We start from the raw sequence: 53,377 nt of genomic DNA on the forward strand, positions 1-53,377 counted from the left end.
TCAAGCATACTATCCGGGTGCAGGTTGTGCGCGGATGAGGAATCTATTACCGGCTGGGGAGGGTCGTTTGGGCGTGAAGGGATGGAGTTTGAGAGTATTGTATAAACGGTGGAGGGGGCTTTGTTGACGGATGGGGACGAGTCGTTTTGGCACGTAGGGAAGTGTGTGGTGAAGAGAATGTGAACGGGTGGGGCAGGGACATTTTGACGGGTGGGGACGGGTCGTTTTGGCACGTAGGGAAGGATTTGGCGATGAGAATGTAAACGGGTGGGGAAGGGTATTTGGGGGTTGGGGGACGGGTAATGTTGGCGTGTGGGGGAAGCGTTTCCGGTGAGGCATTAACGAGTTGCAGGAGAGGGGCCTTGATGTGCATGGATTGGATGTGATGGAGAGGAGTGGGGGACAGTAGGCTTGCGGAGGGGGGGGCATATGGGATATGGGTGATATGGGGAGTTGGTTTAGGTAGGTAGCTCAGCCTGTGTATCTTGTCACACACAGGTGTCTGATTACAAGGCCAACACAACATGTACCCGATATTAGTGGGTATTAGTCAATCTCTGACCCACCTCAGGTAGTCTGGCGTCGTAATAAAACTTGGTTACACTGACAGCATTACATAACCCAGTGAATGTCTTGTCCTCATAGTAAGCGTTCAAACTGTCTGTTTGAGTAATACACTACTTGAGCTGACACTCAAAACTGTTACCAAAAACGTAAACTATGGTTTCACCGAAAGCCATCGCTAAATCACATCAGCCAGACATAGATTTAGTCAGTTCGCGAGTTCGACTGAAAAGAGGCTTTAGTGAGACGTGTGATTCTGGGTGAAAATCTGGCTTGTGCATTACAGAAAAGGCTGGGCGTTAGGGGAAAATAACATGCTTCATGGACTGTGAAAGATATTATTTGCAACTGAACACCATATCATTGTTAACTGCCAGGACAAAGAAAGAATACACCATGTTTGATGGTGGCAAAAAATGAAACAAACATGAAATGGTGACTCAATGGTGATGAAGTTGATGCGGTTATCAAAGTTATGTTTGACCTTAATTTTGCAGTGTTCCGGCGACTGTTTTCATCCTTATAGTAATGTTTATACACTGTTTGTAATGATTTGGTCACTTTCAAGTTTCAGGCATACTTTCTTTTGCCAGGCAGCTTAGTAGAATAATATTCAATTCATTGCATGATGACAAGAAAGTTACAAATAATGCAAAATCATCATCAAAGTATATTCAGTAAACTACGTTTATAACGAAAACGCTTATAACGAACTGACCGATAGTCCAAGCTATTTGTTGTATATATGGTGTATATATGCTTATAACGAACTACGGTTATTACGAACTAAATTTAGTGGCCCTTTGAGTTCGTTATAACCGTAGTTTACTGTATATCAACAATAGATGCTAATTTTGCAGCATATCAGAATACATACATACTATCAATATCTATAAGTAGATAATCATATTAATGAAAATATTTTTTGTTCAAGATTGAATCAAAAAATGAAATAACAAAGCTTTAACGATGACGTAACATGAAGGCTGCTCACCAGAGTAGCATCCCAGGGATTCATTAGGAAGAGTCAACTTTAGTCAATCGAGTTTAACGTCAATCAATTATCATGTGCTAACATTGGTCAACACGGGTTCACCTGGGTCATCCGTGTTGAGGAGCGGTCGGGTAGCCTAGTGGTTTAAGCGTTCGCTCGTCTCGCCGAAGACCCGGGTTCGATTCCCGACATGGGTACAATGTGTGAAGCCCATTTCTGGTGTTCCCCGCCGTGATATTGCTGGAATATTGCTAAAAGCGGCGTAAATCCATACTCACTCACTCACTCACTCACTCATCCATGTTGAAATCGACCGCAAGCACTGTACCTAGCGGAGTTACCGTTACACACATCCTACATGTTCGTGACAGCGAAAGAGTACACGTTTCCAAGGCTCACCGTAAGACTAATTAATACCCGCTCAACTTGAATCTACATAGATTGTAAACTCGTTATTTCACCGCGAATGAGATTTTGTATTTATTATTCATTAAGTCGTGACACATGCGTATTGATGAAGAGGTCACTGTGCACAGGGTTTGTGTAAGGAACTCGAGGATCTATTGATTTATTGTCACTGTAATCTGGCCTTAATGAACTGTACGTATACACACTGCTTCTAGCAGTCACATACTAGCACACTGATAAGCATCGAACGCTCATTACAAGGGGGGGGGGGGGGGGGGGATTATCGCCCCGATTAGGTTTCTAGGTTTATCAGCACCATACCCCTGCTCGTGGGTTTCACCGAAGTGGTAAGCGTCTGAGACCTGCATCACTTCGGGCTTTCCTCCCACAGCTGACACGCCGCGATATAACTGGAATACTGTTAAAAACGGCGTTAAACCCAACTCACTCACTCACTCACTCACTCAATCACTCATGGAAAGCGGCTTAACACATAAACACGTGCTCATGATATAGTCAACTAAGTCAGCGAGCCTGATCACCCCGATCCCGTTAGTCGCCTCTTACGACAAGCATAGTCGCTTCTTACGGCAAGCATGGGTTGCTAAAGACCTATTATACCCCGGATCTTCACAGGTCTGGATTACCTTTATACATCAATACAACTGCCAATTGTGGTACGACTAGGCCCTGTTTTGGTGAGTCATTACTCCTACCAAGTGGAATGGCCGCGTTAACATGAGCGGTCAAGGCTCATCTTCCCAAGGCAGTGTGAAAACTGGACTTAAAGAGTCATTTAACTCCCCTGCTTCGGGAAGATGTCAAGGCTTCTGAAGACAGTTTAAGTTATAATTAACAAAAATAAGAAAAAAACACCTTTTCTTATAATCGTGCTGGCCTTTTTAAACCAAGTGGGTTTATGTTGTGTTCCCGGTTGCGAATTCAGTTTATATTTACAGTAAACTACGGTTATAACGAACACGCTTATAACGAACTAGCGGATATAACGAACTAACTTTTTAGTCCCGACTATTTGCTGTAGTTACACTGTATATATGCTTATAACGAATTACGGTTATAACGAACTAAAATGAGAAGTCCCTTTGAGTTCGTTATAACCGTAGTTTACTGTATATTTCTACACGTTTTAAATGGAACATTTTCAATGGGGTCTTCCGTCTTCAAGGTCGTGCACCATGACGCACTACGACGTACAAAAGTATTTCACCTGATGAAGGAGTAAGCAATACTCCGAAACGTTGTGCTCCACACCTCCGGCCTGCCCCATAAGGCGAATATTCGAATGTTGATTGAAAAGAGAAGGTCAAAACCTACAGCCAATCATTAATTAAGAGAAACGCGCAGAAAAACGATTTAAAAATAAAATAAATAATAAAAAAGTTCACCAAATATACATTCATGAAAGACAATGCCGTTTCAATATAACGTTATCAGTAAAATGGTATAAAGTGCATCGTTAAGATACGGATCAGATAACCCAAGATAAAGCTCTGGCTGAGGGGTTTGTAGTGCAGGTTACTCAAGCCGTGGATGAATCTTAGGAATGTCCTACATCTATGTCTGGTAATGTGTGATACTGATACACACCATCGTGAGTGAGTGAGTGGGTGGATGGGTGGATGGGTGGATGGGTGGATGGGTGGATGGGTGAGTGAGTGGGTGGGTGGGTGAGTGAGTGAGTGAGTGAGTGGGTGGATGGATGGATGGATGGATGGATGGATGGATGGATGGATGGGTGAGTGAGTGAGTGAGTGAGTGAGTGAGTGAGTGAGTGAGTGAGTTGGTGGATGGGTGGGTGGGTTGGTGGATGGGTGGGTGGGTGGGTGTGTGGGGTGAGTGAGTGAGTAGATGGGTGAGTGAGTGAGTGAGTGAGTGAGTGAGTGAGTGAGTGAGTGAGTGAGTGAGTGGGTGGGTGGGTGGGTGAGTGAGTGAGTGGATGGGTGGGTGGGTGGCTGGCTGGGGTGAGTGAGTGAGTGGGATATTGGTTGGGTGAGTGAGTGGTGGGCGGGTGGGGTGAGTGACTGAGTGGGATATTGGTTGGGTGAGTGAGTGAGAGTGAGTGAGTTGGTGGGTGGGTGGGTGGGTGAGTGAGTGGGTGGGTGGGTGAGCTGGTGATTGAGTGGGTGGGTGGGTAGGTGAGTTGGTGAGTGAGTGGGATGTTTGTTGGGTGAGTGAGTGAGTTGGTGGGTGAGTTAGTGAGTGAGTGAGTGGGTGGGTGCCACACCTGGAATAGCCAGCACATACTTTATCCAGGGGTTGAACACGGGACTTCAGCGTGACGAGTGACCGCTTTAACTACTAGGCTACCTCCGCACCCCCCATCCCCACCCCAGAAAGCGACCCCTCCCCCCTCCCACCTCTGGTTTGTTGTGTACACAGTTAATCGAATGATCGATCTACACAGCCATATATAGAGAGAAAAAGAGAGAGAGAAAATATTTTATTAAGATGTCACGTGCAAATAACATATACAGTTTAAACAATTATCAACATTATTGCACCCAGCCTTTACATGCTTATGAGACATCATATGTACATTAAAACATGTATAAAAGTATCTAAGTAAAACATTGTAACATCATTCTTTCTTATCCAAGGAACTGTCAATTTTGTTGGACACCATATTTTAACGTTCTATGTGCTTATTAAGATCGTAGGTAACCAAATGGCTGACTATTTTTAGTACAAAAAAATAAGAAAAATAACCATCAAAACACCTATTTATGTGTATGTTAACACCAGTATGGTTAAACCATTTGATTAGCACCTACGTGCAAGTTTTAAATGTTAAGGAATATCTTCTAGTAAGAATACCAAATGTTAATTTCAAAAGACATAGTTTTAGACTGTTGTGTAGATATCTAATAATATGAAGACCGTTACTTTTCAGGGAAAGTGACTTTACATCTCAGACAAGCACGTCTTTAGTCTGCGTCCTCCTGCGAAACATTCTTACAATTGTTGTAGCTAAAACACTTTGTATATGTGGGTTATTCATCAAGAGCTTAAGTTTATCTACATCATGTACTGTCGCGTTGGCCAGATTTGCTTTTATCTGATCACATGCTTGAGGCTATGTACATCGCCCTAAACAAACATGTAATAAGCTGTAACACAACACACTATACATGACCAGGGGGATATGAATCATAAGGGTGTTTACGCCTGACTGCATGCGCCATCACAGCGTGATCATTGCACACAACGTGATGATGTCGATTTCAGATCACATGTCTAATGATCACATGACCCAACTACCCACGTGTCACTATGTAAACAATCGAATCTGGGTCAGGCAAACCAATGGTTAAAATGAATCAGTAACGGCCCTGCTGGTCGTAAAGACCCTGAAACAAATATATCCAATACAGCCTATGCAAGTCTAGATTGCTGCGTTATCTGATATTGAAGAGAGTATCTGGGCTCCTTTTTTTCATATTTCATAACTATTATTAAACAACTGTTTTTATCCGTAAAATATGTTCATTTCAGGGACTAGATGTCAGTCTAGGCCCCTGTGAGCGGATTGGGATGAAATGCAATCAGCCAGGTCAGTCATCGTAACTACTGGATGTCAACTTAATCAGCTCAATATGACGGCGGTCTGTAAATAATCGAGTCTGGACCAGACAATCTAGCGATTGAAATCACGAGCATCGGTCCACGCAATGGGGATACCATGCTTGCCGTAAAAGGCGACTTTGGCACAACATTGATAGAGGGATTGAATGGTAAAGAAATATTGACACAACGAGGATAGGAGGACATAATTAATATACTTACTGGTACAGCATTGATACAAGGGCAGAATAAAATAGAAATGTTGACACAACGAGGATATATATGTATATATTTGCCTGTAAATAATCCAGGCCAGACAACTGGATTGAAAAATAGACTTAATATGAATACGTACACAGCCTCGGGAATAAGGTGAGCTACATTTGGTCAACGTTTAGAAACCCACAATAGAATCGTAACCTCTAGCAGCCTTTCTGGCCAATTTCAATTTTGTTTCAACGTTTAATAAATATTACCAAGCCTCGTTATCACACCTTAAAAGTAAACCAGACCCGTGATGATCCGGGGTAGAATAGGTTTTCAGCAACCCATGCTTGCTGCAGAAGGCGACTAGGCGGGATCGGGTGGTCAGGCTCGCTGACTTGGTTGATGCATATCATCGTATCCCAATTGCGTGGATCGATGCTCATGATGTCAATCACTGGATGGTCTGGTCCAGACTCGATTATTTACAGACCGCCGTCAAATAGCTGGAAAATTGCTGAGTGCGGCGGTAAACAACAAACACAAACAACAGTTTGCTACCGGTTTTGAACACAGGGGTTTGTGTCAAACTGTACGCGACGGGGGAAAAGTCTTGTGTGGTGTTTGGTGGATATTAATTTTCACCGGGTTAGCAGTATTGTTTTTTAGCTCGGGAGTGTAAACTGGGTTACGTATTTGAGGAATCAGATAATGATTTTATCAACAAAATAATACTATATATGGAGTACAGTTTAAGAAAGATCACGATTAATAAATTCATCGCAAACTGAGCCAGTATTCGATAATGATTATTCTAAAACAAGTTCCAGGAAGAAGAAATAAAATTTCACTGTGACAAATATAACTAAAAAAAAAGGTGAAATATCTTTGAGACGGCCCCTTCACAATCTCGAGAATGAGACGGCTTGTCTTTCCTTTTTGTCGACAGCGAAGCATAGACAATTGCGAAATACATGTTTGTGTAGTTCGGCGACCATGACATAGCAGTATCTCCACAAGAAGCCAACGAAAGCTAATATTTGCGAGGAACTATCGATGTCAATAAAACACTCCATCCCTTCATAAATCGTGGGGGGGGGGCACGGGTGGCCCAGTCGTCTAAGGCGCCGCGATTCGCTGTTCAGAGTTGCGTCCCTTGGACACGCCAGAAACCTATGATTGTGGGTTCGAATCCCGGTTCGTCCCGATTATGTTTCTAGGTTTGTCAGCACCATACCCGTGCTCGTGGGTTTCACCGAAGTGGTAAACGTCTGAGACCTGCATCACTTCGGGCTTTCCTCCCACATTAAGCTGACACGCGGGGCGGATAACTCAAAGTGCGACCTTTAAAATAATAAGCTTCTATACTACTCAAAACAATTTAAGGGACAGCCTATTTTCATCAAATGATTATTATTAATCTGTCATGTCAAATGTTCTTTAAATTATTTTGAGTGGTGTATACTCAAAGTACGACGGTCTATTCAACGTAACAGCTGATAAACATATTCATCCAGTATTGTCACGTTTCAGATTCGCGAGACGATGCAAAAGGGTATTTATATTTAATAAACAAAACAAATAATTAATATTATGGAACGAAGTACGTGTTTTTTAAGCAGTTGTGGTTTACATCGGTTTCCTGGTGTCAATGAATGTGTATGCGTTCAGCAGTATTGTCACGTAAGGCGGGACTCCTCTCCTGTGTCAAGCTGGGCTCTGTCTACAGATAAAGCTTGTTTGCCTGTGGCGAGACGCAATGGTGTGTAACAGACACACATTTCCGTCTCTTTCAAACCGCTATGTCTCGTGAGATTAAAGGCGTGTGGATGACAATATCTAGTTAACTTCCGCCAGAGTTACTTCTTTTGTTCATCAAATACTATAGTAGCATTATTGATAAGCATATTCTATCATCATCATCATCATCATCATCATCATCATCATCACCATCATCAACAACAACAACTATTTGTCATGACCAGCCAGTACAGGGTGGTGATCAGAACATACAACACATGTAGAACAGTCATCATCTTCATCATCATCATCATCATCATCATCATCATCAGTACCATCACCATGATATATGATATACAGATGTATCATCACGACCAGTAATGCTCAGACTTGCCATTTGCTTTGACATGCAGTGGTCTTCCGATATTAAATATCAAGACGAGTTGATAAAATTTACAAATATCCGAGGCCTGCCGAAATTATTTTGACTTTCATCAACGAGACCCGTGAAGATTCGGGGTAGAATAGGTCTTCAGCAACCCATGCTTGCCGTAAAATTCTTGCATCAACCAAGTCAGCGAACCTGACCACCCGATCCCGTTAGTCGCCTCTTACGACAAGCATAGTCGCCTTTTACGGCAAGCATGGGTTGCTGAAGACCTACTCTACCCCAGATCTTCACGGGCCCCGAGCATTGCGATGCAATTTCATTGTAGCAGTATCGAGGTCTTCCTGTCGAGAGTGAATGACCTGGATTGAACGCCTTTGAAGAGTATTCCAGTTATAATGTGGGAAGAAAGCCCGAAGCGATGCAGGTCTCAGATGTGTACCCGCAAGCACGGGTATGGCGCTGATAAACCTAGAAACATAATCAGGCCGGACCGGGATTCGAACCCTTGGTTTATAGCGTGACCAAGGGAAGCAACTCTGCACAGCGAATTGTGGCTCCTTAGAAGACCGGGTCACACGTGCTCCCTGTAGTTCCTTATGTGAGTACGAGGGCTGGTCAAAGGGTTCTAAGCCTGACTAACTTTCAACTATGGGCCACAACAAAGTGAACTAGTCAATGTAGTACATTGTTTGAGTAGTTCATTGCAAGTGTATTTGGTCCGTTGAGGCTGTTTGTATATTAGTGAATGCCAGTTGAACGTGATAGGGGTCCAGATGGTCACAGAAATGGAAAAGAACGAGTACCGAGCAGTCATCAAGTTTTTGACTTTAGAGACAGGTACTCCCCTAGAAATTCATGACCGCATGTTACAAGTGTATGGGGATAAGTGCCCTAGCTATTCCACTGTTAGACGTTGGACAGCTATGTTTAAGGCTGGGAGAACAAGCCTTGATGATGACCCTAGGTCTGGACGTCCCTCAACTTCAATCACTGAAGATTCATTCAAGGAGGTAGAAACACATACACCGTAGGGCCTAAGCCATGGATCCATTGAAACTATTATTAATGAACATTTACAGATAAATAAGATATCTTATCGTTGGGTGCCAATGTTTCTAAATTACGATCTTAGGGAAACAGAACTGACATTGCCAGAGAAAATTTAGAGCTTATTGGGGAGGAATTCGTCAAATTCAACAAGAGATTTGTAACGGGTGATGAAACATGGGTCTTCCACTATGACCCCGAGTCAAAACGTCAATCCATGGAATGGCACCATTCCACTTCTCCGGCACCAAATTAATTCAAGTCTTCAAGATCAGTGAAGGAAGTTATGGCCACTGTATTCTGGGATGCAAAGGGTTGTTGAGAAAGTCCAAAGACGATGATCCTAGGCTACTATGCTGATTTGATTCATTGCCTTCAAGGAAAGCGCTGTGACGACAACGATTACCTCAAAGCTGCCGTAAATGGGGTTTTCAGGGTGGCTTCAGAAAACTCCTTGACTGGAATTGAAAAGCTTGACTATCGATATGAGCAGTGTATTGAAAAGCAGGGAGAATATGTTGAAAAATAAAATTAAAAACTTGGTTTTGTTTTTTAGGCTTACAACTTTTTTTTACCAGCCCTCGTAGTAGTAGTACTAGTAGTAGTAGTAGTAGTAGTAGTAGTAGTAGAAGTAGCAGCAGCAGTAGTAGTAGTAGTAGTAGTAGTAGTAGTAGTAGTAGTAGTAGTGTAGTAGTAGTAGTAGTAGTAGCAGTAGTAGTAGCAGGAATATTGTCAAAATCATATCATTGTGCTGTCAGTTTTTTCGTATTTTCTTTACAGAAATTCACTTCACTTTAATACTGTCATTGTTGTCAATATTATTAGTGTTGTTGTTATCATTGTTCTAAACCGAAGGTGTAATTTAGTTAGAAGAGACAACTAATATGGACGGCTATGACAAGACACAATCTGTACACAAAGTAGTCACTGTCGACACCTGGCGTGTGAGTCGGCTCGGTTCAGTATACAATCAGTTGCATGAGGACGTGATTTGACTATAAGGTTTCTCTACCTGACTTGACTACACGCTCCAAATGATATCGTCATGAAATGTAAACGTGTAAATTGTTCTAATGCTGGTTGTTTAACGCTTAATAGGCTCTTGGTGTCAGTCCGAACAACTCCGACCCCAACACCCGTTATAAATAGCATAGTGTTGTTAAGTGAATATCGCTCTCCCCCCTCCGTACCCATCCCGCGTCTCCATGACCCAGATATGTCACTCCAGTAGCTTCCAATGAGCGTAAAGCGTATCTGATGATCTCTATCTCAAAACCGAATAACACACGCGCTTGTTGAATACAATTATACATCTTGCACTTCCGAGATTTGACGACACTACTCATCCCCACCTCTCTACTCCACCCCATCCCACTCCCCAATAATCAGCACACACACCCCCACCCCCACCCCCCTACCCCCACCCCCAGCGCACGAGTCCACCCGTACTTTCGCCTGCGGTTTAACACAACGCTCTCCTCTCCACATAGCGTACATCGTGCGTTATAAAACATCACACATGCAGATTTCTTACCTCGTAACGAGTACAGAGCCCGTAGACCAACACAGTCGGGATTGCAGTCCCCGCCATTGCGTGGGTAGACGGCATTGAATATTCCTGCAAATGGGAGGTTTCCAGTCGGAAAACCGGAGGTGAAGGGGGTCGGGGCCATCGCAGGTAGTCCTTGGTCGCTTGTCCAAAATACATCACAAAACACCACACGAAGATCGTCTGTCTGCCAACGAGACTGTCAACGTTCCATAGCCAAAACGGAAAGAATGTCATATAGAATATTTCATCGCCGAAAAAAGCTCCAACCTTTGCAACGTAATATATCGCTTTATACTTTATTATGTAGGGCGTTTGTTCGAGGCTGGTTGAATGTAAGGAGTCATCCCTATCCTTATAACCATGTGAAGATCCGTCTTTATAAATCCTGCCTTTTATATCGTTGTTGTTGTTTTTTGTCTCCAGAACTCCGTTTGTTTTTTGGGTGGGGGCTACAAACTCACTGACCCTTGACCCCTCGGACGGTTGGACTCCGGATTCAGCTCGACAGTCCTCTCGGGGTTGTACTCCGCAAAATTCTTGAAAATTTCGGACATATTTGGCGTCTACGAGTTCCATTAATTGTTCCATATTCCCGAGGTCCGAGACGCGTTTGACCGCAGCGAAGAATCTTCACGGAGTCAAAACAGCATTAATCGTTATCATTAACTACACACAGGCAAATGACAGTCTGCGCGGTTTATCGGAGCGTTATCAACAGTGCGTTACCTAGACAGCGCCACGTGATCGCACAGTCAACAACGGTCACCGTCTCTTGGTAGCCATTCACGATATTAACAGGTTGTTGAATGAGATTTTATTGACAGCTTTTAGGGGGCGTTCATAAGTAGGTCGTCGTTCAGCGTTGTCGTAAAAAACAAACACTGTACGTGTGCCATATTAGCTAAATGTGTACTATTGTTATTAGAAGTTGATTAGACCGATTGTCTGGCTGGAAGATCAGAATATTTGAATAAACTTTCGTGTTACAGGTGACGGTTCTGTTGCCGCATCAAACTACTTTAAGAAACCGGTTTGGGTAGATGAGAGAAACCGGTGTATATATATAGATTCAAAACCGGTTCAGAGAAACACCATACATAATCGTATTGGCGTGAGTATTGTTTTACGACGCTTTTAGCAATATTTCAGCAATATCACGGCTGGGGACACCACAAATGGGGTTCACACATTGTACCCATGTCGGGAATCGAACCCGGGTCTTCGGCGTGACGATTGAACGCTTTAATCACAAGGCTACCCGACAGCCCCAAATCATATTGGAACCGCACGACTTTTTGTACTTTTTAGTATCTTTTTTTTAATATCGGTCAAACCGGTTTGGCATGTCAGCCAAACTGGACAGGGGAGGTGAACGAATGGGGAGATCGTAGAGTCGATTGATGAATGAACATATCCCCTGCCCTGTGAAGATCCGGGGTAGAATAGGTCTTCAGCAACCCATGCTTGTCGTAAAAGGCGACTATGCGTGTCGTAAGAGGCGACTAACGGCATCGGGTGGTCAGGCTCACTGACTTGGTTGATGCATGTCATTGTATCCAAATTGCAGGGTAACAACAAGAACCATCTTTTAACGTCCTTTTGGTATGACGCGGCTGGGGATCGAACCCCGCCCTTCCGCTCTCCGGGCATGCGCTCTACAGTTCGACCACGGAGGTGAATGAGTAAGTAAATTAGTGAGTATGGTTTTACGCCGCTTTGAGCAATATTCCAGCAAAATCATTGGCTTCACATACTGTACCCATGTGGGGATTCGAACCCGGGGCTTTGGCGTGACGAGCGAACGCTTTTACCACTAGGCTACACCTACGCCTGCCAAAGAGGTAGTCTGGTTACTTGCTCTGTCATAATGCGCTTCACATAACATTATCTTATATTCAGGTAGTGGGAGCAGTATCTTGGCCGTCCCATTTCATCCGGGGGCACGGGTGGCCCAGTCGTCTAAGGCGCCGCGATTCGCTGTGCAGAGTTGCGTCCTTTGGGCGAGCAAGAAACCTATGATTATGGGTTCGAATCCCGGTTCGCCCCGATTATGTTTCTAGGTTTGTCAGCACAATACCCGTGCTCGTTGGTAATCGTCTGAGACCTGCGTCACTTCGGGCTTTCCTACCACATTAAGCAGATATAACTGTAATACCTTTAATAGTGGTGTTAAACCCAACTCACCCGCTCACCCTTCATCCAGATTTACATGATCCGGGTCACTGTGACCTTTGCCTCCGTGGTTGTGTGACATTGTACTGATAAAAATGGCGCAATTACCAACTTTGCCCGACGGATTTCCGTTTAAAATGCAAAATGAAAGCATCCAAGAACACAAGACACGCGCACGGAAACACCTGCCCCCAAACAGTCGGACTAATCAAACACGCCACTGAGATCGCAGCATACATATATAGAGACCCGTGAAGATTCGAGGTAGAACAGATCTTCAGCAACCCATGCTTGCCGTAAAAGGCGACTTTGCTTGTCGTAAAAGGCGACTAACGGGATCGGCAGGTCAGGCTCGATCTTGGTTGATGCATGTCATCGTATCCCAAATGCGTGGATCGATGTCCATGGTGTCAGTCACTGGATTGTCTGGTCCAGACTCGATTATTTACAGACCGCCGTCATATAGCTGGAATATTGCTAAGTGCTGCGTTAAACAACAACAAACAAAATATAACTATATGTAGACACGGGTGCAGGTGTGCCCGATGTAGTTTTTGTATATATTTGTTTTAATTTCATTTTAGGTTTTTACGTATATTTATTATATATAACTAGTTGTCATTTTCAGTCAGCTATAACAAAGTGTATCTGACCTGTCTTACGTCTCACCTACTAACTGCCCCATGACCAGACGCTTCATTTGCTGATTGGCCAAGCTAACACCTATTGTTAAACTGCATGCTTTGATTACACTGCATACTCTCTCAGCACATAAACTGACAGAACTGCTCAGACCAGCAAAGGATAAAGAGATAATATTAAATCAGGTGAGTTAAATGGTTATAATCTCTATCTTGTGTTGTTTACAGTATGTTTAAAGTGTTATATGAAGTAAACTAAATGCATGTAATCTAACATAAATGTTGATTATGTCTAAATATTTAAATCTGCATAAGATAAGCTAAACACCCATACTTTATCACCAAAATGTATCACTTCAATGAAATATGTGTGAAAGTGTTTTACTTCAAGAGTTTTAAAAAGCTTTGTAATGTACAGATTCAGATGTGATACATGCAAATCATTGTAACTAAAATGTGTGTATTACTTTGTTCAATATATTTAATGTTAAATAGTGTGTTAGTCTATGGTGTTGCCATACGTGTGGCAGTTGGGATCCACACCCTTGTATCACCCACAGGGTGTGCATTGTGTTATTTATATTTGTCTAAGACTTACAATGTAATCTAATTGTGATGACCACATTTAATGTAAGATCATATCATTAATTTCTGTCTTAAAGTATTGTATATGTTTATGCAGAATGTGTAAGCGTTATGTATATATATATATTGTGTATATATTATAGTCAAAAGAAAGTCAAGGAGTTATCTCCCTTGAATGTCGGTATTGTGGATCATGTATATTACTGTATATGTTCTAGTATAATCGTTTAAGGTTCAGTCTATCTAGTGTTTAATGGATGACTGATATATGTAAATACTTACTTGCAATAAGCATATGCTATGTATCTAGCATTAATGATAATGTTTTACTTATTATTTATTGTGTAATTATGTGTTTCATGGTGTATGATATCTAGATCCTTGATCACACTCATCGCATAGCAATAAAGACCTCAACCCCGTAGTATGTGTTTGTTGACTCGTAAAAGACATTCACAAAACTGCTACACAGGCAACTTAACATTTAAGAGTTGAGGATGTGCCCAAACTTGTTGTTTTGTATAGTTGACATAATACTTTTTAAATGTGTAACTATAATAGGTTTAATTTACAAATCTCAAAATATTTTAAATTACATTTTGATTATCTCATACTGTGTATAATGACTACAAACTCATATATGGGAATCCAGTCTTAGCAGATTACTGATTGTGATCCTTGATCAGACAATCTGGAAATAGGGTTACTGTTATCCAAAACCACTGCCTCATCACGTAATCCGATTGTGTAGAAATAAATCTCTGCTAAAACTAGTCCATTGTACGATACCGACTATATCATAAGCCAGTGCTTATGAATCACTGTCAAATAGTTATGATATCAGGTGTTCGCGTACCCTGCCCCACATGTGACACGCATCACGAACACATGCAAAGGCAAGTCAAATGTTCACATGAACAAAAACAGTCAAACAATTAAAACACCATTTTTCAGCAAAGTTTTACTTCCTCAGAATACATGAATACCAGATTGGTTGTAAATAGACTAGCACCGCCTCCGTGGTCTAGTGGTAGAGCGTCTGCCCAGAGAGCAGAAGGGTCCGGGGTTCGATTCCCGGACGCGACATACCAAAAGACGCTAAAACATGGTCCTTGTTGTTACCCTGGCGTTCGGAACTAATGGGATAAAACAAGGACTGGTCGGCTCAGAGTCAGTTTTGTGTGTCTGAGAGGGGTATTCATGTTCAACTGCGGCATGGTATCTCAGTGGGCTAGCACCATGAAATCGACATAAGACCGTCCAAGTACAAGCAGCCACACACATACGTGTATATGCACGTTGCTATATTAATGCAGCATTCTTGAGCGCGACGTTAAACCCCATTAACAATATTAACTTGCAGTATCCATATTAAGATGTAGACACGTAATAATACGTCAATACTTCAACTATGGCTGTACATCAAGTAATCATTTCTTACAATCAAACAATCAAAACATTTCATACAAACTCAAAACCTGAAAACTCTCTACAAAGTAAGCGTTGAACTCGGTCAACCATGCTGCGATACATAGGCATTGTCGTATTCGCCGTAATAAGCGCCCCGCTCTAATAAGCGCCCATGACGATATTTGCTAATATATTGGCTAGTGAGCAATCCCAATTCGCACCCCTTCCAATTGATCAATGTACACAAGACTTATTTATTCGCGTATAATACACACTCGTGTGTTATATGCACCCTTAATTATGGGGAATGTAATTCTGGAAAAATATATCTGTCGTACATAAACATTTCAGGCTGTCAGCATAAACCACGAAATTTAGCTTTCAACGCTGTTTTTTTCACCAAAATAATATTCGAATAAGAGCCCCCTATTCCTAATTTTGAGAGCGCCCGGGGCGTCGAATACGGTAACTATATTTTCTGATCACCCGGAAAGGTCCACTGACATGCATATTAAAGGAATCTGAAAACTGATAATATAAAACGTACTGATAATATAATTGGTTTGTTTGTTGTTTAACGCCGCACACAGCAATATTCCAGCTATATGACGGCGGACTGTAAATAATCGAGTCTGGACCATACAATCCAGTGATTGACAACATGAGTATTGATCCACGCAATTGGGACCGATGACATGCATCAACCAAGTTAGCGAGCCTGACCACCCGATCCCTTAAGTCGCCTCTTACACCAAGCATAGTCGCCTTTTACAGTAAGCATGGGTTGCTGAAGACATATTTTACCCCGGATCTTCACGGGTCTCAGGTAGATGGTAGATAACAACATATTGATCAGACAGGATACTTTTTTAGTTTGGCTAAAGATAAAAAGATCAAAAGAGAAATTGTGATATTTTACTCCCGTTTCAACTAAAAGTAAAAGCGAATTTGAAATTGATCACAATCTCGTTAAAATCAGATCTTTTAACTTCGATAGGATAGCTCTCGGTATGTAGATCTGACGACACCGGTAATTTCTAATCAGCCAATCAACATCGAGGTTTCTGAGTTCTAAGTTAGAGCGAGCGAAGCATTCGAAGCAACATATCTGATTTCTGGATCTCGAAAACGTACTTTAAAAGACCAGTCCGGAATGTAGACAAGAAAACAGCGTTATCACAATCCCCCACCATGTGGAACATTAGAATTTTGTTTCTTTATATAGTAGAGAACAGAAACTATAAAAAGGGTCCTATGAAGCCTTAACTTGAGATGGGCCACTTTTTGTCATCCGAAAAAATAAATAAATGTGTAATAAATACACAAAACGGCAACTTCTCTGGAAAAAATAACTCAGTCTTCTCTTTGATAAGCTAACTTCAGTAGTTTCTGAGAAAACCTGTCCCCACTGCAGACACCATCACCAAGTAAAATAACATGGATCAAGGGCCATAACTCGAAAGAATAATAAGTTTACAGGACCAGTTTTCAAACTGTATTGACACTTGAAGTATCTCCAAGACAAGCATGCAAACTTTCATTCACGTATAGCTTCTGAGAAAACTTGTCCCCATTTCACACAGTATGCACTAAGCTGAAAAGCACGTAGCAAGGGACATAACTCTCTAAAATTAACTGGCAAGATTAATTTTCTCTCAGATAAGCATGCAAATGTTCATTCATCTAACTTCAATAGTTTCCAAGAAAACATGTCCCCTATTGCACACACTATGCATAAAGTTGAAAAGCACATAGCAAGGATCATAACACTGTAAAAATGAATTTAAGACACTAATTTTCGAACTCATTTGAGATAATGACCAGTAACATCAGTGTGTAAAATTTCATTTCTCTAACTTAAATAGTTTTTGAGAAAATGTGTCCCCTTTGAGAACCGGATGGACGGGCGGACGGATAAACTCCTATATCCTACATCTGCCACACCATGTGATTATAAATAGAGCCACGCCATCATATGGTTAAAATTGAGATTTCCGAATAGGGATTGTAAATAAAACAAAACCGAATTGTTTTAGAAAACTGACATTTGATTGGCTCAAATCATCACGCATTCTTCATTTAGAATGGGCGGTTAAATATCACTCTGTCAGTTAATACTGTCGACTGAAGTTTCTAGAACGCCACTTTGAACAATATTTCAATGTCATCAGGAGTCACCCATGTGGGACGAAAGCCCGAAGTGATACAGGTCTTAGACCTTTACGGTGATCAAAGTTTTTGGTTCGCCTAAGGGACGTAACTCTCATGATAACATGCTCATGATAAAGTCAGAATCGTGGAGTCGTACAATTGGCAGCGAATATGGAAAGGGTTTTGTCGCTTGTATTTAACTGCCAAGCGAATTGGGTAGACTGGTCCCCTGTCTCTGTTGTACCAGTGTACGAATTTGGCAGCCATGTTCCTACAGATGTTAGAAAGCAGTCATGCTACTATGCTTGATGTTATGATCTTTGACAAGCAAAAATTCTTACAGTTCACAATTTCCCAAATTACACAGAAAATGACCATTCACAGTCAAGTGGCCTAAAGTGCAAGAAGCATTGTCTCCCTTAACAGATTTGACTTGATGATGTTCTACACCACACTCAGCAATATTCCAGCTATAGGCTAAACTGTAAACCATCAAGTGTGGACCAGGCACACCAGTGATTGATATCATGAGCACCGATCCACAGTGTTGGGATACAATGACATGCAGTCAACAAAGCCAGAGAGCCCAACCCAATCTCATTAAAATCAGATCTTAGTTCTCACTACCGCTTAACAAAGATCTGAGGACATCCCATTACGGGTCATGTCAGACCGACCTTGTGCGAAATTTGACCGACCAATGGAATGACCAATCAGAAGGCAGCTTTCTCGTGCTTTATGGCACTAATTTCAAATTGGCGACTACGCTTCGAAACATTGACAAATTCTCGATTACAAATTTGAAACCTGAACAAAAGAACATTCTGGTATGGCTAATAGATGGTCACTATCGTTCGGAGTTAAAGTTTTTGAGGTTGCATGATTAGAAATCACATTCTGACTGTCACTTTCATAATCTGGTAAGCGATTCTCTGATTGGTCAGATGAAAGGTCGTTCTGACGTGACCCGTAATAAGATTGCCAGAGAGCCTGACGTATGTTACACTGTACAAGCCCTTGTACGACAAGCGGAGGTCTCGAGGAACCACAGATCACACAACCTCAGCACTAGTGAGTTCAGCCAGAAATAAAAAGCAAAACACTGAACACTACAACAGATATTTTGTATTACATAACAAGATTGGAGTCAATGTAACTACCGATTTCTAAAACACAATCTGGTGTGCAGCCAGCAGGGAGTTCTCGACAGTTTGGAAGCTGCTGTTGATTGGCTTGTCCAGGTGGACCACGCCCCACAGGGTAGAATCTACCTCTTGAGATAGAGACAGGCTTGTGAGTCTCGACCCGACCTTCTCCAGTCCATCTGAAAAAACACATGAATAATGAATGTTTGTTTGTTGTTTAATACCACATTCAGCAATATTTTAACTACATTGCAACGGACTGTAAATAATCAAGTCTGGACTAGACAATCCAGTGATTGATATCATGATCAACAATACAAAAAGTTCAGGTACGATTACACACAATCCAAAAAGACACTGATCCTGACCACTCACATAAATATGGTCACCCTTTGTAAACAGAATGGGTTGTTGTGGACCTATTCTAAATCGAAATTCCCATTTGAGGAACATGAATGAGTGTTTATTATTTAACACCACATTCAGCAATATACCCGCTATAGACCCGTGAAGATCCGGGGTAGAATAGGTCTTCAGCAACACATGCTTACCGTAACTAAAAGGTGACTATGCTTATCGGAAGAGGCGACTAACAGGATCAGGTGGTCAGACTCGAGTGGATCGATGCTCATGATATTAATCACTGGATTGTCTGGTCCAGACTCGATTATTTACCAATATTCCAGCTGTATGACAGTGCAGCGCCTGCCTGTCGACCGTGGCAGGTAAACTTGTGGTGGGCCTACAGTTTCAAATTTGTATGGGTTGTTATGGCCTACAGTAAATTACATGTCAATTTATGAAGCTGTAGATTTTTAAAAGAGGACCTCAATATTTACACAGGGTCTTCAGCTTCTGAAGGCTGTGGGTCCTGATGGCAGCCTGGCACTGTGATAGCGGCCTGTAATTAATCTAGTCTGGACCAGACAATCAGTGATCAATATTGTGTGCAATGATCCACACTGTCATGGTTTGGAGACATGTTATCTACCACATCACGGAGTCTGACCATACAATCCATTTGCTCGCCCCTTACAACAGGCGTTGGTTTCTGGGGACAGTATCTAACAAGAACTCTCCATGGGGGCACTAGCATGTGAAGTTTCAGCCACATCTAGTTGCACTTACTTGCTACTGACAGCAGAGATGAGTTGCTTCCCTTGAATACTAAGGCCGGTCCTCTGAGAACGGGGGGGATGGAGAAGGTGGCACCTTGGATCTCCACCAGAGTGGCGCTGGAGCCAGACACGGTTCCTTTAATTGTGATGGGTCCCCCGCTAGTCTGTATCGTCACGGCAACAAGACTGCTGTAGGACCCTGGTACGGCATCTTCATGTTTTACAACAACCTGGAAAGATGGAGGGCAACAGTGGATAAATCATGGAGGGAGTCTCATTAATTTACAGTGAAGTCACGGGGGCTGTGTGTTAATGGTAGAGTTTACCCAGAATCCCCATGGGGGCAGTGTGTTAATGGTAGAGTTAACCATGGGGGCAGTGTGTTAATGGTAGAGTTTACCCAGAATCCCAACAGGGGGCTGTGTGTTAATGGTAGAGTTTACCCAGAATCCCCACAGGGGGCTGTGTGTTAATGGTAGAGTTTACCCAGAATCCCAACAGGGGGCAGTATGTTAATGGTAGAGTTTACCCAGAATCCCCACAGGGGGCTGTGTGTTAATGGTAGAGTTAACCCAGAATCCCCACGGGGGCAGTGTGTTAATGGTAGAGTTAACCCAGAATCCCCATGGGGGCAGTGTGTTAATGGTAGAGTTAACCCAGAATTCCCATGGGGGGCAGTGTGTTAATGGTAGAGTTAACCTGGAATCCCCGAGGGGGCTGTGTGTTAATGGTAGAGTTAACCCAGAATTCCCATGGGGGGCTGTGTGTTAATGAAAGGGTTAACCCGGAATGATAACTCACTTCTAGGACTGTCTCCTTGGCGAGTACAGGTGATTTGATAACTCACCTCTAGACCTGCCTCCTTGGCTAGTACAGGTGATTTGATAACTCACCTCTAGGCCTGCCTCCTTGGCTAGTACAGGTGATTTGATAACTCACCTCTAGGCCTGTCTCCTTGGCGAGTACATGTGATTTGATAACTCACCTCTAGACCTGCCTCCTTGGCTAGTACAGGTGATTTGATAACTCACCTCTAGGCCTGCCTCCTTGGCTAGTACAGGTGATTTGATGACTCACCTCTAGGCCTGCCTCCTTGGCTAGTACAGGTGATTTGATAACTCACCTCTAGGCCTGCCTCCTTGGCTAGTACAGGTGATTTGATAACTCACCTCTAGGCCTGTCTCCTTGGCGAGTACAGGTGATTTGATAACTCACCTCTAGACCTGCCTCCTTGGCTAGTACAGGCGAAATGATAACTCACCTCTAGACCTGCCTCCTTGGCTAGTACAGACGAAATGATAACTCACCTCTAGACCTGCTTCCTTGGCTAGTACAGGCGAAATGATAACTCACCTCTAGACCTGCTTCCTTGGCTAGTACAGGCGAAATGATAACTCACCTCTAGACCTGCCTCCTTGGCTAGTACAGGCGAAATGATAACTCACCTCTAGGCCTGCCTCCTTGGCTAGTACAGGTGAGTTGATAACTCACCTCTAGGCCTGCCTCCTTGGCTAGTACAGGTGAGTTGATAACTCACCTCTAGGCCTGCTTCCTTGGCTAGTACAGGTGATTTGATAACTCACCTCTAGGCCTGCCTCCTTGGCTAGTACAGGTGATTTGATAACTCACCTCTAGGCCTGCCTCCTTGGCTAGTACAGGTGAGTTGATAACTCACCTCTAGGCCTGCCTCCTTGGCGAGTACAGGTGAGTTGACAAGGTTGAGCTGTGCCTTGTCGCCTGATCCCTGGTTGCGAAGGAAGCCGGCCAACAATGCTGCATTCAGATACTTCCCCGCGTTGCTCAACGACGAACCTAGAAATGTTTTTATTGGAGTCTAGTAAGTAGGGTTCAGCCATATTCCATTCCAGCAATATCACACAGTATACACGTGAGTCCTCAAACTTGTAAGTTCAGCTTGACAACACCTAAACCACACAACAATCCCATTGCTAGAATCCAATCTATTTACATCTAAAAGAAAGAAACCAACCTATTAACACTGAAAAAAAACAACCAATCTTTTAACACCTAAAAAAAACCCAATCTATTAACACCTAAAAAACCCAATCTATTTACATCTCGAAAAAAAGTTAGATGCACTTGATACGGAAATATGTATAAAAGGTTAGTCTGTCTTCTATTTTGTTCATTGAATTCATTTTTCAGTAGACAAAGACTACTGTGGCATAACATGAAAGATGTAAATTCACAACAAAAATCAACATATACCACCCAAAATCCGTCAGCAACTGCTTTATTCTTTCATGTCACTATCGTTAGTTGATCAAGCCCTGACAGATAAACCATAGTAATATGCAAACATTGGGTGGTCCTTTACTTCTTTTGATCAGTATACAATAAAGAAATATTCGCCACAATCATCAATACAAATTAAAAGTTTTAGTCCACTAACCTTAAAATGACAACATAGTGAGTAAGTGAGTGAGTGAGTTGGGTTTAACTCCGCTTTTAACAGTGTTCCAGTTATATCGCTGCGTGTCAGCTTAATGTGGGAGGAAAACCTGAAGTGATGCAGGTCTCAGACGTTTACCACTTCGATTAAACCCACGAGCAAGGGTATGGTGCTGACAAACCTAGAAACATAATCGGGGCAAACTGGGATTCAAACCCACAATCATAGGTTTCTGGCGTGCCCAAGGGATGCAACTCTGCACAGCGAATCGTGGCACCTTAGACGACTGGGCCACCCGTGCCCTCACGACAAGATAGAGCAAAACCCTTAAAAAGGGCAAACTTCTACTAGTCCTAATGATACCTTAACTATTGGCAGTTTGGCAAGGACTGCAGGACTAGTGCAAATTTCTAACACTGCCACAATCCTGATAATGTGATAACAGCTGATCTCAATTCATCTAATTACACTTGATTCAATCTACATCAAAGACATTATGAAGGCAGATTTGGGCCATTCGTTTTAACTCACTGTGCTGAACTGCATCTCTTAGGTGTGCCAAAATGTTATGATGATGGGGTCGAGTGAGTGATTGAGTTGCTTTAACCCCCCCTTTGAACAGTAGTCCATTATACCACAGAGTGTCAGCTTGATGTAGGAGGTCTTAGACATGTACCACTTGGGTGAAACCCACGAGCACAAATATGGTGCTGACAAACCTAGGAACAATCAGGGCAAATCTGGATTCAAACCCACAATCATAGGTTTCTGGCATGCCCAAGGGACGCAACTCTGCACAGCGGATTTCAGTGCCTTTGACAACTGGGCTACCATTGCCATCAATCATGGGTTTGAATCCCGCGTTTGTCCTGATTATGATCCTCAGTTTGTGAGCAATATATCTGTGCCCATGGTGAACTTTAAAGACCATATTGTTTGTTTGTTTGTTTGTTTGTTTGTTTGTTTGTTGTTTAACGCCGCACTCAGCAATATTCCTGCTCTATGGCGCCGGTCTGGAAATGATCGGGTCTGGACCAGGCAATCCAGTGATTAATATCATGATCATCATATCGACCCACGATATGATGACATGCATCAACCAAGTCAGCGAGCCTGACCACCCGATCCCGTTAGTCGCCTCTTATGACAAGCACAGTCACCTTTTACAGCAAGCATGGGTTGCTGAAGAGCTATTCTACCCCGGATCTTCGCGGGTCTTCTCCTATATTAAGCTAACATGAGATAGAACTGAAGCTGTTCTAAGCGGCTAAAACCAACCTCACTCACTCAATCTAAGGCATTACCGTAAGTCGTGAGCTGGACACTCTTAGCGCTGCCGCCTCCGATAGCCGAAGCCAGACTGCCCAGGCCCTCTCCTAAACTGACCACGGGTTTCGTCTCGGGACTCAGGGCATTAGCCAGGGCAGGGGCATTTATCTGCAATAGAAGGTGATATCTTCATCCCCATGAACACCACCGTCAGCAGTAATACCACAAACAAATACGAAATACGAAATTTAGTTGAGGGGGGTCGAAATGGGTTTGTGTACAAGATTTTTGTAGATATATAACAACATGTGTGGGGATGCTAATAGTGGTTTTATTGAACTAGCCCTCTGAGATACAATGCCACAGTTAAATAAAAAAATTAAAATGTGGTTTGATGTCGCATTAGGGATAAAGGCTGCCACAGAGGCGTGGTTAGAGGGCCAATCTGCGGATTACTATAAAAGTGGTATTGAAAGCTTGAAGGACAAATGGAATAAGTGTTTTGAGGTGAATGGAGATTATATTGAAAAATCAAAGTGCAATAGGTTGGTTTTGGTTGGTTTGTGGTTTAACGCCGCACTCAGCAATATTCCAGCTATATGATGGCGGTCTGTAAAATAATCGAGTCTGGACCAGACAATCCAGTGATTGACATCATGACCATCGATCCATGCAATTGGGATCGATGAATTGTATCAACCAAGTCAGCGAGCCTGACCACCCGATCCCGTTAGTCGCCTTTTACAACAAGCATAGTTTCCTTTTACTGCAAGTATGGGTTGCTGAAGACCTATTCTACCCCAGAAATTAGGGATAGGAAGAAGTAATTGTCATTATAAAGCAATGTGTATGCACATGAGTGTGGCTGCACTAACTAGCCTGGACAAGCCATTTCTATAGTGCAAGCACACTGAGATACCGTGTCACAGTTCACACAAGAATATGTTGTATTTAATCTGGATTTTAATCATATGAGAACCCATTAAGGCAAGTTATTAAGAGACACTCAACATGAACTCACCGCTCCAAACAGACTGGTTCCCTTGGTGAGATCCACAAACTGCTGGGCGATCTCCTCGGCAACCCGGGTCTGTGCCTCCGTCGTGCTGGCCCCAAGGTGAGGCGTGGCGATTACCTTCGGGTGCTTCACTATGGGAGAGTCCTTTGGGGGCTCCTGCCACATACATGAGTGAGTGAGTGAGTGAGTGGGTGGGTGGGTGGGTGAGTGAGTGAGTGAGTGAGTGAGTGAGTGAGTGAGTGAGTGAGTGAATGGGTGGGTGAGTGAGTGAGTGAGTGAGTGAGTAGGTACTGAGTGAGTGAGTGAGTGAGTGAGTGAGTGAGTGAGTGAGTGGGTGGGTGGGTGAGTGAGTGTGTAGGTATTGAGTGAGTGAGTGAATGAGTGAGTGTTTATCTGAGTGAACATGTGAGTGAGTGTATTTGGTGAATGAGCAAGTTATTTATGGGTGAGTGGGTAATCGGTAAAATTGTTTTCACAAATTTACTAAAAAATTTGAAAAATACAGAAAATCAAATATAATTATAATTTATTTTGTGTGTCAAACAGAGTAGACTGCAAGACATCAGGTTTAAACAAATACCACTGAACACACTGTACCATAATCAGATGGCTATCAAGGAACAATACTACAATCATAAATTATTAAAATTTATATAATTTTTCCCACTCACCAAGTTTATATTTGTATATAACTAACAGCTAATCATGTACTTGTGACTTACACATTTCTTACTCATCTATTGATTATTTGCTCATCATTGTCAAACAAAAAGCAAGAGAATGTTTATGAATGAATTCCAAACCCTCAATTCAAGACAGCATAATTTTGATCTGACTATAAAGGTCCAGTTTCCACCCTTGCCAAACTAGGATGGAACTCCGGAGTTACATTTTGGCTGGACTAACGAGTCTATGCAGAGTCCAATCAAAATCGTGCAACCAACTACACAACATGGCTCCTAAACAACATGGATTTAAACATGCAGGTTTCGGTCGACTGCAGGATTTGCAAACCATGTGTACTGTCAACTAGGTGTTGACAGATATTTTGCAAATCTTTTCAGGTTTTTAATCAAGGTGCGCAAGTGATTTGGTGCACTTCGCATGGTAACACCCGTTTTATTACAACAGAGATTTTGATTATCAATCAGATCGTCTTGACTGTTCTCCGCCATTTTGTTTGAAACAAATGCAAGTGATATGAGAGATTGAACCTGAGTGTGAGTGAGTGAGTGAGTATGGCTTTACACTGCTTGTAGCAAAATTCCAGCAATATCACAGCTTCACACATTGTAGCCATGTCGTGAATTGAACCCGGGTGTTCGGTGTGACGAGCGAACGCTTTAACCACTAGGCTACCCGACCATCCCGACTGGTCAATAGGAGGGACATAGACAGATAACTCATAATAGCCACTGGTGGCGCTACGATCGAACCTCAAAATTCCAGCTTAGTTCGGCAAGGGTGGAAACTAGACTTTTACAGTCAGTTAACGCCTTTGCCTTGGGAAGATGAATTTTTATACTAAACATGTTTCACTTGATGTCCTGGTTTGAACGACATCTTGAAGCACCCATAATATGAGGTGAGGTGAAATGGGGTTTAATGTCATGTCCAAGATTATTGCACTTATATAGCGACGTGCATGTACTTGTGTGTGTGGCTGCTTGTACTAGTCTGGACTGATGCCGATTTATAGTCCCAGCTCACTGAGATACCATGCCGCAGTTAAACATGAATACCCCACTCAGACACAGTATACTGACTCCGAGCCGACCAGTCCTTGTTTTAGCCCCTTAATGCCGAGCGCCAGACAGGGTAACAACAAGTACCATCTTTTAACGTCTTTTGGTATGACGCGGTCGGGGATAGAACCCCGGACCTTCCGCTCTCCGGGCGGACGCTCTACCACTAGACCACAGAGGCTGTCCCCCATAATATGACCAAACTAAAGTGATACAACACAGAAAAATCTTGTTGTGTCAAATACAAAAATAATGAAATTTCATTGTTACCTCCACAAATACATCCAGACCAGCACCAGCACACTGTCCTGATTCCAGTGCCCGCAGCAACGCCTCCTCATCAATGATGCCGCCGCGGGCACAGTTGACCACTCGAACGCCCTTCTTACACGCACTGAACACTGTGTCATTGATCAAGTCTGAAACAGCAACAGGGCAACTCATAAGACACCACCTATCACTGTCGAGATGTGGATCCAAAGTTAGGGAGAGGGTTTGGGCACAGGATGAGCGCACCCAGTGTTAGAAACTAACTGTTTTAGTCCACTTGTCCTTATAATGATAACATATAGCAAAACCTTTAAAAATAGCAAATTTTGACCAGTCCTTAAGATACCTTAACTATTGGGCAGTCTGGCAAGGACTACAGGACTAGTGCCAATTTCTAAAGCTGCACACTCTTTTTTTAAAGCACACTTATCACGGTGAGGTATGAAAACTACATACCGGTAACTAAATCATTTGGCACCAGGTTTACAAAACAAATTTCAGCTAAGTGGGTCCCCAGGTTTTTTTATCTGCACTTTCTGTCAGGATCCCGCTGTATGTCTGACATCATTGTATATGGTTAAAATAAACAGTCCCCTTTTTTCAAATCTTTAAGTGCTGGGTGGTTATTTTGGCACATACGGTAATTCAAATATGTATGTTTGACCTACTTTTTGTCTGTGGGATGAGTGGGGTATGAACAGTGATGTAGTCGACTTGAGGCCAGATTTGTTCCATGGGCAGCCATTCAACGTTCCACTCGGAACTGACATCACCTCCGATAATGGGGTCGTATCCTATTGTCTGTGCAGAAAAAATGTCATTGTAGCATCTACAAACACAGAAATACAGCTATCCTAATGAGTGAGTGGGCCTAATGTCACTTCCACCAATATTCCAGCAATATCACAGCAATATTCCAGCCATATCACACCAATATTCCACCAATATTCCAGCCATATCACAGCAATATTCCACCAATATTCCAGCCATATCACACCAATATTCCACCAATATTCCAGCCATATCACACCAATATTCCAGCCATATCACACCAATATTCCACCAATATTCCAGCCATATCACACCAATATTCCAGCCATATCACACCAATATTCCAGCCATATCACACCAATATTCCACCAATATTCCAGCCATATCACACCAATATTCAAGCCATATCACACCAATATTCAAGCCATATCACAGCATGGGAATACCTCAAATGATCGTCACATATTTCACCTATCAAACCCAAGTCTTCAGCGCAAGAAGCGAACACCTGTTAGCATCATCAATGTCTGTTTTAAGTCAGCCAATGAAATAAGGCCATGTACAATTCACACAAGGCATATGAGCCCTACGCCGCCATGCAAACACTATCACTGCCGGACACTGAACCAGTGTGTAAACAGATGACAGGCTGAGGCACTTTTTCCAAGAAATATCGCTGGTTGTGCGATGTAATCTGAGCACTCATTGGTCAGGGAGCTCATAATACTCTCTTTCTAGAGCCAGGCTGTGGTTAAAAATAGCAACTAGGTACCCACAAGGCGGCCATATGTATTAATACGTAGCACATACATCGAATTGAGTGAGTGAGTGTGGTTTTACGCCGCTTTTAGCAATATTCCAGCAATATCTCGTCAGGGGACACCACAAGTGGGCTTCACACATTGTACCCATGTCGGGAAGCAAACCTCGGTGTTCGGCTTGAAAAGCGAACGCTTTAACCACTAGACAGCTGTATATCTATCTTGGTGTCAAGTCTCACATCATCAAAGAGAAACTGTGATAGTTTACTCCCACTACACCAAATATTTAAAGCGCACTTGAATTTCAGCAAACTACAATCTCGCTGATTAAAAAGTTCACCAGGTGCGACATTCTGTGGAAGTGTATTCAAATCGTCAGCCACAGAGAGATCATATTGAAGCAAAAGTTCTGAATTAAATGAGATTATCTACATGACAATGTGATGTTGACGAGGCCAAGTCTCTTTTTAAAAACTGTGAGTGAGTGGGTTAAACAGTGCTTTAAACAGTATTCCAGTTATATCACAGTGTGTCAGATTAATGTGGGAGGAAAGCCCGAAGTGATGCAGATCTTAGACATTTAACATTTTGGTCAATCCCGAGCACGGGTATGGTGCTGACAAATCGAGAAACATAATCGGGGTGAACCTGGATTCAAACCACAATCATAGGTTCCTGGCGTGCCCAAGGGACGCAACTCTGCACTTAGACGACTGGGCCACCCGAGCCCCTACAACTGTATGAGTCAGGGCGTTACCCTCATTCCAAAGGACTGCATTCTTTGAGCCACTTCTTTCCCTATTCTTCCCAGACCAATAATTCCCAGTGTTTTGCCGTTGAGTTCGGATCCCATGAACTTCTTCCGGTCCCACTTTCCTTCTTTCATGGACTGAGCGGCTAAAGACAGCTCCCTGAAACATTAACATCATACTACTTTTTCAAAAACGGACCAGTTTTCTTAATTACCGTATTCAACGCAATAAGCGCCCAGGGCGCTCTCAAAATTAGAAATAGTGGGCTCTTATTAGAATATTATTTTGGTGAAAAAAACAGAGTTGAAAGATAAGTTTCGGGTTTATGCTGACAGCCTGAAATGTTTATATACGAGAGATATTTTTTCCAGAATTTAATTGCCTATAACTGAGGATGCATATAACACACGAGTGCGTATTATACGCGAATAAATAAGTCTTGTGTTCATTGATCAATCGGAAGGGGTGCTAATTGGGATTGTTCACTAGCCAATATATTAGTAAATATCGCCATGGGCGCTTATTAGAGCGGGGCGCTTATTACGTCGAATACGGTATTGGTTTATGGATCTGCCAACCCCAAATGTCTGAAATGTGGAATGATATTAAATTTCATCTAAATCAGCCTTTTCCTGTTCCCCAAATGGTTGCTAGGTTACTGATGAAGGAAATCTTACAAGTGGCACAGTATAGGAGCTATAACCACTTGACTTTTAATAAAAGAATTAACACTTATAGAAATGATTTTTAAATTATTTTGGCAAATGTGAAAAAAGTTGTTCTGAAACAAATTGAGTGTCTCCATGTGAAATTTAGGAAACAAGCATTCTGTTCACCACTTGAGTTAGCTCCAAGTGTTCAATCATCTCTCAGGGCAAGGGAGTTAATTAACAGTAAAAGTCCAGCTTCCACCCTTCCCTAACTAGGCGTCAATTATGGAGTTATGTTTTGGCTGGACTAACGAGTCTATGCATAGTCCAATCAAAATCACATGATTAAACAACATGGCAACTGCCATGCAGATTTGGGTCGATTGCAGGATTTGCAGAGCATGTGTGCCGTCAACTGGGCGTCGACAGATATTTTCCAAATCTTTTCATGTTTTTAACAAAGGTGCTCAAGTGATTTGATGCACTTCGTGAGATAAGACAGATTTTTTTCCAATAAAGGTCTTGATTATCGATCAGATCGTCTTGACAAATGTATGTGATATGAGAGATGGAATCTTATTGGTCAATAGGAGGGACAAAGAAGGGTCATAACTCGTAATCGCCACTGGTGGCGATACGATCAAGCCCAGTAAATTCCAGCCTCGTTCTGCAAAGGAGGAAACTGGAAAGTGTAAGTTAACTCCCTTGCCCGGGGAAGATGGTGTTAGACTAACCACATCAAAGTCAATGGAATAACCAATCCGAGAGGCATGGCTAACAGAGTCATAAAGTACACAAAAACACACAGTAGGCAACACAAGGCACACATCCAAGAATCTTCATAATAGAGGACGCCTCCGTAGCCAAGTGGATAGAGCGCCTGTCCAGAGAGTGTAAGTTGGTGGTTCAATCCCTGGAGCGTCATATCAAAGAAAAGATGGTACTTGTTACTCAGCATCGCGCTCAGTATTAAGGGAATGAAACATAGACTGGTCGACTTGGAGTCCGTATAATTTGTCTGAGAGGGGTATTCGTGTAAAACCATGGCATGGTATCTCAGTAGGCTGGCACTGTAATCCAGACTAGGACAAGAAGACACACAGACACTCTCACACACAAGCATGCACATCACTATATAAGTGCGATAGTCTTGAGACCAATTTTCACCACCATCACTCCTAATTCAGAAGCTCACCTTGTCATAGCTATAATCAAGGCACAGGTGTGTTCAGCAGCGCTCAGTGTGTTCCCGCCAGGTGTGCTAAAACAGAGAAACTATTGTCAGAAAACAGCCAGCCACTTGGAACAGTATGTCAGTCCTATCATGTGTCCCCTTAATGTGGATGGAAAGCCTGATGTTATTACATAGTATCAAAATGTCCACAAATCATGTGCTTACATATTATGAACATGATCGTGCTTAAATATCCTCATGAACATGATCGTGCTTACATATCTTCATGAACATGATCATGCTTAGATTTCCTCTTGAACATGATCGTGCTTAAATATCCTCATGAACACGATTGTGCTTAAATATCCTCTTGAACATGACCATGCTTAAATATCCTCATGAACATGATCGTGCTTACATATCTTCATGAACATGATCATGCTTAGATTTCCTCTTGAACATGATTGTGCTTAAATATCCTCATGAACACGATTGTGCTTAAATATCCTCTTGAACATGACCATGCTTAAATATCCTCATGAACATGATTGTGCTTACATATTCTCATGAACATGATTGTGCTTAAATATCTTCATGAACAAAGCAGTGCTTAGATTTCCTCTTGAACATGATTGTGCTTAAATATCCTCATGAACACGATTGTGCTTACATATCCTCATGAACATGATCATGCTTACATATTTTCATGAACATGATTGTGCTTACATATCTTCATGAACATGATTGTGCTTACATATTTTCATGAACATGATTGTGCTTACATATCCTCATGAACATGATTGTGCTTACATATTTTCATGAACATGATTGTGCTTACATATCCTCATGAACATGAACGTGCTTACATATTTTCATGAACATGATTGTGCTTACATATCCTCATGAACATGATTGTGCTTACATATTTTCATGAACATGATTGTGCTTACATATCCTCATGAACATGAACGTGCTTACATATTCTCATGAACATGATTGTGCTTACATATTTTCATGAACATGATTGTGCTTACATATCCTCATGAACATGATCGTGCTTATATATCCTCATGAACATGGTTGTGCTTACATATCCTCATGAACATGATTGTGCTTACATATCTCCATGAACATGATTGTGCTTAGACTTCCTCATGAACATGAATGTGCTTAATTATCTTCATGAACATGATCATGCTTAGATTTCCTCATGAACATGATTGTGCTTACATATCCTCATGAACATGATCGTGCTTACATATTCTCATGAACATGATTGTGCTTAAATATCCTCATGAACATGATCGTTCTTAAATATCTTCATGAACATGACCGTGCTTAAATATCCTCATGAACATGATCGTGCTTACATATTCTCATGAACATGATTGTGCTTACATATTCTCATGAACATGATTGTGCTTAAATATCCTCATGAACATGATTGTGCTTACATATCCTCATGAACATGACCGTGCTTAAATATCCTCATGAACATGATTGTGCTTACATATTCTCATGAACATGACCGTGCTTAAATATCCTCATGAACATGATTGTGCTTACATATTCTCATGAACACGATTGTGCTTAAATATCCTCATGAACATGATCGTGCTTAGATTTCCTCATGAACATGATCATGCTTAGATTTCCTCATGAACATGATTGTGCTTAGATATCATGATTGTGGTCACAAATTGTGACCACACTTACTTCATGACAATGACCCCTCTCCGGGTTGCAGCTTGACAGTCGATGTTGTCTACGCCAGTCCCTGCTCGACCAATGATCTTCAAATTTGTCGCAGCATTAATCACATCGGCCGTGACCTTGGTCGCTGACCTTACTATCAAGCCATCGTATTTCTGAAACAAATCGATGAGTTAATTTAGTTGTGACATTTACCATGCCAATTGTACTCAATAAAACAATGCAAAGAAAATCCTAGTCATGTGACCATGGTGACCTTGACTCTGGGGACAAACACAAATGGAAGATGTCCATGTTCACCCATAGCTTGGTTCGGGCTGGGTGCCTAGGGGCATCATCAACACTACCATAATGTTTTTTAGCCTAATAAACATGATAAAAAAATAAGACGTTCAATTTCAAACTAAGCACATTTAAAATTGCACACAGTAGTTCAGTTTTTTATTTCTTTTATGATGGAATACTTCAGGGTGGGCTTGTCAGCAATATTGGTCACACCTCACCAACTTCTTATTTTTTTTGTCCAAAACAGTTTACAGGGGTGAGGTGGAACTGGAGGGGGTTTTAGGGGGTTCACCGCATTTTTAAAATAAAGTGTCGATTGTAGAATCTATTTGCCACCCAATAGTATCATGAAAACTAGAAAAAATATCAAGAAAATGATTTAGTATTGGAAAATACATATTTCTGAATGCCTCTTGGATCCTCACAGCTAGTTGTGCTAGGGTCAGGATAAGTTACCCCCAACTCTACCCCTACCTCTAGGGTACTTAAATAAACATAATGGCAAACATATGCTATTGTGACTTCTTAATAATATTTGAATACCAATGACATAACGAAAAAAATCAACCTGTATATTGTTGAAATACAATGAAAATTTAAGTAAACAGCATGGAGACAAAGTAATCAATATTGTCACAAATATTTTAATCAGCTGTATTTTTTAAAACAAATACTGTTGAAGTTAATTTTAAATGCATCAAATATTCTTTTATATTGTATTCTATTTCACATGGAATAATTAAGTTTGAAAAGGTGTCCACAGCTGTTGGTTGCATCATGTCCATGAAAAAGCGTTTCCAATTATACTGAGCAATCTACAGCTGTACAGCTGTACAGCTTGTAATAACTCTCCAAACACCAGGTCACGAGTGCTGTTAGTTTAGCTTATTTCAGACACAGCTGGTTGTCGCTTTAATGAATAAACATCACATGACTGTTTCATGTTTATATTACAGAAAAAGTCAAAAGATGCGCCCTGTAAATGTGTGCAGAGCAGCTGTGGATTTGATGTAGCAATAACAGGAGAATTTCAGTGTATGCATGGCCACATCGTTTTATACGTGTATCCAAATACATTCTGCCAGGGCTACTGTCAAACTATTCCCAATCGGACATTTTGACACCAACAGCGGGTACCCGGGTAGGGTCAGGTAATAGGGGTGTGGGTACCCGGGTAGTAAATCCGGACTCGTCCCAGCCATGGTATATAAGTTAAGTAATTTTTATTCAACATATTCATGTTCCTTTAAATAAAATAGCAAATAGTTTGTGAAAACGCTGCCCCAAATTCCATTGGGCCCTCTGGATATACTGGGACATACACAATGGTCCCAAATACACTCACTCATCAACTTGGAACTAAGGAAATCAGGAATGTTTGGATCTTATAACTAAACCAACTTGTATGTGTAATGAAGATCTATTATGCATAATCATACAACATTTTGTTTTTCAGAACATGACCCAATATTATTTGCATACTCCTTAGGGAGCTGAGAATGAAAATCGAGTGCACTCTGATCCAGTGACCGGGGTAAATATTGTAGTGCTTTGAGTATGCTTTAGGTTGTGGATTTGGCACATTATAAATATGCACATTATTATTATTATTATTATTCCACTATGATTAATGGCATAAATTATACACTTGAAATTAACAATGAAAGATGAAAAATGTGGACATGTAGGCCTATTTATTTACGATTATTATTACACTCTAGTTGTAATAATATTTAATATTCTGTTATGATCAATGGCATAAAACATTCACTTGAAATAAATATTCACAGATAAAAAAAATGAAGAAGTAGAAATTCATTTAATTACGAGGCATTTTTCAATGTTTTGCATACTTTAATTTCATTTCCACCAAAGCCTCGGCCGGTTGCGTCAGCCCAAAGCTGTTGTGTCAGCAGTTTCTGTTGTATTTAGACTGAGAAGGTCATCTGGCAAAAACAGACATTATGTCTCACAAAAAAACAACATAAAGATGATGAAATCTTCGCCGTGAACATGGTCGATAGAACAGCGCGGGGCGGGCTGACATTATTTTCGGTAGACACGTCGTGGACAAATTCCATACAGGACAATAACCCCACGGCTGTGCCTGAACTAATGTTATCTCAAACAATGCGGGAATATCTTGCGCATCTCTAATCTCTAGTGTAGACCGGTGCCCAGTTAACCGCGGTTTTGCCTTCGCCGAGACTTGACCTAAAAATCAGCTGATTGGTGATGAAATCTTTCCAGGCTGTTTTCTGTGTACTATTATCCAGATAACTATTCTCATCGAACTCAAAGCATCTATCGGTAGACTTGTAAAGTGCATCTATGCGTTTCTTGGCATCAAAATTAAACAATATTTCTCTCTAAAAATGAAGTTATACATATTGTGATAAGTAGTGTGAAACTAATTTGGTGAACCCATTTTCTCAAACGCGTACGTTTGAACATAAATATACTTACTAACAATGACAAAATTAAATAAAGTTTATTTACACTTCAACAAGTTTGCAAAACAATAACAATATTTAATATGCTCCACATACTCTGACCCCATCAAAGAACATTTACATAAGAATAATAGCAATTATACAATCCTAACTACTAAACCAGAAAAGAAAAGTTAAAAGAAAACAAATGTAAACAGTGTTGGATACTAATTAAACACATTGTGCTTGTATATTATCACGCACACGTTCATAATAATTAGCAGGCTTAATTTCAGTGATAAATATATTAACCTTTGACCATGACTGTTTTACATGTATTATATACAGCATATAGTCTCTGTATACGTTCATAGGTACGAAGAGAAAATAACGTATTCATAATAAATCAAGCAAATCTATCATCCAAAATTCAACAAACGTGGTAGGAATAAGCAAATATAAATAGTTGTCCGTCTAACACTATAAAATTATATTTAGGTCATTGTCAGTGTAAACTTCCACTGTAATCGTGTCCACTCACCGGTATTTCTGCGAGTAATTCCTCTTTTGACAACTTGGTATTTTTAAGCACTTCAATTCCATTATTTTGCAAGATCTGCACACATTTTGGGTCAACTTCATCGCTTATGAGAACTTTGCGTAGTGCAATAACCATTTTGCTTGTGTCGGTGCTCTGTCAACGTAACAGGTGCGCGTGGTTGACAGCGTGGAGACAAGTTTTCCAACAGACGTCGAAATAAGGGTTCGGCGGTTTATATAGTCGGCGCGGAGCGATATTTAATTAAGGGGTTGGGATAAAACAATTTATTAACGAAAATGCTTCATTGAAAAATGTTTAATATGTATGCAACTCTCACTTGAGACATGAAAAGCATTTAAAGTTGAATGAAAGACACATCATTTTCACATTGTTTATGCATGGACTATATTCATGGCGTATTTATTGACAGTGTCACGTGACCCTACACAAACGTACCACAGAAGATGGTGGCAATTCCATGTAAAATCATCTTGAGGTTTTCAACATACCTACCCATCATCTTAAAAAATGTGTATGGAACCCCGTATGGACCATGTATAGATACGAAGAGAACACAGAATACTAATACATACACTACTTACAAAGAATTGCAGAGATCGTACAAATATATTTATTGGTCTCTGATATTTATTACTTATATAATGCTTGAATGAATGTAAGCTTCGAGCACTTAATTAGCAGGTCTCTCATTCATTCACAGATAAAAATTCATACAGATGTAATAATTATGATGCGTAATTCTGAGTTTCGAGTACAAAATTGCTGCGTTAACCGCTTAAAGGGGCACTGATCTAACGCAATTCCCCGGACTGGTTGTTGCCTTTGTTATTGTTTTTTCCCCCGTGAGTACCCGGATGATACGCAACGCAACTGAGCGTGACCAGAGACTGGGCTACCGTCCGCAAGGACAGTTAAAAAAACTTGGAGGCTGGAGGCAATATTTGTTTTACGCAATTTTGCATAAACACTGATTGGTTAACTGTGATCTATAAAGATTTCGACAAAGGGCGCATGTTAATTAATTTCTTCAGCCTAAACAAACAGACAAAAAGAACGGCGGAGCTCATCGGATGTCGTCATTTGGAAATACCCCAGATGGTTATAGTTTAATACTAAAAAAAGTATCCATGCAGTGAAAGCATTTTCGGATTGCGTCGATAATACGATTACTACTCCCTTGTCATCCACGTTTTTTCTCGTATAACCCTACACTTGTGTATTTGTCGTCATTCACTTGATGCTCAGTTAATGAATTTATTACAGGTACAATTAGTGGTAGCACCACTTAGATTACCTGACAAAGGTTCCCATTTGGCATTAATTGTGTCTGGGGTAATTATTCAATCTAAATCCAGGTTTGAAGTGAGGTGAAATGTGTGTTATGTAATATGCACGTGGCAGCCCAGCAAGAGATGAATGATCAGTTGATTTACTTTTTTTTGTAAATCAACGGATCGTTCCTAGTCATCAAAGGATTAACAGAAAATACGTTGATTGATTAATTACTGTTAACTAGCACAGTGGATATTTCAAACGTAAGAGTTTACACGTGAAGGTAGATTTACTTAACCTAGGGAATACACTCATATCATGGCGTAAAGTACAGATGTAAAAACAACATACTTTGTTCAAAGGGTAACCGATAATACACTGACTGGTTGTTCATTGTTATCTAACTCACTGTTATCTTGCACAGTGGATATGTCAAAAGTGAGTGTTTACATGTCTAGGTTTACTAAAACAAAGGGAATACACTCATATCATGGCGTGAAGTGCCGATGTAAAAACAACATACTTTGTTCAAAGGGTTAACTGATAATACGTTGATTGATTGATCATTGTTATCTATCACTCAATGGATTTTTTAGGGACCGTGGACGTTATGAAAATAGTTGTCACGTGGGCTTTCTCAGCCGACCCTTGTGACTTGACACCTATGTGAAACACCTGAAGCAATCCAAGTGATCAGTTGAGAAACGAACACGGGTTATAATATCCCGAAACGATATATATCTTTTAAAAATTTGATTGTTACAGAGACACGTGACATCGAATAAGTTTCTTTGTACAGCTGCAGACGAGTGGGATATTGTTCCTTTGTGTGGATATTCACGGATACATTCCTCGAACGAGGAAGCTCCCTAAAATTTATACACATAAATTTGGTAGGTTGTAATTATGGTATTTTATTTACATTATGTTGCAAGTCAAAATAGTGTAAATGAAAATCGCAAAATTACCAAGCAAGTGACTTATCAAAACTTCGTCACCATTACCGATGCTACCCACAAAGATACCTACATTTCCTTATTATCTCGAAAACTGTATTTCATTTTGTTGATCAATGTGACCATACGCCCTTATTAGTACCGGTATCTAAAAAAGTGACTAATGCGCTTACGAATTGCGCAGCAGAGGTCGCGAACTAGTCTAGATTTCTGCTATACATCCGGGTACTCACTTGGAAAAAACAATAACAAAGGCAACAACCAGTCCCGGGGAATTGCGTTAGATCAGTGCCCCTTTAAGCCACACGGCACCCCGAATTCTGAAAGTGGGTCCCTGTGTGGTATTAAAATAATACGTGTTTCAGTATTGTTTTTTTAAACTCAATTAGATTATGCTGTGGATCGCGTAGAAGTATGCCTATGTTCAAACACGAAAATTCTAAAAAAGCTACAAACGGCAAGTAATAAATAAAATACTAAACTCGCTCCCGTGTAATTCCAATTTTATGAAACGAGTGAATAGTTCTGGTATCTGACGATCGAAGTTCTATATGTCTCTTATGAACGTTTTATATTTTACAATACTAGTACATGCCCTGAATAGTGTATAGCTTTAAAACGCACGGTACAGAATTAATTTACAAGTGTCGTACAAATTGGCTTTCGAGTATGTTTTTACGCCGTTTTTAGCAATATTCTAGTAATATCACGGCAACATAATGATCTGCTACGTTACCAGCCTCACATATAAGTAATTAATATATACTAACATATATATAGCACTTGAGTAGATTATTAATTTCGTGGTGGCTCATAGAATATGTATACATTCGACTATTTTCATGCAGTGTGGTGTGTGTGTGTGTGTGTGTGGTGGGGGTAGCCTCGTGGTTAAAGTGTTAGCTAGCTCGTCACGCAGAAGACCCTGGTTCGATTCCCCAAATGGGTTATGTGTGAAGCCCATATTTCCGGTTTCTCCCGCCATGATATTGCTCGAATATTGCAAAAGCGGCGTAAAATAATACTCACTCACTCATTATACTTAGATTATGCAAAAGTATCACTTCGGGCTTTCTCCGGGCAAACACGCTATGAAATGACTGGAATACTGTTCAAAGATGTGTTGAACCCAACTGACTTACTCATTATTTGCAGAAATTCTGAGAATACTACACTGAACTTAAGGTGAATCTGTCTACTATTCTTAGATGAATAGATCGTAATTGGTAGATTTTAAAATTTTGATACCAAATATTTCAGATCTTTCTAAATGTCCATAAAAAATTCAAGTCCAAGTTTCTATTGTTGGACTGCACGTTGTTTCTGAAATTGATGTAAATGATACAAGACAAGTAATTAAAGTGAGTTAAAATCTAACGTCGCATCGGCATAATTTCAGCCATATATATAGCGACGAAATTAGAAGTGCAGTAAATCTTCATATGGGTAGGACCGTGAAGATCCGAATTTCGGTCTTGAGCAACCCATGCTTGTCGTAAGAGACGACTAACGGGATCTGGTGGTAAGACTCGCTGCCTGATGCATGTCATCGATCTCAATTGCGTGGATCGATGCTCGTGGTGTCAATCGCTGGATTGTCTGGTCCAGACTCGATTATTTACAGACCGCCGTCATATAGGTGGCTAGGGGTCAGCAGTCGTATTAATTTGTAGACGCATTAATTTCCAGATTTACAGTATTGCTGTGTGCATCATAAGGGTAGCAGCAGGAACACGCAGGATTATTTGAAGCTTCAGAATTTTGTGAGCACCGAGATCACTACAACCAAACCAGAGGCGAAGGTGCTCAATTTGAAACAGGTACTGTCAGGGACGTCAACACATTATTTATATCAATCTGGATTTCACAATCTGTTTGTTGTTTAACGCCGCACTCAGCAATATTCCAGCTATGTGACGGCGGTATGCAAATAATCGCGTCTGGACCAGATGATCTAGTGGTTGACATCATGAGCATCGATCCACGCAATGAGGATACGATGCAGTGCATTAACCAAGTCAGCGAGCCTGACCACCCGATCCCGTTGTCGCTTTTTACGACAAGCATAGTCGCCTTTTATGGCAAGCATTGGTTGCTGAAGACCTATTCTACCCTGGATCTTCACGGGTTGCGTCTACCAAGTCAGCGAGCCTGACCACCCGATGCCAGTCGCTTCTTACGACAAGCATAGTCGCCTCTTACGACAAGCATGGGTTGCTGAAGACCTATTCTACCCCGGATCTTCACGTTTCAAAGTACACTGTTTCAGTAGATTATGGAGATGTTTCTGAGTCAACTTACAATATCCTAATCTCAGACCATTTATCAATTATCTCCAGACACGGTGCACACCTTATCTCCAGGAGTTGATAATCTCTACCTTTACCCCCAGCGCAAACTTCTTGTTGGTAGAAGCCCAGTCCAGTCTGTTCTACGTGGTAAATCATCATAACTCGACAGCCACTGATAAGCCACCCAAACAAGGATATTACAATGGCTTGCTTGTTCGATGCGATGCAAAGCCAGATCCAGACCCGGGTTGTGTAACATATTTGACCTCTGTGAAATATCTAAATGCAGAGGAGGAGACTCTATAATATTAGGTTTTTAATGTTCTCACACATATTTAATGTGAAATGTTTTAAGTGTTTCATGAGCCTTTTATTTGTTTGTTTGTTTGTTTGTTTGTTTGTTTAACGCCGCACAGCAATATTCCAGCTATACGACGGCGGTCTGTAGATAATCGAGTCTGGACCAGACAATCCAGTGATAGACCTCATGAGCATCGATCCACGCAATTGGGATACGATGACATGCATCAATCAAGTCAGCCTTTTTGGTTGGGCACATGTTAGTTTTTCATGGTATGTACGTCTGTGCATACTTGCTGTAGATACATGTATGCTCTGGGACTTGGGGTGGTTAAATTAAGGGGGTGATCATAAAAAAAGACGAGTGGGGAGGGGGGGGGGGGGGACATTATTTTTCAAATTAAAAAAAGTTAAATTTGAACATTAATTAGTGTCTGGTAATTTATTTATAGGGAAATGGGGGGGGGGGGGGGGTCGTGAAAAAATGTGTTGTGCGTGCGTGCGTGCGTGCGTGTGAGTGTCAAGAAATTGTACATATAGGGGGAAGTCAGCAGAATATGATAATACAGTCCTAAGACCAATACCACCCCCACACCTCTTTATGAACCTCCCGTTCATCCTATTGTTCTCCAGTCGGGTTAAATGTCATTAACAGGATTGTTGTAATATCCCGGGGATTTTATAGGATAATGCAGGCATACTTGTCATTTAATGTATTATAATATCCCAGGGATTTTATAGGATAATGCAGGCATACTTGTCATTTAATGTATTATAATATCCCAGGGATTTTATAGGATAATGCAGGCATATTTGTCATTTAATATGTTATAATATCGCGGGGATTTTATAGGATATTGCAGGCATACCTCTCATTTAATGCATTGTAATATCCCGGGGAATTTATAGGATATTGCAGGCATATTTGTCATTTAATGCATTTTAATATCCCGGGGAATTTATAGGATAATGCAGGCATACTTGTCATTTAATGTGTTATAATATCCCGGGAAATTAATAGGATAATGCAGGCATACTTGTCATTTAATGTGTTATAATATCCCGGGGATTTTATAGGATAATGCAGGCATATTTGTCATTTAATGTGTTATAATATCCCGGGGATTTTATAGGATAATGCAGGCATATTTGTCATTTAATGCATTATAATACCCCGGGGATTTTATAGGATAATGCAGGCATATTTGTCATTTAATGTATTATAATATCCCAGGGATTTTATAGGATAATGCAGGCATATTTGTCATTTAATGTGTTATAATATACCGGGGATTTTTTAAACACAACTTCCGTTCAGATTGTAACATGTAATGAAATGTAAAATCAAAAGACAAATGTGTTCTTTGTATTCCCGACCGACTCCGTGGTCTAGTGGTAGAGCGTCAGACCGGAGAGCGGGTTCAATCCTCGGCCGCGTCATACCAAAAGACGTTAAAAGATGGTACTTGTTGTTACCCTGTCTGGCGCTCGGTATTAAAGGGCCAAAACAAGGACTGGTCGGCTCGGAGTCAGTATTCTGGGTCTTAGTGGGGTATTCATGTTAAACTGCGACATGGTATCTCAGTGTGCTAGCACTATAAATCGGCATCAGTCCGGACTAGTACAAGCAGCCACACACACACACACACACACACACACACACGTGCATGCACGTCGCAATATAAGTGCAATAATCTTGGACGCGACGTTAAACCCCATTTCACCTCACCTCAGAGGCGCTGATAAATCACAATGCTTTATTGAACGTCTTTTTCAAGAACCGTACGCCAGCAACAGATCTTTAGACCCGTTTCCTAAGATTCATGGAAAGTATGTTTGAAACATAAAAATGTTGATAAATATTGTTTTAAGTTTCTTTTTTTTCGGTTTATACTTAAGATAAAACACTTCCCCTCGGGCTCTGATGATATTTAAAACAATGACGCCCCTCGGTTTTATCCCGAGGATGCGGGTTTTAAATATATTAAAAACCTTCGGACGCGCCTTATCCTTTAATAAATGGCCAGTCCCGTATCTGTAGCTTTGTAATAAGTACAAGGGGCGTTCAATCAGTTTTGCAACTTCAATATAAGACCAAGTCGCAGAATATCTTTTGCACTTTTATTTTTCAATATAATCTCCATTCACCTCAAAACACTTATTCTATTTGTCCTTCAAGCTTTTAATACCACTTTCATAGAAATCCTGCAAACATAAATATCATGTGAACCAAGTGGAAATAATGAATGGTTTACTCAGAACCATTCCATTCGTGACCAACTCGTGTTATTCCGGGCAGGTCACGGAAAGGGGCGAGTGGTGACGAATGACTCAGAACAGTGCACACAAAGTAACGAGAGCGCCTGTAAAATCTCCAGTTTGTGTGGAACATTTGTCACTAATGTAGTTTAGACTAACATCTAGTCTATGAAATGAACATATCGTACAGAAAAAAACAGTTGTTCAGTTATCTTGATAAAAATATAATAAAAAGGAGCCCAGTGACTCTCTTCATTTTCAGATACCTGATACTGCAGTGATCTAGACTTGCAAAACATTATAGACTTGCATGGGCTACATTTGATATATATTTGTAACAGGGTCTGTTCACCATCCCGTATATTATGTGGCATTATGAGGTCGGATATGTAACCAATGACAAGATAGTAAGGATAAGTAACTTCTTTATAACAATTGTAGCAATGTTTTGGTGTAGATCCCTGCATCGGACCACACCCAAGATCACCCATCACGAGATTCAGTGGGAGATAGGCATCCTAGTCAGTAACAACACAGACGCCAGCCACCATCAGTTAACAGAGTTCATGGCTAAAACATCACCACATCTTACCAGGAACTGATGAAAGGATGCGCTCCACAAAGCGATCTCGGAGCTACGACTGTTGTAAGCCTATATGTTAAAGTATGTTATCATAGCGCCATGTCAGAATGATGAGATGTGATTGGTCCACACTGGACCTTGTCACTAATAATAATAGCAAACAAACTCGCAGACGAAGCCGAAGGCTACGAGTTTTTTGGGGCGAGTTTGTTTATTATCATTATTAGTTACATGGTCTTTGGAACACGTGATCTTGATAAAATACTATCCAATAATGTGAATAGTTTGTTTGTTGTTTAACACCGTACTCAGCAATATTCCAGCTATATGACGGCGGTCTGTAAATAATCGAGTCTGGACCAGACAATCCACTGATTGACACCATGAGCATCGATCCATGCAATTAGGATCGATGACATGCATCAACAAAGCGTTAATCAGCGAGCCTGACCAGCCGATCCCGTTAGCCGCCTCTTACGACCAGCATAATCTCCTCTTTTGACAAGCACGGGTTGCTGAAAACCTATTCCAACCCAGACCTTCACGGGTCAGTGTGATAAATACAGATATGATATCATTCCATCTCATTAATGAATTTATTCCTTTTACCAACGCAGTAATGTTTTTATTCAATGTATTTCATAAATACTAAGATTATTCATTTATCAGAGATTATCAAGCAGTGCACAATCACTCAGACATTAATACGAAGCCTTCCAACATGCCGTGAATAAGCCGGCCCCGGTTTCAGCACAATCACTCGGACATTAATACGAAACCTTCCAACATGCCGTGAATAAGCCGGCCCCGGTTTCAGCACAATCACTCGGACATTAATACGAAGCCTTCCAACATGCCGTGGATAAGCCGGCCCCGGTTTCAGCACAATCACTCGGACATTAATACGAAGCCTTCCAACATGCCGTGAATAAGCCGGCCCCGGTTTCAGCACAATCACTCGGACATTAATACGAAGCCTTCCAACATGCCGTGAATAAGCCGTCCCCGGTTTCAGCACAATCCCTCGGACATTAATACGAAGCCTTCCAACATGCCGTGAATAAGCCGTCCCCGGTTTCAGCACAATCACTCAGACATTAATACGAAGCTTAAGCATTCCAACATGCCGTGATTAAGCCGTCCCCGGTTTCAGCACAATCACTCAGACATTAATACGAAGCCTTCCAACATGCCGTGAATAAGCCGTCCCCGGTTTCAGTCCTGTATCACCCATCCATATACAACTGGCTCCAGTCATCAGGTTCTATTCTCGGAGGATCATCCATTCTCTTGTCATCAGTTGTCATAAACAGTGTTTCCGTCGTAATGAGAGCGCTGCGTCTGGGTCATGTTGGAAGGTGAAGGACTCATACGTACGGTGGCCCATACCCGCCACTGGTGAGATCATTTTTCACTGTATGCCTCTATATTTCATCTGGCGGCCGATACGTCCACTTGTGAGATAAAATATAGAGGTTTACAGGGGAAAATGATCTCAGCAGTGGAAGTATCTGGAAGTATACTTTTCTGGCGGCCGCAAGACAAAAGATAGAGGCATACAGTGAAAAATGATCTCACCAGTGGCGGGTATGGGCCACCATACATACGCACTGAGGGCATATGTTGGTTGCTGAAATGAGAACTCGCGTAATAATTTTGAATTACACTCAGAAAACAACAAGAACTGAAGAAGAGTAGATTTAATAATAATGGGGACGATGTGCATATTTATAATGCGACAAATCTACACCCAAAAGCATGCTCGGGGCACTACATTATTACCGTGGTCAATAGACCAGTGTTCTCAGCTCCCTGAGGAGTATACAACCCAAGCTGCCTGTGAGACAAATTTCTTGAGTAACAAATCAACTGGTAAGCATCGGGATGACATTATCCCATGCTTGGGTCACTGGTGAGTATAGGGGCGACAGTATCCAATGCTTGGGCCAAGTGGTGAGTATAGGGACGACATTATCCCATGCTTGGGCCAACTGGTGAGCATGGGGACATTACCCCTGCTTGGGCCAACTGGTGAGTATAGGGACGACATTATCCCCTGCTTGGGCCAACTGGTGAGTATAGGGACGACATTATCCCATGCTTGGGCCAACTGGTGAGTATAGGGATGACATTATCCCCTGCTTGGGCCAACTGGTGAGCATCGGGACATAATCCAATGCTTGGGCCAACTAGTGAGTATCATCACATTATCCCATGCTTAGGCCAACTAGTGAGTATAGGGACGATATTATCCCATGCTTGGGCCAACTGGTGAGTATAGGGAGTAGGGACGACATTATCCCATGCTCGTGCCAACTGGTGAGTATTGGTGGACATTATCCCATGCTTGGGCCAACTGGTGAGTATTGGTGGACATTATCCCATGCTTGGGCCAACTGGTGAGTATAGTGACGACATTATCCCATGCTTGGGCCAACCGGTGAGTATAGGGACGACATTATCCCATGCTTGGGCCAACTGGTGATCATCGGGACATAATCCCATGTTTGGGCCAACTGGTGAGTATAGGGGCGACATTATCCCATGCTTGGGCCAACTGGTGAGTATAGGGACGACATTATCCCATGCTTGGGCCAACTGGTGAGTATAGGGACGACATTATCCCATGCTTGGGCCAACCGGTGAGCATCGGGACATAATCCCATGTTTGGGCCAACTGGTGAGTATAAGGGCGACATTATCCCATGTTTGGGCCAACTGGTGAGTATAGGGATGACATTATCCCATGCTTGGACCAACTGGTGAGTATAGGGATGACATTATCCCATGCTTGGACCAACTGGTGTGTATAGGGGCGACATTATCCCATGCTTGGACCAACTAGTGAGTATAGGGACGACATTATCCCATGCTTGGGCCAACTGGTGTGCATAGGGGCGACATTATCCCATGCTTGGGCCAACTGGTGAGTATAGGGGCGACATTATCCCATGCTTGGGCCAACTAGTGAGTATAGGGACGACATTATCCCATGCTTGGACCAACTGGTGTGTATAGGGGCGACATTATCCCATGCTTGGACCAACTAGTGAGTATAGGGGCGACATTATCCCATGCTTGGGCCAACTGGTGAGTATAGGGGTGACATTATCCCATGCTTGGACCAACTAGTGAGTATAGGGACGACATTATCCAATGCTTGGGCCAACTGGTGAGCATCGGGACATTATCTCCATGCTTGGGCCAACTGGTGAGTATAGGGATGACATTATTCCATGCTTGGGCCAACTTATGAGTATAGGTGAACATTATCCCACACTTGGGCCAACTGGTGAGTATAGAGACGACATTATCCAATGCTTGGGACAACTGGTGAGCATCGGGACATTATCCCATGCTTGGGCCAACTGATGAGTTTTGTTTTTTGTTTGTTTAATGCCGCACTCAGCAATATTCCAGCTATATGACAGCGGTCTGTAAATAATCGAGTCGAGACCAGACAATCTAGTGATTGTTATCATGAGCATCGATCGGCGCAATTGGGATACGATGACATGCATCAACCAAGCCAACGAGCCTGACCACCCGATCCCGTTAGTCGCCTCTTACCACAAGCATAGTCGCCTTTTACGGAAAGCATGGGTTGCTGAAGACCTATTCTACCCCGGATCTTCACGGGTAGTTGAGCATCGGGTGTTCATTATCCAATGCTTGGGCCAACTGGTGAATATTGGGTGTTCATTATCCAATGCTTGGGTCAACTGATGAGTAAAGGGTGGTCATTATCCAATGCTTGGGTCAACTGGTGAGTATAGGATGTTCATTATCCAATGCTTGGGTCAACGGGTGAGTATAGGGTGTTCATTATCCAATGCTTGGGTCAACTGGTGAGTATAGGGTGTTCATTATCCAATGCTTGGGTCAACTGGTGAGTATAGGGTGTTCATTAACCAATGTTTGGGTCAACTGGTGAGTATAAGGTGTTCATTATCCAATGCTTGGGTCAACTGGTGAGTATAGGGTGTTCATTATCCAATGTTTGGGTCAACTGGTGAGTATAGGGTGTTCATTATCCAATGCTTGGGCCAACTGGTGAGTATAGGGTGGTCATTATCCAATTCTTGGGTCAACTGGTGAGTATAGAGTGTTCATTATCCAATACTTGGGCCATCTGGTGAGTAAAGGGTCGTCATTATCCAATGCTTGGGCCAACTGGTGAGTATAGGGTGGTCATTATTCAATGCTTGGGCCAACAGGTGAGGACCGGGTGGGGTCAGGATGTGTCGACTGGATGAGTGATGAGTGGAACGTTTCTCCAAGAGTCAACCATTGGTTTGTCTGTCCCTGACGTGATTATAGGTGACTGTGACGTAAAACAACACACATTTACTTGCTCAGTAAATTATAAACTGTAATGGATCCGTTACAAAATTGATGGATACAATGCACAGACATGTACAACCATGCTACCGCATTCAATATAAGCTCGCCGGTACTGATACAGACACACGTACATGCGATGTCTCTTACACAAGATACCTAGCGTCCATAGGAACTCGATGATACTGTTTATAGCACATTATATTCGTATAGAAAAAAATAACACCCCTCTATATGTACAGTGAGGGGTGTGATTTCTTTTTCTATATGAATAGATTATGCACAGGCTTCTTGTGTGGTGTCACCGGTCTATGACAGAGGGTCATGGCGACTCTGTTCTTAGCTGTAAAGCACACGACGCAGCGGGACACTGAATCCTCACGCACGTCTGTTGAAGATCATTGTGTTTGTTCCCCCATACTGTACTCGTCTGTCCAAATATGACACAGTTGGTCTGCAAAGGTCACTCACTACCTGGTAAGATCCCACGGAGTTGCACTACTTGGACGGAATAATTGTTTTGAAGTCTCTTGAGTTGGTTGGTTGGTTGTTTAACGCCGCACTCAGCAATATTACAGCTATATGTCAGCGGTCTTTAAATAATCGAGTCTGGACCAGACAATCCAGTGATTAATGTCATGAGCATCGATACACGCAATTGGGATCGATAACATGCATCAACCAAGTCAGCGAGCCTGACCACCCGATCCCGTTAGTCGCCTTTTACGACAAGCATGGTCACCTTTTACGGCAAGCATGGGTTGCTAAAGACCTATTCTACCCCGGAATCTCCAAGGGTCGAAGTCTCTTGAGAAAGGGGAAAAGAAGAAATCGATTGATCGAACGAGGAAAAAACAATTGGAGTGAGAGAAGACATGATATATGTAATTTATTAATATTTACAGCGACAGTAAATGGGTTGGGGTTTTGTTTATATTGTACTCTATTTCTGACCGGTGGATAAAAACAACACGACATATACTATTTTTCATATTTCAATAGTTTGGTTGATTCGTAAACCGAGTTTTAAAAATAGTCTAGCTATTAGGGCTGGGACGAGTCCAAATTTACTACCCGGGTACCCACCCCCCTATTACCCGATCCTACCCGGTTACCCACTGTAGGTCTCAGGAGATAGCCTGGCAAAATGTATTGAGATACATGTTTTAAACAGTCTGGTCATTCATATACTGAAGTTGAATTTAGTTATATCTTTATTCAACCATATGAAAAATCAGAAGGAATGGGTGCATAGTCAGAAAAAATGCGAACATTAGTGACTTGTAGTGTAACCGAAGAGTTCTAGATACTATTTCATTAAACAATATATCACGTGACTAACCACGGGTCCGGGTAGTCCTGTGGGTACCCGGGTCCTACTCAGTACCCACCCGACCCGGGTGCCCGAGTTACCCGTCCCAAGCCTACTTGCTATTAAGGATTAATTTCAGTAATGATTTTCAGATTATCTCTATCAGGACACTATTATCAATTTAAATCTGTAAACATCAGCAACGAAATGATATATATTTTTTATTTTCCATTCAACTGTGTCACGCTTTCATCACCATGGGGCAGTTCATATCTCGAACCGCCGGTGAAACCGAGGTCGTGACCTAGTGTCACACAAGTCAAGGTCGATAGATAACTTTTCCACTCGGTGGTTTTGCAGCGGTCACCAACTCACGGTACTTTTCCCTGTGAGCTAGCGCACCTGTAAAAATTCCAACTGTAAAAGATAGCCACCTGCCTGCATGCCATAGACTAGAACGGTGAAGATCTGGGTTAGAATAGGTCTTCAGTAACCCATGCTTGTCAAAAAAGGTGACTATTCTTGTCTTAAGAGCTAGGCGACTAACGGGATCGGGTGTCAGGCTCGCTGTCTTGGTTTAGGCACGTCATAGTTTCCACTGGAGTTTTATAGTCAGTTAACTCTCTTGCCTCGGGAAGATGATCCTAACGCAACAATAAGAACTTCCCGGACAGTTTAGTTTATCACGAACACAATAAAACCGCAGACAACAAAACGATGACATTTTTCAGCGCCCACCCATCTATTTTCAGCCAACCAGGAAACAGCTAGTAGTCCGTTAGTGGGCGTGGCCTATGTTATTTTGGTTGATGGAATCACTTATAATTTATTTAGATGCAAAAAATGTTACTCTGAGAATTTGTAACACATGCAGGACAATTAGAACTAGGTGAGGTGAGGTGAAATTTGGTTTAACGTCGCGTCCAAGATTATTGCACTTATATATAGCGACGTGCAAGCACTTGTGTGTGTGTGTGTGGCTGCTTGTACTAGTCCGGACTGATGCCGATTTATAGTGCCAGCTCACTGAGATACCATGCCGCAGTTTAACATGAATACTACACTCAGACACAGTATACTGACTCCGAGCCGACCAGTCCTTGTTTGAGCCCCTTAATGCCGAGCGCCAGACAGGGTAACAACAAGTACCATCTTTTAACGTCTTTTGGTATGACGCGGTCAGGGATCGAATCACGGACCTTCCGCTCTCCGGGCGGACGCTCTACCACTAGACCACGGAGGCGGTCCAATTAGAACTAAATACAAAGTATACATTCAAGCATTGTCTGTGGCTTGTTTGTTTGTTGTTTAACACCACACTCACCAATCCGCCAGCTATGTGTCTCTAAATACTCAAGTCTGGACCAGACAATCCAGTGACTGACATCATGAGCATCGATCCATGCAGTTGAGATACGAGGACATGCATCAACAAACTTAGCGAGCCTGACCACCCGATCCGTTAGTCGCTTCTTAGAACAACAACCTGCAAAAAGAGCGACATAGCCCAAAGACTAGTGTGTCTGCTTTCATGAAACACATCTGGGGTTCTGGCCCAGCATTGGTTCAGATGTGATGAGGGATGGACAGACACCCGGTAACATGTGTTGCTATGACATAAGCTTGACTTTCAGTCAGGTTAGCTAAATTGAAACAAGACCCATGTCACACACAACAAATAATTTCCGAAATTTAATAATTTTATTTTGAAAAAAGCTGACTATAGTCAATCTGGAATTAACATCAATATCTATATAATCAAAATACAATTAATAAACTGAAAGAAAGAACGTTCAATTGACAAGATGTAATAAATAAAACATAACAAAAAAAATTCTTGTCCTGCCCAAAGGAAAACATAAAGTTAACATAACCTTGACCTTGGCATCAGCAAATTAAGAGAAATAAGACACCTGGGTCTAAGGTGAGTGAGTGAGTGAGTATGGTTTTACGCCGCTTTTAGCAATATTCCAGCAATATCATGGCGGGGGACACCACAAATGGGCTTCACACATTGTACCCATGTCGGGAATCGAACCCAGGTCTCTGGCGTGACGAGCAAACGCTTTAACCACTAGGCTACTCGACCGCCCCTGGGTCATAAGGCTTGTTAACATTCTACTCACATTTTGATATAGATATTTCTTGGATTCCAGATGGGGCTGAATATGAGTCATTGTCTCGAGTTGTTGTCACAACAACAGTATTCAGCACTGCAGGGCTGGGACGAGTCCAAATTTACTACCTGGGTACCCACCCCCTATTACCCGACCCTACCCAGGTACCCGCTGTAGCTAACGGGATCGAGTGGTCAGGCTCGCTGACTTGGTTCATGCATGTAATCGATCCCAATTGCGTGGATCGATGTTCATGCTGTAAATCACTTGATTGTCTGGTCCAGATTCGATTATTTACTGACCGCTGGAATATTGCTGAGGGCGGCGTAAAACAACAAACCAAACCAAAACCAAAAAACTGTCCAATTGGGAAAAGTTTGACCGTGGCCCTGACGAAATGTGTTTAAATACGCGTATAAAACAATCTGGTGTATACACTTCATTGGGAAGGGATAAAAAAATCTGTAGCCCTTCTTAAAGGCCGACCATGAGTGTCGTGGAAAACAGATTGGGCTTCTCCCATCTGCTGACTGTGATCTTAAATATCTCTTCAGGATTTCATCACAGTCTCTTGGACTGCTGGACCCGTCTTACACTTGTTATTGGTATGGGAGTCGAATGAGGGTTAGATAGAGATTAAGTGAGTGAGTTTTACGCCGTTTTTAGCAATATTCCAGCAATATCACGGCGGGGGACACCAGAAATGGGCTTCACACATTGTACCCATGTCGGGAATCGAACCCGGGTCTCTGGCGTGACGAACGAACACTTTAACCACAAGGCTACCCGACCGCCCCGATAGAGATTAAGATTATAGAGGCTATATATATGTGGTATCAAATATGCCATTAAGAAGTCATATCACTAAATTTGCCATTAAGAAGTCATATTTCTGGTTGTTAAGCTGAAATTTATTCACAAAGTCATCAAACTTGCTTCTTGATGGTAGCAAAAATCCAGAATGGGACAAGTAGTTAACACTATTAGGGAGTGACGATCCTTGAGGAGACAGGGCTAACTGATACATCAACAAGGGGCCTCCTTCCTCATGATAAAACTGATAGTACCAGCTAGCTACAGATGTTGGAAAGTTAGACCATGGATGGCCTGGAAGTTTTCTTGAAAAGTAAATAGATACAAAAAACATAATACTGAGGAAAACACCACATGCAAGATAAAAATAAATCCAAACCTGATGCAAATCAAAGAGAAGCTCCAGACGCTGAGATCATCAGCAGTGTCAGCATCATGGACAATGTGGCTTCAGAGGAGACGATGCAAATGTAAACGTTTACGGTGGATGGACAGACAGACAATATGTCATCAACTTCATGTTTTTAGGCCTTACATTTTTTTTAGGTGGTTTACGGGAACGAGGCAAGATGTTATCAGTATCACCGATGTCCTTAGAAATGGTGTGTAATACGTAAAAAATTGAAATGTAAAAAAACAATTAACAGCACTGGGTTCTTCCAAAATAAAAAAATCAATAAAAAAAATCAATTACCTTTCAGAATTGTTTGGAAATAGTACATTCATTAAGGTGTGTCCAACAAGTTAATATTTTATTCACTAGTAGCAGTACCAATCTGGGCGTTGAATTATATTTCTCTCCATCTCAATAAAAGTTAGGCTAAAATTTGTGTAAACCAACTTATGAAACATGAAAGGCCTTACCAATATGGTATAAAACAAGAATGAACAAACATAGCTGGGTCATTTAGAATCAATACATTCAGATCAAAGAAAACATGGGCAGTCATAAGTGACCAACCATTTGATATTGGGGTCGAGGCGAGAGGCCCTTCCCAAAACATGGTTTACGAACCTGCTGGTTCCAAAAATTGAAATGTCAAAAAATTAACAGCACTTGGTTCTTAATTCCACTGACCAGAAAAAAAAGAAGAAAGTAAAATATATAAAAAATCCAACTCATTTACCTTCACTATCAATATCAATAAATTAATTCAAATACTTTAAATAAAACCCATTGAAAACTTAGCAATGGAAGATGATTTTTTAAATTTGTAAGAAATAGCAAGTACCGTATTCAACGTAATAAGCGCCCCGCTCTAATAAGCGCCCACGGCTATATTTGCTAATATATTGGCTAGTGAACAATCCCAGTTAGCACCCCTTCCAATTGATCAATGTACACAAGACTTATTTATTTGAGTATAGTACAAACTAGTGTGTTAAATGTCTCTTATAATTATGGCCAATTAAATTCTGGAAAAATATGTCCATCGTATATAAACATTTCAGGCTGTCAGCATAAACCACAAAATTTACAGTCTTTCAACTCTGTTTTTTTTTCACCAAAATAATATTCTAATATGAGCGCCCTATTTCTAATTTTGAGAGCGCCCTGGGCGCTTATTACGTCGAATACGGTATTTGCCAAGAACATGATAAACCAATCATATT

The 53,377-nt window shown here is 41.6% G+C and overlaps 2 protein-coding genes across 2 annotated transcripts in view; both read right to left on the reverse strand.

Annotated features, from left to right (window-relative positions):
• The window catches only part of LOC139470057 (sphingosine-1-phosphate phosphatase 2-like), a 23,918-nt gene extending 12,765 nt beyond the window's left edge, over positions 1–11,153 (reverse strand). Inside the window, exon 1 of the mRNA XM_071252345.1 lies at positions 10,465–11,153. Coding sequence (XP_071108446.1) covers positions 10,465–11,070 — 606 coding nt within the window. The 5' untranslated portion in view covers positions 11,071–11,153. The remainder of the gene's footprint in view (positions 1–10,464) is intronic.
• A 6,534-nt stretch (positions 11,154–17,687) lies between these two features.
• On the reverse strand, positions 17,688–35,694 carry LOC139470306 (D-3-phosphoglycerate dehydrogenase-like). The gene is made up of 11 exons (XM_071252667.1): positions 35,499–35,694; positions 32,244–32,395; positions 30,549–30,614; positions 28,709–28,862; positions 27,088–27,220; positions 26,420–26,568; positions 24,408–24,560; positions 23,422–23,554; positions 21,380–21,516; positions 19,715–19,934; positions 17,688–18,765 (listed from the first exon to the last, which is right to left on the reverse strand). The coding sequence occupies exons 1-11, from the start codon at positions 35,631–35,633 to the stop codon at positions 18,608–18,610; spliced, it is 1,590 nt and encodes a 529-aa protein (XP_071108768.1). The 5' UTR covers positions 35,634–35,694; the 3' UTR covers positions 17,688–18,607.
• Between the last annotated feature and the right edge of the window lie 17,683 nt (positions 35,695–53,377).

This window comes from Haliotis cracherodii, unplaced genomic scaffold (genome assembly GCF_022045235.1).
Source record: "Haliotis cracherodii isolate W230 unplaced genomic scaffold, xgHalCrac1.p SCAF_20, whole genome shotgun sequence".
Classification (NCBI taxonomy): Eukaryota; Metazoa; Mollusca; class Gastropoda; order Lepetellida; family Haliotidae; genus Haliotis; species Haliotis cracherodii.

Coding starts and splice junctions, on each gene's coding strand:
- LOC139470306 (XM_071252667.1), bottom strand. CDS start 35,633: ATGGTTATTGCACTACGCAAAGTTCTCATAAGCGATGAAGTTGACCCA. Junction 26,569..27,087: donor ACTCATCCCACAGACAAAAA/GTAGGTCAAACA, acceptor TTGCTGTTTCAG/ACTTGATCAATGACACAGTG. Junction 23,555..24,407: donor GAACCAGTCTGTTTGGAGCG/GTGAGTTCATGT, acceptor CTTCTATTGCAG/ATAAATGCCCCTGCCCTGGC.